Genomic DNA, 61,307 nt, shown 5'->3' on the forward strand with positions numbered 1-61,307 from the left:
GTTGAATTGGTAAAAACAAAACTAAGCAAACAACATTAAAAAAACCCCAAAGTAATTATGCCAGGAAAAACAAAAAGCTTTGCATGGAAAAAATATCATAGTCTACTACATGGCTCAACTATGAGTTGCGTTAATAGAGTCATAACGCTGAATATTGACCTACCAAAATTATTATATAGCTATATTGGAAAAAGGGTGGGATGGCAGAGATATGGATGGTGGGGTGAGGGGATAAAGATAGTTACATCCTCATCTCCCATAGTGGGAAGACAATATATAATTCCCAAAGTTGAAAATTAAAGAATATTGTCATTATGCTATTTAGAGAAATGGAAGTAAGTATTAAAATAATCAACTAAGAGAGATAGAAGTGGTTGCCTTTGGGGACAGGAAAATGGGGGAGGGGGTGGGTGAGACTTTGCTGTTTTTCATAATAAACTTTGTATAACTGTATGATTCTAGACCAGGGGTTGGCAAATCTTTTCTGTAAAGGACTAGACAGTAAACATTCTAGGCTTTGCAGGCCATATGTTCTCTGTTGCAGATTGGAAAAAGCCTTGTATTCCATCCTATGAAGTGTAAACTCCATGCCAAGGACAATGGAATTCATTGATGGACTTAAAGTGGGGCATTCCCTGATCAGATAGGTTTTGAGAAACTGCACTCAGTGGTGTGGACAATGCAAAGAAAAGATCTGTCATGATAGGTTTAGGAAGACTCAGACTCCTGTCCAGGTGAGAGATTATTTTGTAAAGAAATATATGAATTACCATATTAGGTATCTTTTTGACAGATACACATAGGACTCTGACAAATTACTAAGAGAAATGCCTTTAGTGAATTATTACCATAGATTTTCTATTGTAGGAAACATACTTTAAATGTATATTAAGAAACAAGTTCACCAAGACCTTAGCACTGTTTTATACACACACACACACACACACACACACACACTCACTATGTTTTGGTACAGAATAAACTGGTACTTAAGTTGTGGGTATAAGGGTTAACGGCAAGGTGCCAGAGGGCAGGCACATTCTGAAGGCAACTGTTCTAAAGTTCTTTGAAGCTCTCAAAATAGCACAATACTTCCCCTTCTAGTTCCAAGCTTGCCTTTCAGAAAGTACTGTTAAGAATGAAGAAAAGTAGAAAGAAGGATATTTAATTTTTCAAAATGATTATTTGCCTTTGATAGCCTAGGCCTGGGAAATATAGAACATCTGTTGTAATAAATAACTTTCAGAGAGCACATTTCAGTTTATAGTGAATGTGCTTTATTTATTTATTTAGGATGTGGACCGTTTTTAATATTTATTTTTATTATTTATTTATTTAGGCTGCGCTGGGTCTTAGCTGCAGCACATGGGATCTCCGTTGCGGCATGTGGGATCTTTAGTTGCAACATGCGAATTCTTAGTTGAGGCATGCATGTGGGATCTAGTTCCCCAACCAGGGATTGAACCCAGGCCCCCCGCGGAGTCTTACCCACTGGACCACTAGGGAAGTCCCTGAATGTGCTTTAGATTTAGTATCTAACTTGTAATTCTCTCATACATTTGTAAATTCTAGGCATGGAATTTGATTTAAAGATATGTAAGTTCAAGACAGGCAATCCCTGACATGTCCACATTGCTATATTTAATATGAATAACCAACTGAGGACCTACTGTATAGCACAGGGGACTCTGCTCAATAATATGTAATGGCCTAGATGGGAAAAAAATTAGAAAAAGAACAGATACCTGTATATGTGTAACTGAGTCACTTTGCTGTATACCTGCAACTATCACAACATTATTAATCAACTATACTCCAATATAAAATAAAAAGTTAAAAAAAGAGGCAATCCCTGAGATTTCTTTTAAAATTAAGGATATGATGAGTCAGAACAGCAAACATTTCTATAGTATGTGGCTGGCATTGCTCTATGCCTCTTACATGTATGAACTAAATTAGTCCTCATAACAATCCTATGAGGAGTTTACTATTATTATTCCCACTTTACAAATGAGGAAATTGAAGCAGAGGTTAAATTACTTGGCCCAAAACCCCATGGCTAGTAAGTGGCAGAGCTATGATTTGGACCTACACAATTTGACTGTAGAAACTTGTGTTTTTGATTATTACATGACACTGCCTCTTGCACTGATTTAATAGATTAGTGGATATGCAGATTCAAATTGCTCTGACCTGTAATTTCAATGTATCATAATGAGCTATTGGGAGATTAATTACAGTGATTAACACAAATGTGAAGAATACAGCAAAGTCAAACTCATGATCACACATAAGTAAAAGGAAAAATGTCTGCCAACCGTGAGGCACTGATGTTACCTGTCATTTTCAAGTTGCCTTTCTTTTTTCCTTTCTAAAATGCCCACTAAGACTGCAAGCACCATAGGGGTGGGACCCACCTTTCTTGTCTGTTTTTTCATAATAATCTCTGCATCTAGCATGGTACCTGGTACCTAGTGGGCACTCAAATATTTGACCTACTGCAGATTCAAGGGCCTCAGGGAATGCTCTTTCAAGAGGCCGTTTACTATCTTTGATTAAGTTAGTTATTTTTGGTCCTTTTTAAGACTACAGAAGACCTTCATAAATTCTCACTGTTAAAGATTTAAAAACATGTAAGTAGACACAATAAAACTTGAAAATTCACTTTCTAATCACCAACACATACTCTTTTCCAGTTGACAACTGTCCTGTTTGGTGTGATCTGAGTTCTCTTTCTATGCATCTACATGCACATATGCCAGTACACGTTTATATAAATATACAAATGTAACCACAAATACACATTTTTCTCCTGTCAGTTTCTCATGTCTCTATAAACCTACTTCATTTCTTTTAACAGTTATCTAGTATTTCGTAGTATGGCCATATTAAACTTTATGTAATTACTCCCTACTCATGGACGTTTACCTGGATTCTTACTAGTATCTATTAAAAACCATGCAGCAATGAACACTGCTGTGCAAATACTTGTAGACACGTAGCCTTACTGGGTAACACGGATCCTTGTTCACCGAAAAGCCAGTTAGTGGGTAGGTACCTTTTAGAACCCACTTAAACAGCGCTTCTTCTTCCCCCCTGCCTTTTTAAGAAGAGGTGGGTAGAGAGCCGGTGAGCGCAATATTAGCAGAGAAGTAAAATTCCTCGCTTAAGGTGTTCGTAAAGTAAACTCCTCCTCTTGCACACGGCTTTTTTTCTCAAGAACAATCTGCATAAGGCGTGCAGAACAAGAGGTCGGACGGTGACTACCGGGAAGACGTAGGATAAACGGGCTTCTGGGAAGAAGCGCCTGGACGGCGACGTTCTAGAGAACCGCGTCTGCTGAGCCCCGACCCCATCAATTTTGCCCTTTTTAGGCTAGACTGAGGGAGCACTTCTCCTAGTATTAAAAATGGCCCGAAGATAGCAGAGCGAAATTGAAGGTATTGATGTGGCGTGAAAAGTGAACTGAACAGTGGCGAGGCCCAAACAGCAACGGGAGGACACCGCGAGGACCACCGCCGGCGCCGCGGCAGCCTCCTCGAGCCACCACGGAGGACTCACTTTCCCAGCGGCCCCCGCGACCCGCCGGGGCAACGAGCCCGGCCGGCCCTCGCGAGTGGGGGCGGGACTGAAGCCGGAAGTCACGTGCGGTTACAGCCGCCCGGGTGAGGCCGCCGTCGTCGCCAAGGCTGTTTGGGGCTGTGACTGTGGGAGGCACCGGAGTGATGGCCGTGGAGACTCTGTCCCCGGACTGGGAGTTCGACCGCGTTGACGACGGCTCACAGAGTAAGGGAGCGGCAGGCAAGGGTTGCGGGTGGACGCTCCCCGGCCCGCCTCAGCCCCGGCAGCGCTCCTGCGGGAGGGCTCTGCGTCGCTGTGGGCGCGCAGCCGTCCGCTTCGGGACATTTTCTGCGCCTCGGGGTGTGAGAGGGACGCGCTCGCGAACCTAACTTTCCGGGTTGGGATCCCCGGCGATGCTGGGTCAGTCCCGGCCACGGCTCGGCCTTCGGGGCGGTGACTGTCCTGGGGAGCCCGCTGTGGTCCTGGGGAGCCCGCTGTGGCCCGGGGGGGCGCGGCGTCCACTTCGTGCAGCCGGGGGCTCGGGCGGGGCGCGCCCGGGGAGGGCCCGCAGCCCGGGGAGCGGAGGCTGCCTTGTCTCTGGCCGCCCGGGGCTTTCGCCAGATCTTCAAAGCGTGCAGTGGTAGGTGAGGCTGAGGTCCAGGTTCCTGTTTCGGTTTCCTGTCTTTCTTCGTTTTCCTCCCAAACCAACTTTTGGAAGTTTGAGTGTTTTTACCTTCATATTCATATGCTTATCTTCTCTAGAAGATAGCGAAAAAGAACTCATTTCGCGGTAAAAAAATAAACACGTGAATGTCAAGTTTATCTCCTCCCATGCCTTTTATTTACGTTAAGTGGTATTTTTCAAAAGTGATGTCCTGTAGTTTCCAGCGCACCTAAAAAGGTTTCAGAAATTACAGCAAATCTGCTTCCGATTTTACTTAATAAAATTGGATTGTCTCATTTTAACCTAGCAAATTCAGTTCCACGCAGCAAAATTTAGAGGCCAAACTATTTCAGTGAAACTTTACCTAAGATGAATGCAAATTGGTGATCTGTTTCTGACCTTTGGTGATATGAATCTGCATAGGTGATATAAGAGAGATTGGAACATACTGCTTGTGAATTTGTTTTTTTAATGTAGTTTTCTCAAAAGGTGAATGTAATTTTTAAAAATTAGGGGTAGGGCTTCCCTGGTGGTGCAGTGGTTAAGAATCTGCCTGCCAATGCAGGGGACACTGGTTCCATCCCTGGTCCGGGAAGATCCCACATGCCGCAGAGCAACTAAGCCCGTGCGCCACAAGTACTGAGCCTGCGCTCCAGAGCCCGCGAGCCACAACTACTGAAGCCTGCGCGCCACAACTATTGAAGCCCGCGCGCCTAGAGCCCGTGCTCTGTAGCAAGAGAAGCCACTGCAGTGAGAAGCCCACACACCGCAACGAAGAAGAGTAGCCCCCCGCTTGCTGCAACTAGAGAAAGCCTGCGCGCAGCAACGAAGACCCATTGCAGCCCAAAATAATAATAAAATAAATAAATTTATTCTAAAAAATTACGTGTAAATTTTGCATAATTTTACAAAAGACAGGCACATTAGATGTAATTAGGTTTTATTAGCCTCTCAAAGAAGCATGAGCTTAATTCAGGATGGTTAGCAGTTTTTCACAAAACATTCCATAACATTCCATAACATAACATAACATTCCAAAACATTCCATGCTCCTATGCAGCATGAAAAAATGATCCTGGTGGTATCAAATCTTTCAACTTGTTTACAGAGAAGATAACTGTACTTACTGTTAAAGTGAACTGCACCTTGTCATGTATGAAGTTTTATGGACAGAGGTTCCCTACTTTAGTATCTGCAAAATATTGGAATGAAAATATGTTTTGGGTTTGAAAAATGGTTCAATCAGAATGATCTGATTCACTCAAAAGACTTTTTCCACATGCCAGGAACTGTGGTAGGTATTAGGGATACAAAGATAAAACAAGGAATTAAGTCTGTTGGAAGAGATAAGCATGTAAATAGGTTTTTGCATTTTTTACTCTTGAAGAATCATTATGGAGTTCTTATTTCAAATCTTTTTATTTTAACTTTTACCAACTTAAAAATTTATCAGCAAGGAATGTTAATGTTATTACAGGTTTTCTCTTGCCTGCTACTTTATGAATTTCCAAACAGACTAAATGAATAATTCATTGGCATGTTTTTCTAGCATTGCCATTAAGAACTCATTTGCTGTTTAAACGCAGCTTTGGTCATTTCCCACGTAACTGAAAATTAGACATGTACTTGGGATTTCGAGAATCTTAATGCAGTTTTAAAAATTTAAGCTGTAGGGAAGAGAGGACTTCTCTGTGCCTTGTTTTCATTAATTTTTGGAATATGAATCATATCTAGACTAATTTTTTTCCAGAATTGCCTAGATTAATACTATAATGAGATGGGAACCATAATGAACTAATTGATCCACCTGATTTGGAGCATTAGTTGCAAAATAGGGGAGAATGTGAAGCTAGGTCTTTATCCTTAATGAGTTAGAACATACCTTATCTTAGAGTTGCTTGGCATTGCTAATTTGAGGAGAGAAAATTTTTACTTTTTTTTAGAAGACAGCGATGGAATAAAGTAATTCACATCAATAAAAGAAACTGAGTTGGAGTTGAATTTGCTGCCTTTGGAATGAGTAATGAATTCTTATGTTTAATTCTTTATGTTTAATTCTTACGTTTAAAACCTTATGTTTAAGGTGGAATATTTACTGTCATTAACTTCGCTGAGTAGGCAAACTTTTATTGTCCAGTTTATTCCAGTAAGTTCTTAGAGTCATCTATTAATGTGTAAATTCTGTAAATATCAGCACAGTATTCTGTACTCACTGTCCTTTAGTGGCTTTTCCAATTCTGTTATGATAGTTAAATAATTAAAACAAAATATCTTGGTAAATTTGAGGCATTACAGGAATAATATGATGAAGCAGGTCTAAAACCATTTAAAAAACAATATTTAGGTGTATTTTTAGATGTAGTTTACTGTGTAATTAAGCATTACATTTTAAAATTTTGCTTCTATGACAACACAGATTTTTGCACCTAAATCAGGTCATGATTTTTTTTTTTTTTTGCACAAAAAAGTTGTTTATGACTGAAACATAGAATCAGGACATTGAATTGTCTAAGGCATTATTCACATATTTTAGATTTTGGAGTAAACGGTATAGTAACTTTTTCATAGTATTTTAAAGTTGCAGTTTTAAGATGATATCTCTAAGTGGTAACATCTACTGTTTTTTACAATTATCGTATCTGTTTGGAAAAGATTGAAAGTTCAGTTATTGTTTAACTTTAAAACTTTATTTTCAAGAAGTCCAGACATTCCGAAGTGATACATTAACAATGCTTAGTATCTACTTTGCTGTGACTTTTGAGATTATTTGAAGTAAATGTCTTGTAATTCATTACTTATACTTCTTACAAACTTTTAAAATTTAAATTTAGAAATTCATGCTGAAGTCCAGCTTAAGAATTATGGGAAATTTCTTGAGGAGTATACCTCTCAGTTGAGAAGAATTGAGGACGCACTGGATGATTCAATTGGAGATGTTTGGGATTTCAATCTTGATCCTATAGCATTAAAGGTTTGATTTTGTTTTATTTTTTAATTTATGTATACTTTTTAAGGACATACTGTATCTTGAAAACAGTTTTCGTAATTGGGATATGTATTTTTATTATTTGGAATCTAAAAGAACTAAAATAAACTTGGAGAAAAATGGTTAATTTCCGTTTCTCTAAGCCATGCATGTGTTTTTGTTTTCCTTTTTAAAGAATGACACAAACTCAAAGTCTTCAGTGTCAAAGAATGACACGAACTCCAACTCTTTGAGCTAACTTGTTTTTCATTATCAAGAAAATGAAGAGGATTGGAATAGCATATTGAAGCTTTACTTGTTTTTTTTATTGAGGTTATTTTACATACAGTGAGAAGCATAGATTTAAAATACTGTTCAGTGAATTTTACCAAGCACCTATTCCCATGTATCTCATATCCCAATCAAGATACTGAATATTTCCATGATTTCCCAAAAGCTCCCTTATGCTATTTAGGGGACCTTAATATGGGAGTGATTTTTTTAAAATATAAAATAAGTCACTCCTGCTCTGTTCCATTTTGAGGTAGTTCTGTTTTATCTTTGAAACTGTTGGCGCTTAAGTCATAGCTAACATTTATTGAGTACTTATTATGTGCTAGACAACTGTCCTAAGTCGCATGTTGACTTACTTTAATAACAGCTTTCCTGAGATGTAATTCATATATCGTACAATTCTTTGGTTTTTACTGTATTCATAGAATTGTGTCACCATCACCAGAGTCAACTTTAGAACATTTTCACCAGCCCAAAAAGAAATCCCATAGCCATTAGCAGTCACTGCCCATCTGGTGTGGTGCTAGTGCTGAGTACAGGGTCGAACACAAATTTCCGTAGAAGAGAGATAGTCTCTCAGTTTGTGTATTTAGAATTTTCATGATTTTTTTCAAATTAAAAAGAAATTTTATTTTCCTTTGTTTCTATAGCTTTTGCCTTATGAACAGTCTTCCCTTTTGGAACTCATAAAGACTGAAAACAAGGTACAGATTCCTAAACCTAAAAATTTATTTTTAAAATGCTTTAGTTATCTGCTATAATTTACTTTTTTCCTTTTGTGTTTTTACTCATGAAACTAGGTCTTAAACAAAGTCATCACTGTTTATGCTGCACTTTGTTGTGAAATCAAGAAATTAAAATATGAGGTAATTATTTGTACTCTTAAGACCTTAAAAACATGATTTAAAAGCAAATATGTGCTTATATGTGTACAGTGTGCATAAATATTTAGTGAATGTTGAATGAACTGTATATTTATAATAGTAGTAATAATGAGTACCATTCACTGGGTGTTTACTGTGTACCAAACATCATGCTAACCCCGTTAATGCTAATAACCACCCAGGAGGTACGTGAGGAATAGATGAGGAAACCGAAGCTGAAAGAGTGTCACTCAACCTAACATTTTACTGGTAATAATGGTTTGAGTCTGGGTCTGCATTCCTTCTGTGTTACTTGTCATATATAATGGCTTTCTGGATATAACTGATTTTTTTTTAAAGCTTTGCATTTTTAATATGTTCTGTGTTTCCTCACCCATGAGCCATTAAAACTCTGGTAGAAGATGGTAAACTTCATCTTTTTTTCTCTACCTTTTTGATACTATGTGGTTGCTTTTTCTCTCATGAACTAGTGGGAGGATGTGGGAAATTACAGAGTGGTCAGATAAGACAAAGTAAAGGCTAAAGAAATCAAGAAATAAGGTTGAGTATCAGTAAGATCTTTGGTACTCTAAAGATAAATTACATTTACCTATATTGCAAGCAGTTTTTGAATTTAAGTGAATTTATGTATGTGATGTAGTCATCTGCTTACTATTAAATAGGGATAACTAAGAGAGCTTAGGAATTTAAAAACAAAATAGCAACCTTATAAAATTATTTTAATTTTTTTTAAACAGGCTGAAACTAAATTTTACAATGGTCTCTTGTTTTATGGAGAAGGAGGTAAGTTTTAAAATTTCACATTGTAATGTTGTGATGCTTTTTTTTGCGATTGAAATGAACAAAAAGTTAACTGGCAATTCTAGGACTGTCATGATCATGTGAAGTATTAGTGTGAGAAAATTAACATTCAGATTTTTTGTCGGTTTATATTTTTGTTTGGTAAACAGGTAAAAAAAACCTCAGTGATGAAGCAGCAGCAAATTCTGTATGAAGTTTATTTTGATATTTTTATAAATTACAAAGCACTGTAGCTAGATGAGGATTTTCCTTGAATTCATTAAATAGTGAAACAGATGGTTACTTTTAATTGTGTGATTAATGATTGTTTCATTTTTCTCTTCAGTGTAAAAATTCTGTTTTCAATACTATGCAGATTAGAAGATGTCCTAATGAATAAAAATCACATTTTTTCTTTTGGTGTTGATTAAAATAAAAAATTGAAATATTCTTCATGTTGCCTTTTAAAGCTACAGATTCCAGCATGGTGGAAGGCGATTGCCAAATTCAGATGGGGAGATTTATTTCATTCTTACAGGTAAATGGTTTTTACTTTTTATTGAGCCTTTTCTTTGAAAAGTTTGAGTAAATCACACATAATCAGAAAAGAGTTATGAAACCTTCAAATGCTAAGGATGTGTACTGTGAGGGTAAGATACTTAGTTGGAGATGGATTAAATTGATAGTTAAGGAGATGGTAATTCCTGGAAGATTTTCATAGCATTTTTAGTAAGATAAGCTATCAAAATAAGTTTCTTTGTATAATTTCATTTATGGACAGTTTATCACCATGCCTTTTAAAATAATTTAAATTTTGTACCTGGTAGGAAAGGATACTTTATGTTCGAAAAAGTTGTTAATGGAGATCATTAAGCTGTTATGTGAGCTATGATGAGGTTTAAAAGCAGCAGCACATGATGCTTCTAACCAGATGTTTCAGTTTAGATATGCTTTTCATCACTGCAAAGTTTTAGTTATTCTAGGTCTTTTGGTTTATCAAAAGAATGAAATAACTTCTGTTTCTCTGTTATAAAAGCAATGCTTATATAATATGAAAAAGGCAAAAATCGGAGATAAGGGAACAGTACTCATAATCTCACTTACCTTTTGATGGTTGGATATAAGATTTGATATATTTCATTGAATCACACATGCTACTATATTCAAATCTTTTATATCTTTACTACTTTTTTTGGTCTTCTTACCTAACAGAGCATTTTGTTGAAAGTATCCTCTATGATGGTTTGTGTCAGTCAGGGTTCAGTCCAGAAAACAAATCACATGAGGTAGGGGAGATTTAATAGAGCTACCATATGATCCAGCAATGCCACTCCTGGGCATATATTCTGAAAGACAAAAACTCTAATTCAAAAAGATACATGCACCCCAGTGATACAGCATTATTTATAATTGCCAAGTTATGAAAGCAACCTAAGTGTCCATCAACAGATGAATGGATAAAGAAGATGTGGTACATATATACAAAAATGGAATAATACTCATCCATAGAAAAGAGTGAAATAATGCCATTTGCAGCAACAGAGCTGGACCTAGAGATTTTCATACTAAGTGAAGTAAGTCAGACAGAGAGAGACAAATATTATGTGACATCACTTATATGTGGAACCTAAAAAATAATACAAATGAATTTGTTTACAAAACTGAAACAAACTCACAAACAGAAAACAAACTTATGGTTGCCAAAGGGGAAAGGTGGTGGGGAGCGATAAATTAGGAGCTTGGGATTAACAGATACACAATACTATACATAAAATAGGTAAACAACAAGGATTTACTGTATAGCACAGGGAACTATACTCAATCTTTTGTAATAACCTATAATGGAAGAGAATCTGAAAAAAATATATATAATTGAATCACTTTGCTGTACATCTGAAACTAACAGTATTATAAATCAACTATACTTCAATTAAAGAAAGAGAAAAAAAAAAGGAGGAGATTTAATATAGAGAATTGGTTCCATAAGAATTGGAGGGCTGAAAGAAAAAACAGTGAGGTAAGCCAGAGGAAGCAGATATCACCTCTACATCTAGGGTAAAAAAGGGAAAAGGTTCCGGTTGCCAGAGTCTGGGAGCTATAGGAGGAGGAGCCCTAGGGAATTAGTATCATACCTCTGAGGAAGCAGTGCTGCCTGGTTGCTGCTGGTAGAGTTTAAAATTGAAGATTGGTTCTGTAGTGCTGAAAGAAGGAGGAGCCTGGGGCAAGCTGCCATTGCTGGGGTGAACTGCTTCTGCCTGGATTATGTTGATAAAAACAGCAAGAAATAGGAAGGATGTCCATTTCCTGCCTTCTAGTCTGCTTTTAATGCCACCTGTTGGCAGAACCTAACAGGAAGTCTGCTGGGCAGGAGTCTAAGAAATGTTAATTTACAAGGTTGAAGTGAATGTGTCAGTTTCTCTAGTTTTGTCAAATTTTGCATTTCTTATTTTGAGGATGTTTTATTTGGTGCATACAAGTTTATAATTGTTCATAATTTCCAGTAAATGGAATCTTTTATTGTGTGGTGATCTTCTTAAGCTGTGATAATAATTATGTAGGTAATATATAGTTACATATATGGTCATTAGCTATAGTAATGCTAATAAAATCTGTTTGATATTAATATCATTGCCCCAGCTCTGTTTTAGTTAGCATTTTTTTTTAAATTCTTTTTATTCTTTCAGCCTTTCAGTGTCATTATGTTTTAGTTGTGTTTCTTTAAAACTGCATCTATCTGGATTTTGCTTTTTTATATAATCTGAAAATTTCTGTGTTTTAATTGGTTAATTCTATTTCTATTTCTGTCTTATATAAATAGTGTATTATGTATCTGGACTTATTTCTGCCTTTTTGTTTTGTGCTATTTGTCCTGCATTTTCTGTTCTTTCCTCTGCTTTTATTAGACTTTTAGAAGTTTAATAAGAAATGTAAAACTAGAGCTGTTTAAATAAAATTGAAATGTATTATTTTCACTTTCAAAAAATTTAAACTGTGGATCTAACAGCTGCATATGATTCCATTTTTAAACATTCAACAAATGTTTTATGAGCCTAGCATATGTTAGAAACTGTTCTTGGTGCTCTGGATACTGCAGTGCACAAAACCAACAGAAATTTCTGCCCTCATAGAGCTTACAGTTTAGAGCAGCCATAAGTTTAATTAGGTTCTAAATATTTTAGGATAGATGTGAGTTAACTAATGACAAACATATTCCTGGGATAATTAATATTTCACTTGATGTGTGCCAAGCCTGTTCATAGATAAGGTTCAAGGTAATAAACATTTGAAGTTATTTCAGAGTGACTTCTGAAGACCCCATCCCCTCATTGTCATACTTTCTAAACTGGCAGCTTCTGAGCTTCTTCATTCATTCAGATGTTCACTCATTTATTCATTTAATAGGCAGACATTTATTGAGAAGCAGTTGAGGGTTAGCCACCATACTGGGCAGTGGCCATTCAAAGAAGGAATAAGACAGTCTCTGTCAGTTAGGAGTTATATGAGTAATGAAAACAAGACTTAAAATAGAAGGATGAATGAAATGCTGTAGGGGCAAAGAGGTAGAAATAACGTTGGGAGGTGAATTAAGAACTGATTGCTTGAAGGATGCTTGAAGTTGTCTTTCTGCAGGTTAACTGGAGATTTTTAGTAGAAAACTATTTTGTTTAGCATTGTTACCATAAAAATTCAGTCAGAAATAGTGACATTTACTCAACTTGTAACATATACTCAACTTGTCATTTCAGGAACTGTCTTGTTTTGTTACGAGGTGCTATGAAGTGGTGATGAATGTAGTCCATCAGTTGGCTGCCCTCTATATCAGTAACAAGTAATGGATTTTAGAAATGTTTTTACATTTTTAATAGAGATGCAGGAAATGTTTTTCTTAAACTAGCTAAATATCTAAAAGTTTTTCATTTGTTCACTCACTTATTCACTCATTCCTTCATTCACTTATTCAGCGTTCTTTGAACACTCATGATGTTTTAAACACTACTTGATGTGTGTAATCCATAGGTTAGTAAGACAGTTTCTGCCATGGTGAATGAACCCATTATGTGTCTGAACGAGAATGTTGACAGAATAATCTTAAAGAAATCTGATTGTATAGAAAAGGCTAATATAGAATTAGTATATGTACCAAGTTGTCTCTACTTATTTCCTCTTTCCTTTACATTGAAGGGTCCTTGGATTAGAATCATGTGACACTTTTCTTAAACTACAGAATCTTGGGGAGTGGGGCTAGGTAATGTACCCTGAAAAATTTTTGTGAGTAATTCTAATGCTCTTCCAAGTTTGGAGACCACTGCCCTAAATCAAGAAAAAGACCACATTTTCATAGAGCCCTTAGTATTCTTAACCACCACAAAGTAATATCTTGCATTTGATTAAAACTGTATATTTAGAAATTTTCCCATTTATTACTTAATTATAATGTTACAAAACTTTGTTGAGGTATATGACTAGGGAGTCTTAATTATGAGAAGAGAGATAACTGAAGCCCAAAGGAATTATTTGCCAAGATTCCATAGCAAGTTAGGTACTGCTTTTTTGGTCACCAGTCCATTCATTGTTGTTCTTACTATACCATGCTGCATCTCAACTCTCTTTATAAAGTGAAAGACTGTGTTAACTGTTTCTCATTCTCACGTTTTTCCAGTCAGTCAGTTATTTATTTTATGTTCGTGCTCTCACTGAAGTTCTCCTCATGGCAGAAGCGAATGAGAGCACAGCTCCCCCCAACCCCTGCTGTACTTGGTGTGTAATTCAAAGAGACTCCCCACTACCACACTGCTGCCCTTGAAAGAGGAAATTTGTCTGAATTTTGTGTTTAATTTTTTAAATATTCTATCTTGTGGGATATTTATATATGCTTTGATAAGTATTAATTTATTTACTGTTGAGTAGATTGACTCTCTAGGAAGTAAAATTGAATTATCCTGGGGCTTTTGACTTTGGTATAATCCCATTTGTATGCATTGTTTTTTCAGTAGGAATGAGAATGCTAGCAATAAATCCAACTGAACAGAGGTCTAGTTCCCAAATGCCAGTTTGGGTGGAATAAAGATTCTAGTTGAAAATTGCGAAATTCTGATAGTTTAGAAAGAAATAAATACCAGTTTTGTTATTTCTTTAGCTCCATCCCAAGTTAGATCCTTTAGGTTTGAATGGCTAAGGGTTATTCATGGGCTGCCTATTGACATATACCTACCCACTGAGGAGTTGGGTGTAGGCAAGGAGAGCCCAGACTCTGTATGTACAAGTTATCTGCTTGGGAAAGTGGAATACGATAATAATTCTTTGGGTCGTGTAAATTTTAGTGACTAAAGCCTAAATAAAAATAAATACATATTAAAATTCCAAGAGCTTCTGCTGTTATGTGTTTTCCTTAAACATGAACTGTGACAAAAAAGGAGATTTTTTTTTTTTTTAACTTGGGTGTTATTTTATTACAGGATTGCACCCAAAATTATAGAGACAACTGGAGTTCATTTTCAGGTAAAAGTAATTTAACTTGACCTGTAAAATTGTAATTTTTAGTATATTTTACTTTGGAGTTTGTATGATTGGGGAGTACAACAATTATTGCAAGGCTCTTAAAGGAGTTCTTTTTTTTGCTTTTGTTCTCTTTTATCTGTGAAGTTGATGAAGCATTACTGACCCACTATCAGTGTAACTCTTCCTAGTATTGGCCCAATGCAGACTCTCCAGGTGGTCTCTTCAGAGAATCTACAGTATCACGATCAAGGATGAAATATTGGGTGAAGGGTTTCCCAATTTAAGGTTGATGGTTCCATCTGAGGATTAACAGTTTCATCTGTAGTTTAATTTACCCACTGCTTTAATTTAGTAATTAGCCCAAGTGTGTTTAACTTAAAAAATCCACATGAAGCTTAACTTCTAACTAGTGATTAAATGATAATCATTTAAGGTTTTTTGACAGACTATGTATGAGCACTTGGGAGAGCTGCTAACAGTTCTGCTTACCCTGGATGAAATTATTGACAATCATATCACACTGAAAGACCACTGGACTATGTACAAAAGGTGAACCAATTACAATGTTTAAAATACTCTTACTTTGTATAGGTAATGTATTAGTAAAAAATAAATAAATATAAATAGTGCAGATCCGTTAGGAGACCTGAAGATCTGTACTTAGAAGGATCTCATGTCAGATTTTCTTTGAAGACAGTAACCATTCTTTTAATTTCAGGTAGGCTTTTTGAGCGTATGATATACTTGTACAAAGCATCCTAATTCTTAAAGTGTAGTTGTTAATTTGACTATCTTAGGACTCAGATTCATTTTTTCCTTGTTCTATACGAATGATAGTTGTTTATTCTCCACTTGGTTTTATTTTATACTCCAGAACTTTTAAAAGTCAAGGCATTTTGTTTTATTCAATCTATAAGCAATCACTAAATGTCTTATCTAGAGAGCACCAGATATCTGAATTTAAGATGATATAAAAAGGTATGATTAGAAAACTAAATATGTTAGGATTGTTTTTGTTCAAATTTTCAAATGTGTAGAGCCAAACAAGTGATACAAATATAAAACTTTGATTTCTGGGAATATTTTTAATACAATAATTTATTAGGCAAATCAAAGGTCTTTCTCCTACTTTTCTACAAGGTTACTGAAATCTGTCCATCACAACCCTTCAAAATTTGGAATTCAGGAAGAAAAACTAAAGCCATTTGAAAAGTTCTTGCTGAAGCTAGAAGGACAGTTACTTGATGGAATGATATTTCAGGTATGAGTGCTGTATCAGGCTATAGTAAATGGGCTTATATTAGTAGACCCATCTCAGAATTGTTGTGGGTCACTTTTATAGCATATTGTTGTGACTATATTTTTCTTTAAAAGTGCTTAGGCTTAAAACATGGTTAATGTACTAAAATATAGTTATATCAGTATCTAGTAGGAAATGAAATTAATAGTATACTGGTTGTATTTGTGATAAGGGTTTTTTAAATTACGTAAAAGGATAAAACTGTTCAAGGGTTAGTATCTGAGTAGTTGTGTCAAGCATTTTGTTTATTGTTAACCTCTAGATTCAGGTTTGTAAGACAGCCTTTTATAAGTCTGTTTTAATTTCCTACTCGGAATATAATTTGCATCTGCACAATCCAGGTAGCTTCTAACCACGTGTGGCTGTTTAAATGTAAATTAATTAAAAAAATAAAAATTCATTTCTTCTGCTACACTAGCAACATGTCAAATTCTTAATAGCTGCATGTAATCTCATTATCACACTGTGCACCTTAAACTTATATATGTTATATGCCAGTGATATCTCAGTAAAGCTGGGAGAAAAGCCAGCTGTGGCTAACAATCATATCAGACAGCACAGATATAAAACATTTTCATCATCACAGAAAGTTCTGTTGGATGGCACAGCTTTGGGTAGTATCCACCAGAAATTGCATTACAGTACCCTTGAACAATATGGGTTTGAACTGCACAGGTCCACTTAAATATGTGTATTTTTCAATAGTAAACGCTATAGTATTACACAGTCCACGGTTGGCTGAATGCAAGTGTGCGGAGAAACCATGGATGCAGAGGGCTAGCTCTAAATTATACGGGGATTAACCCCCACTTGTTCAAGGATCAACTGTGTGTTCCATTTAAAATCTGATTCAAGGTTACCTTTAATTTATATTTTAGATGATCACAGTTTTTACAGAATGATCACAACTCTTGTTTATACCAACTTAACTGTTAATCTGTTAATTTCAGAAGAATTTTTTTGTTGATTCTTTTTCCAGGAGCCATTTCTACACATAATGTAATAAAGTGTTAGGAAAGTAATTGTAAACAGAAAAAGTCTCCTCTTAAAATTGCAAATTAAAATAATAAAGCATGCTTTCCCATGCTTCATCAGATACACCTTCTGTAATCACTTGTGTGTATCTCTTCATGTAGAATTATAGATTTTGGTTCAGTTTTATTACTTTCACATAAGGGGTACTCAAATATGTAAGTACATATACATTTCCCATTCAGAAGGATTTAGATATTAGGTTAAGGTTAAAAACCTGAGCCTCAGTGTTAGTAAAATCAAAATGATGAATGTAGGAGTTTATCACTCTATATTTAAATCTGTTTAAAGCATATTAAGTCATAATAGCTTATGAGAGTGTAAATTTCTCTAAATGTTTCCTGTCTAGGCCTGTATAGAACAGCAGTTTGATTCTCTCAATGGAGGAGTATCTGTGTCAAAAAATAGCACTTTTGCTGAAGAATTTGCACATAGTATTCGCTCAATTTTTGCAAATGTAGAAGCCAAACTTGGTAATGTAACATGCATTTTTTGGTTTTCATTTAAAAGTTTTAATTTCCTTTAAAGCAGAATTTTAAGTATATTCTGTTTTTCTCTCATGTTATTGTTTTATAAGGCGAACCTTCTGAAATTGACCAGAGAGACAAGTATGTAGGAATTTGTGGACTCTTTGTATTGCACTTTCAAATTTTTCGAACGGTTGATAAAAAGTTTTACAAGTCTTTATTGGACATTTGTAAGAAGGTAAGAACTTGGAACTTCTATTTTTTTCAATTTGAATAGATGGAAAAGATTTGGGATAAAATTGGGTATTTTAAAATGTATTTTATTCCTGCTTACAAAAATAATAATTTTTATAATATTTTGTAATAATAATTACAAAAATAATATCATAATATTCATTTTAAAAAATATTTAAGCATTCCAGAAATAAGTAACATAGTAAATGAAAATACCCCATAATTCCACATTGTATAAATACATATTAGTGGATGCTTTTCCACATTTTTTCCTGTACATTAACTTGCTATTACTACTTTTTCCTCTTTCTTTTCCTTCGCTTTCTCTTCTTGCCACCCATTCTCATTATTGAAGTAGGAAGAAATTTAAAACAATTTTTTTCTCTGTCTTTGCTGTTTCCATGATGTGGCACCTGTTTTCAAAATTGAAAATTTAGATGGTTTATATAATCAAGTGATATATGACCATGAGAACCCAGCCATCTTGGATATTTATTTTGTATTTTTTCACTAAAATAGAGTGAAAGTAAAGGTCATGAAGACTCAAGTTTCTGTTTAATTTTTGCATATTTTTGTTCATCTGAAAATCTGTGAGAGTGTGTGTGTGTTGTTTAATATTTAGACAGAATAAAATTAGTGTCATGCTCCACACCAGATATAGGAATGCCTTTACTCTGTGCCACATTAACATAATTTATCTCGTATTTTAATGAGTATCTTTTTATCATTATTTTTCTTGAAATAGGTTGTTTTCCATTGCATGTTGTAGGATTATTAAACAGTTTGTTGCTTAACCTGCATTTAATGATTTTCCTCCTCTTTCACTTCCTGTTTCAGGTACCAGCCATCACTCTGACTGCTAATATTATTTGGTTTCCTGACAATTTTTTGATCCAGAAAATACCAGCAGCTGCCAAACTTCTGGATAGAAAAAGTCTTCAAGCCATTAAAATCTACAGAGATACTTTCCTACAGCAGAAAGCTCAGTCCCTTACCAAGTAGGTTTTATAAGTACCCATAATGTAAATATTTAGATAGTTTATATTTTCAAATTTTATACTGATTCTAAATATGCAGAAAGCATTTGAATTATAAGATCAGACATAGTTACTCATTACCAGAGAAAACGTTGGGCAGTCTCAAGGAGATTTATTTTCTAGGAGTGTTTTTTGTTTTAAATGTTGTAGGCTTAAACTCAATTTAAGATGTAGGCAAATTATACTTTATGGAAACATAGATATGTGTGCATACATTCATGTACTTTTTGTCAGGTGCATTAAATATTTTTGTGTGTAAAGTGAAGTCTCTGCAGTAGATGCCAGTTGATGACATTTAGAACATTGTGTGTACATGACTCAATGTTGATTTTTGCAGGAGTTGACTTTAGTTTAATGCACTCCTTTTTTTTATTTTTATGAAAGTAATGTATGCACATATTTAAGAAGTTAAGAAGTACTAAAGGTTCAGAGGAAAAAAATGATTGTCCTCTGCCCCATTCCCCCCTGTGCCTTCGTCCTGCTTCCTAAAAGAACACTTTTAACTCTTAGTTTCTTCTGATACTTACATCTTTTAGCTTATCTTACTGTGTAAAATTTCAGATATACACAAAATAGAGAAAATAGTATAATGAGCCCCCATGTTCTCATCACATAGCCTTAACAATTAAATTTACTGTACATTGTCACTTGAGTATACTGCTAAAATTTCACGTTGACTGGGATGAAGATTTTAAGTGAAGCGACACAGGACTCTGCCAGTGGCCCTATACTGGACAGTTTTTAACTGTAACATGGTTAAAGGGTAATAGGGATATTTACCTACTTTCTGTTAATCTTGACTATTGAGGGGAAATTGGGTCACTCCTGTACAGTGGGGCAAAGAGGAGTATATCTGGAATATACGAGATCCCCTAAAGCACCTCTTAGTACTCCCAAGTCCTATAATTAAAGTAGGTGGAGAGTGACAAGTCAATTCAGGCAGGACTACTCATGGCAGAGATTTCAGGGCTCTCCAATACACTCTGAAACAGAGTTGAGGAGGGATAAAGACATAAGTTTGGATTTAGATTAAAGAGATGAGCTCAGTAGGATGGAGAGACAGGACCAGGCTTGGTAGCAGTAATTTTAAAAAAGATGTGTATGTTTTAGTTATCAGAGACTTCATATTCTTTAACAGTATGATGCAGTTGCTAAAGCTGTCAGTTTGTACTTAGATTACATTAATAACTATACCCAAGTTATGGAAGCTAGTAGTTATAATATCTAGGCTAGGGGAATTGGTAGTTCCATTAAATTCTTATTGGTCAGATTATAATGAGTGTTTGGTGGTGCCACATTTTAAGAGTGTCACAAACGGTAGCATCTTCAGATGAACCTGATCAGGATGTTAGATCTGAGAACCATGACCTTTGAAGACTCACTGAAAAGTCTCTATATAGTTTGGCCTTTAAAAGAGAAATCTGAGGAATGATGTATTAGATTTCTTTAAATATTTGAAGGGCATTCAGGTTGAAGAGGGAACAGATTTGATCTCTGTGGCTCCAGGAAGTTGAATTAGAACCAAAAGATGAATGTGACAGATATTAATAATAATTGCCAACATTATCAAGCTTGTAACTATGTAGTAGGCATTATGCTAAAGCTTTAAACACATTGTCTTTTGTAAACCCTGTAACAGTCTTCTCATATGGGAAATAACAAAGTCACAACTAGTATTTACCCTATGCTTTCTATAAGCCAATAACTATTCCAGGAACTTCATGTGTATCATCTTTTTTAATCATCAGAAAATCCTATGAGGTAGGTACTGTTGTCATGTCCATTTTATAGGTGAGAAAATTGAGACACAGAGGGATTGAACTTACCCAAATTGAAACAACTAATATGTGGCAGAGCTGGGAAGTCTAACTCTAGAGCACAAGCTCTTAACACTACCCTATAGTGTTTCTCTATATTTTTATCCCATTTTCAGGTAAGGAAAATGAGGCTTAGAGAAATGAACTTTGCCAGGTCACACAGCTGGGTACATATCAGAGCAGGCATGCAAACCCACGCCCGTCCTGCTCTAGAGCCTTTGCGACAGAGTTGTGTAGGCTGCCCCGAGAGGTAATGTACCCTTTCACTAGAGCTACGCAGGCAGAATAGAGATGACCATCAGTCCAGGGTGCTGGAGGAACTGAGTCTTATTATGTAAAAGATTGAATAAGTTGACTTTCAAAGACACCCCTCCCTCCCCCGTGTGATAACATTTCAATATTTCTAAATTCTTTAATTTCAAAAACATACCTCTCTGCAGTCACTATAGAGCTCCTTTGAGCTGAAGAGGGCAATGTCTTTTTCATTCTCCTCATTAACTTCCAAAGAAACCTAAAATTCACAACACTAAAATGCAACCCAGGAGAGAGGAGATGGTGTGATCAGCATGAGCTTTGTCTGACATTTTAGAAGAAGTTGAGGAAGTGACTAAGGGCTGTCCCAGTCAGGCTCCAGAGTTCATTATGGAGGAAGAGGAAACAGTGGGGGACAGTTTTCCTGCCTCCGCACCATACATTAGACCCCACGTGGCCAAGTGCCCCCAGCCACCTCTTTGACTAGGGTCCAAGGTTTGTAGGTTGCTGCATTTTGCTTTTTGTTCACAACCATTTTGATGCTGGGGATACTGCCCTTGGAGGGTAGAGGTATGAACCTTTGTTTCAAACCCCCAGTTGACGTACAAGTGTTGACACTGTTGAGTGCTTTATATTAGGACAGGAGATTTGTTCTTTCTCCCTAGTGTTAGTCCTGTTTGTACTTTGAAATGAAGCTGACAATCTGACAGGACCCTTTTTGGACTCACTTTGTCAATTAACTTGGCTTTTTAAAACTTGAAGCAGTTTCATTTTTATATATTTACAGGAGATAAAGATTATCTGGTGTCTGGATGTAGGAATGATGGGTGGAGTGACAGACCTCTGCTTTATCCCGTGTAGTGTGACCTAAAACTCAGTGATTCTTGACTGCCCTTGACTGTGTATTAGCCTTCTTCTTAATGTTACTGACTGGATTGTCATCAACTTGATTGCTGTTGTATAGGCCTCTTCCTTCTGTCCCTGCTTGTGACTTTACTGTTCCCTTCTGTACATGGTATCCCTGCTTGGGTCCTGATCACAGCCTCTTCCTTAAAGTGCAGGCATTGCCCTAAGACTCTGCTCTTACTCTGCATTCCAGACTTCTAAATCAAATCATCCACAAGTCAAATAATACATTTTAGTGCCATTTGAGGCAAAGCCAGAAGTGCAGCTATTGGTTTCTTTTGTATAATGGAATCCTGGCTCAGAAGAAATAATTTTTATCAGATTTGATTGAATTAATTAAAATTAAACTTAATTTTTTTTTTTTTTTGCGGTATGCGGGCTTCTCACTGCTGTGGCCCCTCCCGTCATGGAGCACAGTCTCCGGACACGCAGGCTCAGCGGCCATGGCCCATGGGCCCAGCCGCTCCGCGGCATGTGGGATCCTCCCGGACCGGGGCACGAACCCGTGTCCCCTGCATCGGCAGGCGGACTCCCAACCACTGCGCCGCCAGGGAAGCCCAAACTTAATTGTTTTTAAAATAAAAGAAGTATAGCTTAAACAGCTTGTGGGCTAAAAGTTCTCATCTTGAGTAATTTGAAATGCATTGATACAGTGATTTAGTGTTAGTAAGCAGCCTGCATAGTAGAATTATATTATTGATTTAGTTTTTCCACGATGGGAAAGCTTCCTAGGTTTGGGCTGAAGTCCTGGCTCGGCTGTGACATAGTTATATGATGTTGGGCACATTACTTCTCTGTGTGTCAGTTTCCTCTTCTGTAAAATGGAGATCGTAATACTTAACCTCATAAGGTTAATGTGAGGATTTAATGAGTTAATTTGTGTAAAGTGCTTATAACAGTGGCTGGGCATATAGTAAGCATTCAGTAAATGTTAGCTTTTATATTCAGATTCTGACAGCTTCCATTCATCTCTGGTTCAAGCTGTCATCCCCTTTTTCCTGCATTATCACAGGAGCTTCCTAAGTGGTTTTCCTGCTTTTACCATTGTCCCCTTTATAGTTTATTTTCAACATACCAGTCAAAGTGATATTGATCCTCTTCAGAGTTAGAGTAGGTCACTCTGCCCAAATCCTCTAGAGGCTTTCCACTGAAGTCCTTACTGCCCTACCAGGCATTACACAAACCCCCTTTCCACTCTCCACTTTCCTATTCCTCCACCCTCGCCAACCCCTGTATCTCTTTGATCTTTTCTGTTCTCATCTCTGCCCTCTGTGCTCCTGTGATACTGACTTCTTTGTTATTACTTGAACATGCCAGACAGACTGCTGTTTTGGGATGATTGCATTTGTTATTTACTTTCCTAAAATTCTCCTATATATTTGCATGGATTACTTATTCAACTTCAAATCTTGACTCAAAATCAGCTTTACAATAGGCCTACTTTGATCACTGTGTTTAAAATTGTACTTACCACCCCAGTGGCTCTTTTCCCTGCTATATTTTTTCCATAGCACATATCTGACATCTTACAGATTTCAGTTTCTGATTTCTTTATTATACAAGTCTCCTTTCTAGAATGTAAGCTTCGTGGGGGCAGAGATTTTTGTTTATTGTGTTTACTGCCCTTTTTTGTTTTTAGTACTGAGAAACAGTGCCTGGCATGTATAGGCATTCAGTAAATATTTGCTGCTTAAGTAAATTATATTTGTATATATGATATATGTATATATTGAAAACCAGAAAGATGAAGTGGCTGCTGCAGAGAAATACTCCATCCAGTATGAAGAAATGGAAGTAAATTTTCTTTCCTATGCTGAATAACCTCAATATTTTCCTTTGTTAGAGATGTACAGTCTTACTACGTCTTTGTGAGCTCATGGATGATGAAAATGGAATCTATTTTATCTAAAGAGCAGAGAATGGATAAATTTGCTGAAGACCTTACCAATAGATGTAATGTTTTTATACAGGTAGTTGCATCTTCTTACTTAGAATATTTGGCGGGGGGGTCATTTCTTTGTTAATCCAGTGTATAGAAGGTGCACTTAGAAAAAACTGTAAAGGGTAGGATGTGTTTTTGTTTTTAAAACTGAAAATTGATTTGGTTATGTATGTTTGGATCTGTTTGACTTTAATTAATGAATTTAGATTTTCTAATATATGCATTTAAATCTCTACACTCCCTCCAAGGCATGACTTTTTTGCTGTATCCCATAAGTTTTTTTTTTTTTTTTTTAATCCCATAAGTTTTGATGTGTTGTATTTTTATTATTCTTTAGTTCAGAATATTAAAAAACATTTATTGTGATTTTTACTTTGCTCTCTTGGTAATTTTGAAATAGAATTCTTAGTTTCTAAATGCATGAGGGTTTCCTAGTTATCTTTTTATTATTGATTTCTAGCAGTACTAAGATACTTGCAGTATTTTGAAGTTTGTTGAGGCCCATTGTGGCCCAGCCTATGGACAGCTTTGGCAAACATTTCATGTATACTTAAAAGAATGTAATTTGCTTTTTGTTGGTTGTGGTGTTATATATATATCAAGTAGGGTCATGTTTGTTAATGATTTTGTCTGAATATTCTATCAGTTACTGAGACAGCTGGGTTAGAATCTCCCACTATTATTGTGGATTTTTCTATTTATCCTTCGTAGCTTTGTCAGCTTTTGTTTTATATATTTTGAGACGAAGTAAGTGCATAACATTTAGAATTGTTATAGTTTACTGGTGAGTCAAACCTTTTATCATTGTGACATGTCCCTTTTTATCTCTAGTAATGCTTTTTGTCATAGGTCTTTTGTGTGTGATAGTAACATAGCTGTACCAGTTTTCTTTTAATTAAGGTCTATATGGTCCATCTGTTGTCATCCTTTTACTTGCAGCCTGTTTGACTTCTTTATTTAATGTGTGTCTCCTATAAGCAGCCTGTATTTCTCCCCAATAAAACCGTTTTCTGTATATGTCAATACTGATATTTAGATTTAAAATTAGCACCTGATTAGTTGTTTTCTATTTGTCTCACTTGTTCTGTGTCCCTATCCTTTTCCTTTCTTGCTCTCTTTTGAATTATTTTTATTACTTCATTCTTCCTTCTATTGGTTTGTTAATTCAGTATTTTACTCTTTTTTTAGTGGTTAATGTAGAGATATTAAGATGCATTATTGAACATTCAACTCCAATATAAATTAGTAGTTTCACCACTTTCCAGACAGTATAAGGATCTTAAGCCACTTGAATTCTATTTATCCCTCTCTCACCTGTGCTGCTGCTGTGTATTTTGATTCTGTATATATTTTAAATCTTATAAGGCATTGTTGCTGTTGTTTTTAATAGTATTCATTTAGATTTACCCATGTATTTACCCATTCTGTTGTTTTTTATCCTTCCTGCATCTCCTCATCTTTCTACTTGCAGTATACCTGTTAGTATTTCATTTAATTTTGTTTTTGTTGAGAAGTCAGCTGTCAGTTTTGTTGCTTTTTCAATATGTGTCTTTGTGTAATTGCTTATAAGATTTACTTTTTGGTTTTTAGCGATATTATTACTTTGATGAACCTATGTGTGGTTTTCTTTGTGTTTGTGCTGCTTGGGATTTGTAGAGCTTCTGGAAAATTCTCAGTCATTAACTCTTTAAGTACTATTTCTGTTCTCTTTCTGTTCTAATTATTTTTTCAGTTACATCTAACCTGCTATTAAACTCATCTGCTGACTTATTTTTTTCTGAGTTCTTAATTTTAATTATTTTACTTTTCAGTTTGTTTCTTTTTTATAGCTTCCAGTTGTTTTCTGAAATAATTTTGTGTTTTATTTCTTCAGCATATTCAACATAACTATTTTGAAGCCCATGTCTAATAATTTCATTATCTAGGTCTTTCTGTTATCTATTTTTTGTTGTTGTTTGTTTTTGGATATGTCTTATATCTTTGTATGCCTTGTTATTTTTAATAACGCATGTTGTACATGGAAAAACTGTAGATATAATTGAGGATCTGGGTATTGTTTTTCTTCCTCCAGAGAGGATTTAATTTTTGCTTCTGATACACAGCTAGTCTAGGACAAGCAGCACCCAGATCACCTCAGCCCAGTCATAGATTGAGATGACTTAAAGTGGGACCTAAATTCTATGATGGCTGTCTTTTCTAGTTCATGCTTACTTTCTAGGGGGAGTTTTTAAGAACCCAACTCAGAGCCTAGGTGATTTGCCAGGACCCCGTCCCCTCGATGGGCCATGGACTCATATTTTTACCCTCCTTCCCTTGTGGGTTTGGCTTCTGTCTTTACTACTCTCTTTGGGAATGGGCAGATGCCTCTGTGGGAAAGCAGCCACAAATGGCAGGCTCATGTCTTTGGGTTTCTGTCTTCTCCCAGGTCTTGGCCTTGTATTTTCTTATTTTCTTGATAGCTCTTTGATGCTTTTCAAGAGATTTTAAAAATGTTTTGCCCAGATTTCCTAGTTGTTTTCTGTGGAAAGGTCCAAATTATTCTGCAGTTAACGGAAACAGACCCCAGACCTTCCCGCTCCCCATTTAGATGTTTAAAATACATCTTTTGTCAATGTCCTTCACAAATTAATGACCATCAAGGAATGGTGTGGTATTGGCCCGTGAGTTCTCTGCCCCCTTTCCCCCACAAAAAAGAAACTCTTTTTTTTTTACCTGCCTTAGAGTTATACTTTTGCTGTTCCTTGTCTCTGCTTTTTAACTTTTCCCAGTGCTGCGCTAGGGCAGAGTCTGGTGTAATAGTCCTGTAGCTGACAAGGTAAGACTTGTGGCTCTTTCCTGCATGTATGCCCCAAGCTTTGGTCTTATTGTCACCTCTTAGGATGCTACCTTCTCTCTCATTTCTTAGTTCTCTTAATTTTATCACATCTCTTCACCACAGAGCTATTACTGGTTCACAAAAATCCCCTCTCCCCCCATTGGGTATCACTCCTTTAGTGAGCCATTGTTACTGATGGTAGAGCAGGAGAAAAAGGTTGAGAATCACTGGCATATAGCTTCTGCCCTGGCTCATTGGATATATTCACAATAACGTAGTTCATCTCTAAACTGTACATGTATCTTTTTTTGGTCCTTCTTTATAAACCTAAAGAATCTCCATCGTTATGTTTCTCTGTGTCCTTTTTGGATCTAAATGAAAATATATGTGAGAGGTAATACCCTTTTTCCTGTTTTGTATTCTATACTGTTTCCCTGGGTTTACTAGCACTAACTTTTTTTTTTTAAACCTTAGAAGACCTGTGGCTTCCTTCATAAATAGAAGGATAGGAGAGAATCTGTTCTTATTGGGCTGGAAAGAGAGAAAGACTGAATAGCACCAGCATAGCAGGGACATGGTAGCAGATGGCTAGTAGAGATTGTCCTGGGTGAAAAAGAAACGGGGATTCGCTTGGAACTGAGAAATACTGTTGGATGTCTGTACTGGCCAGAGAGCAGCTCTCTTTCTCCTTCTCATTTTTCAATTCCTACTTCCTTAGAGTCCTCAGCTCTTGTCTTAAGCTGCAGCAGATAGGAGTCTTTATCCTCTTGCCTGGCAGGTAAGATAAGGATGAATAGATATCTTCCTGACATCCAAATCGTTCCTCTGAAAGTCTTGTTTTAATGGAAAGATTCTTTAACTGTGGTTATATGCTGTAATGTCAACCTTACTAAACTTCTGGTAAGTGATAGGTTACATAACTTTTAAGGGCTGCTTTGAAACTTAACAACCATGTATAACATTGTGTAAGAAAGAATATTTCAAAATCTTAAGAGCTGACTTTAAAATGAACTTTAAAAACACTAGTTATTGGCAAGTTGAAGAATTATTATTACATAGAGAATGAACTCTTGAAGAAATGAAACCTTTTCTTGTGATTATAATCAATGTTTTATATTATTTTTTATAGGGCTTTTTATATGCATACAGTATTAGTACCATTATTAAAACCACAATGAATCTCTACATGTCCATGCAAAAGCCAATGACCAAAACATCAGTTAAGGCATTATGCAGGCTTGTTGAACTTCTCAAGGTAGGTTTTAGATTATTTTACCTTGCCATTATAATTGAGAAATGACCCGAGCTTAAAGCAGGATTTTTTCTTTTGGTTAAGATTTGACTTCTTGATTATGAGAATAAAAAAATTATGGAAAAGTGTACTCATCTCTCAGTTGGATAACGGAACTAGCCACTGAAAGAAATTTCTGAGTAGTTTTCTATGAATGGCCAATAAACTTTATTAAAAGTTAACATGTAGTGAAAGAGAAAAGAAGGAAAATGAAAAGGTATTAGCCTAAGTATTGGTAAAGTTTTACTCACGGAAGTTTTAAGCATGTTGCATGAGTTTTAAAAATACATGAGACAGGCTTCCCTGGTGGCGCAGTGGTTGAGAGTCCGCCTGCCGATGCAGGGGACGTGGGTTCGTGCCCCGGTCCGGGAAGATCCCACATGCCGCGGAGCGGCTGGGCCCGTGAGCCATGGCTGCTGAGCCTGCGCGTCCGGAGCCTGTGCTCCGCAACGGGAGAGGCCACAACAGTGAGAGGCCTGCATACCGCAAAGAAAAGAAAAAAAAAACATGAGACGTTAATATTATTCTATAGTATTCTAATGCATATGAGGCTAGTCAGCAGAGGCTGTTTATTTTGTAATTTAGAGAAAGTGTTATAATTTTGGGATTTGAATACTTTTGAAAATGTGGTAAAATGCTTCTTAGCATACTCTGTATAAATAAAAAAAAGAAACTCCTTACAGGCAGGAGAGCCCACTTTTAACCTTTTGTAAAAACTGAAATAAAGATTTGCTAGTAAATTTCTGCTAATAGTGGCTTTAGATTTGCTTAGGAAATAAAGATAGTTTGGAGATTGTGTCTTTAGATTTTTAGCATTTTTTTCTTCAAGGTATTACCAGTTATATTTATTTTTTATGAAATACAAATACAGAAGTATATATATGTATAGATGCATATATATCTTATATCTAATATATAAGCATAATTTTAAAAATAATAAACACTTAAAAACCTATCATCCCACTTAGGAAATAGAATGTTACCAATATTTTCAAAGCCCCTGTGTTGTCCCTCCCTGATCGCATCCTATCCTACCTCCTCAGAGGAACCACAGTCCTGAATTTTATCATTCCCTTGTTTCTTTTTAGTTTGCCACATATGAATGAATCTGTCAACCATTCATTGTTTAGTTATGTTTTTGAAATTTGTATTAATGTATTCTTTGGCTTGGTTCATTTTACTCAAAATTTTTTATTTGAACTTAACCATGTTGGGATGAATAGCTGTAGTTCATTAATTTTCTTTACTGTGTAGCTTTCCTGGGGATGGACTTTTGGGTTTTTTTCCAGTTTTTGCTATTATAAAAATGTTGCCATGTTTGTATATGTCTCTTGGTGTAATTGTGCAGAAGTTTTTCTGAAGTATTGTATATCTGTGAGTGGATTGCTGGGTTCTGTGATATGTACATAATCAGCTTTTCAAGATGATGCCAGATTGTTTTCCCAAGTAGTTCTATCAGTTTACACACCTTCCACAATATATTAGACTTCCCATTTTTCCCTAACTGACCAACATTGGTATCGTCGGCCTTTTGTGTGTGTGTGCACGTGCACATTGGTGTTTATAAATGATTTTATACTTAACATTCATTTCTCTGATTGTTAATGATGGTGTCTTGTCTAATACTGTTAACTGTGTTTCTTTTGTGAAAAATATATTCATGTCTTTTGTTCAGTTATCTATTGAAATTTTTGCCTTTTTTAAAAAAAAGTGTTTAATTTGTTTGGTGTCTTTACATATTCTGTGTACTAATCCCTTGTGTGTGGCAGATATTTTCTCATACGTTGGCTTGTCTTTTAATTTTCTTTATAGTGACTTTTGATAAATAGAAATCATTAATTTAATATAGTTGAATTTACCAGTCTTATCCTTTATGGTAGTGCTTTTTGCATCTCATTTACAAATGTCTTACCTAGCTCAAGGTTATAAAGATATGCTATAATTTTACCTAAACGTTTTGAGTTGATTTTCATAAAATCACTTGTGATTCTTTTTAGGCGATAGAACATATGTTCTACAGGAGAAGCCTGGTTGTGGCTGATTCAGTCTCACATATAACACAGCACCTTCAGCATCAGGCTCTTAATTCTATTTCCGTGGCCAAGGTATGAAAGTTCGTATGTATTCAGCATAATTATATCATCTTTCTATTTTGCCCTTCCTGTTGTTTTATTTGTGTTTTCTAGTTAAACCTGTGTACTCCATTTCTTCAAACACAGTATTCTTGGTTATTATCTCCATGGTATTTTATGATTTTGCTTAGAGTGATCAGGGTTATCTTTACTCTGAACTTGTAGCATTAATACAGTTCTATTAAAAAATGACATATTATGCATTTTTAAAATATGATGCATCTTCTTTTAAGAAATGATTTTCTTATTACATCAATACGGTAATTTTGAAGTATGCCTAGTAATTTGCTGTCCCTGACAGTGCTCAGCGATAATGTTATGGCAGTAAAGCATCTAACATTATCACAAGAAGCTGAACGGGCAAAGTATTTGTCTAAGTGCTCTTAAATTGAATCATGGAAAAGGTAACTGAGAAATTTTTCTTCTGCATCTTTTGTTATTGCCTCGGATTTAAAGCTGATATTTCCTGTTTTCTTTTATCTTTAAGAAAAGAGTAATTTCTGACAAAAAATATAGTGAACAGCGTCTTGATGTGCTCTCTGCTCTAGTTTTGGCTGAAAACACTCTAAATGGACCAAGCACAAAGCAACGACGACTTATTGTTTCTTTGGCACTAAGTGTTGGCACACAAATGGTAAGTGTATTGCTATTATTTATGGAATAAAAGTGAGATCTGAGGTTTCACACTTCCCTTATTACTGACCTAAGAAACCTGTCTTACAAGTGCAATTTCTCTGCCTTTTTCCCCTCCCTGATAGAAAACATTTAAAGATGAAGAACTCTTTCCACTTCAAGTAGTCATGAAAAAGCTGGATCTTATCAGTGAACTTAGAGAAAGGTAAGTAGGTATATGTAATGATACTCAAAAGATAGGGGTAATGGAAACATCAGGGCTTTTTTTTTTTTTAAGGATAGCAAGACAAGGAATATAACTTAGGTAGACCATTAGTTCCTTTTCATAACTTCTTTAGCGTGACTAAAAGTAGACTGTGACAAGCGATCATATTTCTTTAACTTTGCTTCTACAGTAAGGATGTAGCTTTTGGAAGAACTCACATGAGAAAATATGATATAGCCCTTAGAGCATCCGGCAGACCCTGGAACATTATTGTGATTGTTGTGATGTGTATCTGTGATAGACTTAAAATTGCTGCTTTATAACAAGACTTCATCTATTTGTGAGAGACTTAGAGCCATCTGACATAGTCTTCTGTAATTTTATTTGGGGCATGAATTTGAATTACATTGTTGGGTAGCCAATCACTAAGATGAATTAGGTTTTGGAAGCGTTATTTATATAGCTCCTGTGGCTTTATTGTTTTCTTTTTATTAAGCAAGCAGTAAGTTTCTTAATGGGAAAGTGGGTCTTCTGAATTTTGATTCCCAGCCGAATTAAGGTTTCAGCACAATTTGTATTTAATGCTCATATTTGTAACATGATGTTTTTGTTGTTCTGAGAAGCTCAGATTTTTGTAGTTAGTGGCATTTAACTTTCCACCCTTGGTAGAAATACTGAGCCTTCTTTACTCTAAGATACTTAATGATCATTTTGTTGCCTGATAATGTGTGAGATAGTCACTTAGCACAGATTATAGACAGGTTGAGTGCGACTGGTTTTTGTTGTTGTTGTCATTGTTTTGGTCACAGTTTTTTGAAAAGTCTCCGTTTCAGCTTTGAGACAGGTGCATGTGATGCAGGTCTTGTAAGTCTAGTCATATCAAATAATATTGAAAATAAATTTATTTTAAACTCAAAGTTATCTGTATATATTTTTTAATACCTTTATTGGAGTATAATTGCTTTACAATGTTGTGTTAGTTTCTGCTGCACAACAAAGTGAAAGAGCTGTAAGTATACATATATCTCCATATCCCCTCCCTCTTTAGCCTCCCTCCCACTCTCCCTATCCCACCCTATATTGTTTCTTAAGTATGCTTTAAAACTGAAGTGTATTTGCAGAATTCTGACAGTGTCGGGTATTGGAGTGTTTTGTTACTGTTGTTCAATTTGAAAAATACTTATTTTGTGGCTTTTCTATACTAATTTTGGGTTAAATGATGTAAGGAAAACAAAAGAGTAAGACAGAGCTTTTACCCTTATGATACATAATGTCATTCCTCTTATTATTTTTTGGGGTTACTTCAATTTTGGTACCACTAATTATTACTTTACATTGTAGAGTACAAACACAATGTGACTGTTGTTTTTTATACTGGCATCGAGCTGTCTTCCCAATTTATTTAGACGATGTATATGAAAATGCTGTTGATGCAGCCAGATTACATGTAAGTAAAGAATAATGTAAAGAATAAACCCATCATTTTTTTTGTCACTGTGTAAACCACTTTAATTAATTTTAAAATAGATCATTTAATAAACTTTTAAAACTGCTGATGCTGTTTTTTAATAGTGCTATGCATATTCAATAAAATTTATATAGTCTTAGATAAATTTTATATTACTACTAATGAATTAATATATATTTCACTCTTCTCATATTCCTAATCATTCTCATTGCACTGGGTTTTAGTTTGTGTCAAAATAATATGACTTATTTGTCAGTAAGTTATATGTTGTTCAGATCTTTCCATTTCTTTATGGAAATGAGTGTATTTGAATGATCAAGGTAGGAAAAGGATAAGTTAATGTGCATTTTTTGTATACTTAAAGTATATGCTTCTGAGAATAAAATTCAGCTCTTACTTAGGAAAGTAAGATAGTCATGTGTAAAAAAGCCTTCAGATTGAGGTTTTGTCTTTTAAGGCAGGTGATTAACCTTTGTAATATAATTTAGAAATGTAATTTTTCTAAATTCATGTACATTCTACTTTTCATCTTAGTACATGTTCAGTGCTTTACGTGACTGTGTACCTGCTATGATGCATGCAAGGCATTTAGAGTCCTATGAAGTACTTCTGGATTGCTATGACAAGGAAATCATGGAAATTTTAAATGAGGTAACATATTTTGAGATTGAAAAGCTTAAAACATGTCTAGAATGCAATGTTTAGAAAAACTTTTTGGATTGAAGCAGGCTTTCACAAATTTAAGATTATTATTGTAAATCACAAAGGAACTATCACTATTGTGCTAAATTGGTCTTTAATTCCTAATTTTTAATATAGAAATCCAGGAATTTGGAAAACTTTTTTTTACTTTAGTAAGTAGTATATTTGAATTTAAAGTTCTGTTTGTTAGAAGAATACAAATGGAAAAGTTGGTTTGACTATTGTCTGCAGCTAATGGTCATATAGTTAAGGTAACTTAACTATTAATGTTTTATTGAATTTCATTTGGAAAGCTAATGACTGAAATATTTTATCTTTAAAAGTATAAAGCCTATTACTTGTGTAACAGATAATTTGCAATATAGTACATCCGTCCCTGTTTTAATGAAGTGTGTATTATAAACACTGATATCTTTAAAATTAAATTTCCAACTAGCAGTATTTTTATATGGAGGGAGGAATTAAAAATGAGTAAACTTCACAATATAAACCTTATATAGGTTTGATAAAATTGTGCAATTTTTAAATATAATTTCTCATATTAAATACTTGTATTTAGAAAATAAGATACATGTCTGGCCAGTACTTAGAATCCCGTGGTACACCAGAAAAAATGATTAATTTCATTGCCTTTAGCTCAATGAGTTTTGTGATTTTTTTTTAATGATTATTACAAGGAAGCTTTAAAAAATTTTTCTCTCTTGCATATTCTCAGGACCTTTCCTCCTTTGTTGCCAGTTTCTATAAATTTTTTGCTTCAAATTGTATATTCATGTTCCTTGTAATGAAGCCATCCGACGTTAGCTTTTGATTTCTTTTTCAAGGGTGTTATACTTAAAATACTAATGAATTCATTAGAACTCATCTAACTGCTCCCTGGTCAAAAATAATCATTGATTTCAATAGATAGCAAAATAATTTCACTCTCCCAATAAAATAATATTTTACCATAGAGTATTTAGACTCTTAAACCAGTTTGACACATTTTTTCATCATTGCACAGATATTAAAACTCTAACAGTGAGAACATAGACACCTAGAAGAATAATACAATTAGAATATTACTTTCAAAAATTAAGATAGCAATTCTTTTGTGAATAGCATTTGCTGGACAAGTTGTGCAAAGAAATAGAGAAGGACCTGCGACTTTCTGTGCATACTCATTTAAAGCTGGATGACAGAAACCCTTTCAAAGTTGGCATGAAAGACCTGGCCCTTTTTTTCTCTCTGAATCCAATTCGGTTTTTCAATCGTTTCATTGACATTCGAGGTGAGTGTTCTGGTTTCCTTCTTAGGGTCATATTCTATATCTGTTTGCCCTGTTAAAGAGCAAATAACAAAAACGAAACCTTGAGAAAATCTTTCTTTGTATTAGTGCATTTATTCTTGAATTCCTTTTTGTTTCTTCATTTTTATTTTCCTAGCACCTTATTTTAAAGGAAGAAATTTAATGTTCAAAGACAGGTTGTTTCCTTTTTAGTTTCATTTCTCTTCCTTTCCTGCTGTTCATGAATCAGAAAAGTTTTGATTGGTTTTTTTTTTTTAAGCTTATGTAACTCACTACCTAGACAAGACTTTCTACAATCTAACGACAGTAGCTCTTCACGACTGGGCCACTTACAGTGAAATGAGAAATTTAGCTACTCAGCGTTATGGATTGGTTATGACCGAGGCACATCTTCCTAGTCAGACTTTGGAACAGGTATAGTATAAACTGTTCTTGGTATAGTCTGATTGTAGCATGATAACAGTATTTCTCTAAGAAAAATTCTTTATTTTTATTTTATTTAGTACATGTTTATATTCCAAGAAAAAACCTCACACTTGAGAAGAATAAAAAATTAGATGGTGCTAAATTGCTTTATGAAAGAATTTACCACAGCCTTCCAAATGTTTATACTTTTCCTTTTGTTGAAAATTTGAAATATACATAGATTTATATACAGCTTTTCGGAAGCGTGTCGGGATAGTGAAGTGACTTCTGCCGAATTTTAAAAAGTTTAATCAAGGTGACAGTTAAGGATTTTAAACCTAAATACAATATATAAGCTTTAATGTCTTAGAAAATTGGTTAAATTTATGTAATTGTATTTGTCTTAAAATGAGGAGTGCAAACAAGTATTTAGGTTTACTAATTCAATAAGCTGATTTACAGTATGGCAGTATGTCATGAGTGCAAAGGTTTGTTTTCAGTTAATGTGCATGTAATTCTTTCTAAGATAATCCAGATAATATTTACCAAGAAATCGTAATTCAGTTCCAAAAGTTGAAGATCATAATTTTTCATTCATCTTACTGCATAGATAGGGACCAATTGCAGGATCAGTTTGTATATCCTTTCATTCATTTATTTATAAATTTAATATTTACTGAAAACATGCTAGACAACTACATTTAGGGATACAAAAATAAATAAAAACAGTCTCAGCTCATGTGGGAGAAAAAAAATGAGTAAATGAATTTTTAGATTAAAACATGAGAAAATTTATAATAAAAGCTTAATCAAAGGGGTATTGTGATATTACTTTGACCCCCAATTAGAAAAGCTGTGGAACAGTTTGTATGATACCATTAGGTATTAGAGTAATAACTGAAGAAAGAAGGATTCTTGTTAGGTAACTTGTATATTAAAAGTGGTCTAGTATGATTAAAAGAAGCATAAGGATTTGGAATTAGATTTTTTTAAATCCCTGGGTTCTGCCTCTTCCTAGTTTCCTTGCGGAACTCCCTTAGCTTCATTTTCTTCAGCTGTGGAATTAAGAATAATACCTTATATTGGCGAATTCCATATAAAGAACCTTGCACAATGCCTGAAAAATAGTATATATTTTATAAATGTATACTGTTTATATATAATACACATATTCTGGCTATTATATATAGAATAATAGCCAGAATCTGGCTGTTATTTTAGAATCTTTTAGAATCTAAAATAGAATTCTAAAATAATTAGAATTCTAAAATAGAATTTTAAAATAATTAGAATTCTAAAATAGAATTCTAAAATTCTAAAATCTAAAATAGATTCTAAAATCTATTTTTATAATCTGGTCGTTAGTTTACTTTGCAAAAAATATAGAAAAGATCCTTGGGAAGACAAATATTCTCAAGAGTGGTGGCAAAATGATTGTGAGTCATGGATCTTTGAAATTTTAAATTTAACTGTTCCTGTCTACACAAAAGGAATAAGATAACAAGCAGTCAGATTTCCCCAAGCAGATAGTCCTAACTGTACATGTCTGAAGGCTCTTTTTAACCTTTGGTTGTACTTTTTGTATAGTTGTTCTTTAAAATAATTTTAAAATATTGGGAGACTTGGTATAAGCAGTAAGTCACTATGTTGATATGTCTGATTACTTTAAACTAATAATAATAGAACTTCTTTGTGGATTGTTTTATAGGGCCTGGATGTCTTGGAAATTATGAGAAACATTCATATATTTGTGTCTCGATACCTCTATAATCTCAACAATCAAGTGAGTGAGTTTCAGAAAAAAAGTTTTTTATATCTTTATTGGAGTATAATTGCTTTACAATGTTGTGTTAGTTTCTGCTATACCGCAAAGTCAATCAGCTATGTGTATACATATATCCCCATATCCCCTCCCTCTTTAGCCTCCCTCCCACCCTCCCTATCCCACCCCTCTAGGTTGTCACAAAGCATTGAGGTGATCTCCCTGTGCTATGCACCAGCTTCCCACTAGCCATCCATTTTACATTTGGTAGTGTATATATGTCAGTGCTACTCTCTCACTTTGTCCCAGCTTCCCCTTCCCCCCACACCCATGTCCTCAAGTCCATTCTCTACGTCTGTGTCTTTATTCCTGCCCTGCCACTAGGTTCATCAGTACCATTTTTTTAGATTCCATATATGTGCATTGGCATATGCTATTTGTTTTTCTCTTTCTGACTGACTTCACTCTGTATGACAGAGTCTAGGTCCACCCACCTCATTACAAATAACCCAGTTTTGTTCCTTTTTACAACTGAATAATAGTCCATTGTATAAATGTGCCACATCTTCTTTATCTATTCATCTGTTGATGGAGATTTAGGTTGCTTCCATGACCTGGCTATTGTAAATAGTGCTGCAGTGAGCATTGTGGTACATGACTCTTTTTGAATTACGGTTTTCTCAGGGTATATGCCCAGTACTGGGATTGCTGGGTCATATGGTAGTTCTACTTTTAATTTTTTAAGGAACCTCCATACTGTTCTCCATAGTGGCTGTATCAATTTACATTCCCACCAACAGTGCAGGAGAGTTCCCTCCCTTTTCTCCACACCTTCTCCAGCATTTTTTGTTTGTAGATTTTTTGATGATGGCCATTCTGACTGGTGTGAGGTGATACCTCACTGTGGTTTTGATTAGCATTTCTCTGATGATTAGTGATGTTGAGCATCCTTCCATGTGTTTGTTGGCAATCTGTATATCTTCTTTGGAGAAATGTCTATTTAGGTCTTCTACCCATTTTTGGATTTGGTTGTTTGTTTTTTTGATATTGAGCTGCATGAGCTGCTTGTATATTTTGGAGATTAATCCTTTGTCAGTTGCTTTGTTTGCAAATATTTTCTCCCATTCTGCGGGTTGTCTTTTTGTCTTGTTTATGGTTTCATTTGCGGTGCAAAAGCTTTTAAGTTTCATTAGGTCCCATTTGTTTATTTTTGGTTTTGTTTCCATTACTCTAGGAGGTGGGTCAAAAAGGATCTTGCTGTGATTTATGTCACAGAGTGTTTTCCTCTACGAGTTTTATAGTGTCTGGCCTTACATTTAGGTCTTTAATCCATTTTAAGTTTATTTTTGTGTATGGTGTTAGGAAGTGTTCTAATTTCATTCTTTTACATGTAGCTGCACCACTTATTGAAGAGGCTGTCTTTTCTCCATTGTGTATTCTTGCCTCCTTTGTCAAGGATAAGGTGACCATAATGTGCGTGCAAGAAAAATTTTTTTAATGTAGAAAGGCTGAGGGGCAAAGAATTGATTCTCAATAGTGCAAGTTAGTAAAATAAAGAAGACAAAAAATAATTGTTTAGAGATCATCTTGTTTATTCTTTTGCTTTGACTGTATTATCATTTTGAATGACTTTTCAATTATCTTTAATAAAATAAAATTGTAAAATTCTTGGGTTAACTGGCCAGTGTTTGCTACTGATTGTGTTTGTTTCATTACAGATTTTTATTGAACGAACAAGCAATAACAAACATTTGAACACTATTAACATTCGGCATATTGCTAATTCAATTCGAACACATGGCACAGGAATCATGAATACAACAGTAAGAACCTTCTGGGAGGGAGGTTGTGTGGGTAATAGACCCCTGTTGAATTTGGTAGTTTGAAAAGTAGTTTTTTTCATCAAATATTCTGGTAAATATACATTATTGCTTGTTTATATTATACCTTAATCTCCATTTTTCTGTTTGGTATAATTAAAATGTCTGTCACTGAAATTGTGTTAGATGTCATGGAAGCTTTGTAATTCAAAAGGCACCTTAGGGACTTCCTTGGCGGGCCAGTGGCTAAGACTTCTCCTTCCAATGCAGGTGGTGTGAGTTTGATCCCTGGTCGGGGAGCTAAGATGCCACATGCCTCGCAGCCAAAAAATCCAAAACATAAAACAGAAGCAGTATTGTAACAAATTCAATAAAGACTTTAAAAATGGTCCACATCAAAAAAATCTTAAAAACAAAAAAAGGCACTTTAGAATGTTTTACTGTCTTAAGATCATCATTATAAATAACATTGGAGATTTGAGGACATCAGCATTAAGTATATATCTGGGTGGATTGTTTGATATTTTCTGTAAGTTGCTTCTGAAAGCAAATCTTTGATAGTTTATTTAACATCAGTCATGTTCTTTTTTTGGGAGGGCGTTTACTAGTTATTTGATATCTATAAAAATAGCAATTTTCTGAAAAAATATCTTGAATCTTCTTAGAAATGGGCATTCAGTCACTTGCAAGAATCATTTGAGCTTATATGCTATGTTTCCTTCAATGGAAAAAGAGAAGTCTTTAAATTTACCTGGTTTTCAGGCCACAGTTTCTCCTTGAGAAAAGAAGAATGCAAATGTTTAAACAGTAAAGTGTTCTTAAGCATATTTGAGTAAGGGAATAGGAAGAAGTTACATGACTGGAAAGTTACATAGGGACCATTTTAGTGTAGTGGGGAAGCCATTGAAGTCTTTGAGCTGATAAGTAATGTGATTGGAGCTCTGTTAGTGGTTATCAATAGAGGAAGGGGCCATAGGTAGTCAGAGTTTCAAATTTAAAACAAGGAGTTATCCATGTAGAGATGTCTGAGCCTTTCAGGATGAATAAACTCTGAACCTTTAAGGATCAAACTCTTCTTTGACCTCATCTGTCAAACACTCATTCATGTAACAGATATAATTATGCTCATATTTTATGTGTCTCAGGCACTGTGCTGGGCACTGGGATAAGAAAAACAGACATTTCCTGCTGTCATAGTAATTGTACTCTAGCAGGAAAAACAGTTGTTAATCAGTTAACCACACTAATGAATGTAAATTCCTGATGTCTGGTGATGATGAGGTGAGCATAGAAGAAATAAGAGTTACCTGGCAGAGTTACCCACTCTTAAGAATGGAAAGGGTATGGGCTTCCCTGGTGGCGCAGTGCTTAAGAATCTGCCTGCCAGTGCAGGAGACACAGGTTCGAGCCCTGGTCTGGGAAGATCCCACATGCCGCGGAGCAACTAAGCCCATGCACCACAACTACTGAAGCCCATGCACCACAACTAGTGAAGCCCACGCACCATAGAGCCCGTGCTCGGCAACAAGAGAAGCCACCACAATGAGAAGCCTGCGCACCACAACGAAGCGTAGCCCCCGTTCGCCGCAACTAGAGAGAGCCCGTGCAGCAACAAAGACCCAACGCAGCCATGAATGAATAAATAAATAAGTGTATGGAAAAGAATGGAAAGGGTAAAGAAGAGACTACTAAGACTACTACTGCTGAGGAGATCAAGAAAAAGCAATGTTTAAGCCACAAGAAAAGTTCTGAGAAAGCACACATTTATATAACTGGGTGATGAAGACTGTTACAAAGGGCATACTTGTGCAAAAATAATTAGTAATATTTGAGGGTGGTGGGGATGGAAATTAGTACAAGGCTTTCATCTATAGGTCAGAATTAATCTTGTTATTTTGACTTTAATCTCAGCTCCAATCCTACTTTTTCCAGTGTTTTCTGAGTCTAGGTCAGGGCCTTTTAACCCATTCTCAGAACACCTATACTTCTCATTTTAGAAATTATTGCAGTTGAGATATAATAGTTTATTTAACATATACTTGTCTTAAAATGCCTGTCCTGCTAGAATATACACTTCATGATGATGACCATGTCTAGCATGAGAGCAGGTACATTGCCTTGTACATAAGAGGTGCTCAAAATATTTATGGATAAATAATTGAATGTTTACCCTCTTCCTTCAGGAAAGGTCTCTTGCACCATGTTTCTTACTTTAGTATCGTTTTAGACATGTAGATTAGTAATAAGTAATCTTATGAATGGTGGAACATAGAAGCTTCTGAGTGTGGTTTATGACTTGAAAACTAGAGCGTCAAATCTGGTTTATGATTCTCACTATAGCTCTTAGTCTTATTATGAAAGTATTTTCCATTTTTTTAATTTCTTTTTTCCTTTTTGTCATAAAAATAAGGGGAGCTTTTAGAAAGCTCTGTAAACTTGGGCAAAAAAAACTTCATTTATTTAAATAATTCAGGTCCAACATGAATTAGACTTTATAAATAGATTATTTTATTCAGTAATATTGATTTGAAATTAATTTTCATAACATTCTCCAATTTTTGAAATTTTAATTTTATAGGTTAATTTCACCTACCAGTTTTTGAAAAAGAAGTTCTATATATTTAGCCAATTTATGTATGATGAACATATCAAATCCAGATTGATTAAAGATATTCGGTTTTTCAGGGAAATCAAGGACCAAAATGATCATAAGGTATTTTTACGTCTTCTTTTTAAGGTAGTTTGATTTAACTGTTGAGTATATAAGCATACCTTACATTACTGTGCTCTGCATTATTGTGCTTCTCAGATACTGCCTTTCTTACAAATTTGTTTGTGGCAAACCTGTGTTTTCAGATGATGGTTAGCATTTTTTAGTAATAAAGTATTTTTAAATTAAGGCATGTACATTTTTTTACACATAATGGTATTGCACACTTAATAGACTGCAGTGCAATGTAAACATAACTTTTATATGCACTGGGAAACCAAAAAATTCATGTTACTTTATTGCGATATTTGCTTCATTGTGGTGGTCTTGAACCAAACCTGCAGTATCTCCAAGGTTTGCCTGTATGGCAAATGTTTATGCTAAAATTCATTTTGGGTTTTTCTTCTCTTGGGTTGTTTTTTTCTTTATTATTTTTCACATAACGTCTCCTTGATTTGGCTTCCTATTTTCTATATTTTCCCTTGCAATTTCTTACTCTTTGCATTCACTGTAAACAAAAGTGTAAGGAAAAATTAAAAGATCAATGTAGTCAGGTGTTACCTTTCTTTCTTTTAAAATAATACACAAGCAGAACATACTCATTTTGAAACATTTAGGCAATATAGAGTGCATAAACTAAATCTCCTCCTTCATTTCTCTTTCCTTCCAGTTCCATTTTCTGGAGGCAGTTGCTATTAACAGTGTCATGTGATGCCCTCCAGATGTCTGTGTGATAAACATGTATTTGTGCATTACAAATACTGCTTTTTTTTCTTAACAAAAATGGACTAAAACTAAACATACTGTTTTGCGGTGTGCTTATCACATGTCAGTACCTATAGGTGTACCTCATTCTTTTAAAGAGTTGATAGTAAAGATGTATACTGTAACTCCTTTAACCTTCTCCTACTGAGTGGATATTTAGTTTTTTCTGTGTTACAAATGGTGCTACACATAACATCTTCGAACATTTATCTGTGTGTTCAAATATTTTTGAAAGATTCCTTGAAGAGGAAAAGGGCAAAGAATATGAGTATTTAAAATTCTGATACATATTGCCAAGTACTCTAAAAATACTGTACCAACTGACAGTCCCATCTATAATTTATAAGAATGTCATTTTCCCTTCACCCTCAGGGCTAAGTTTTCCCATAGTGAAATGAAGAATTGCAAGTGGTAACAGTACAGAGGCATATAGCCATGTGGATGGAGAACCAACAGGCTTAGATGGATCTTAACGTTTGATGTGCCGCATCCAGAACTGTCTTAAGCATCACCTAGTTCCAGGCCTTTTATACACTAGTTTAGTTCTTTTCAGTGTCAGAGCGGCAAAATATTACTTTCTGGTGAAATAATTATTAAAATTACAGATTACAGTTATCAGTACAAAATTATATTCACTCATCTTTATTGGAACAGAAGTTACTAGTGTTTAGAGAAATACATAATAATACTGTTGTTGGATAAGTATTGTTTCCATTTTTTATTAATATAAAATGATTAATTTTCTAAATCTTTTAATGGGCTAAGACTTGAAAAATTATAAACCCCTGATACTTCTCAGGCCATGGAAACTTGGTCACACATTTCTGAACAAATGTTTCTAGGAGGAATTGATTTCTTTTATCTATCTGACAGAGTTGTTGGGTCTAGGGAGACAAATAATGTTGGTGGAAAACCTAAAGTTGGTGGCATTAATAATTATTCTCCTTATTTAATTTGTATTTACCTTGAATATTGGTAGTTTTGTGCTATAAATTTTTTGTCATTAGACTTCAGTGACTTTTTTTAAGCACAATGGAAATACAAAATTAGAAAGGACAGTGGTATTGTCATGGTAGGCATTTTATGTTTTAGGGGTCTTTGTTAATAATGGTAGTCTTCAAATTATCTCTCTAGTATCCTTTTGAAAGAGCAGAAAAATTCAATCGAGGCATCAGAAAACTTGGAATAACCCCAGAGGGACAAAGCTACCTTGATCAGTTCAGGCAGCTCATCAGCCAGATTGGTAAGTTATTGTAAAAGTGTTGTTGGGAAATAAAGTACAAACCCCAAGAATCTATCGCATATTTTAAGTATCTCATACGAATAAACTTCAGTATGTGAGTGCCTGAGTTCAGCTTTATCCCACTAATAATTTCCTTTTCTTACTAAAAGTTTTTCAAGTATGATTAGACTGTTGGTGCCTAATAATTAAGAGATTGTGGATTAATTTAAATAAATGAAATATTTATAAATAAAATAATATAAATATTTTTGTGGATAAGCTCTTCAGTTAAATTAAAAATATAATAACTAACTCATCTCAAAGGCCATACTCATGGTAAATAGTCAACTGGTAACTATTTATTGGGTACCTACTCTGTTCAAGGCACTGTTTTAGACTTTTTAAAGTTAAGCCTAAATGCAAAGGTGTAAAATGTTTATGTGAAAAGTTAACTAATAATTTTTCTATGCTACATCATTTCATATTTATATATAATTTCTTGAGTTGTCCTTCTGCTTACAAGTAGAACTTGTCTTCTGAAATGTGTAATACTATATTTAAAAACAAGAACTGCATTTAAAAATAATCCTAGATTAAAAAAACTTTATGCTTACTAGAGCTTTTCACATGTATTATCTCTATTAATATCCACACAGTAACCCTTGAGATTGGCACGTAGTCATGTTTTTAAAGATGAAAAAAGAGAAACACAAGAGAGATAAGTGGCTTTGCTGGGACTTTTTTGGCTCCAAGTCCAAAGGTGTTTTGTATTCTTCACAGTTGCAGACACCAAGCAGTTAGTAAATTCTTACTGACTATAATTTGGTAAAATTGTGCCTCCTGAGATTCATTCATTCATTTATCAAACATTTATAAAGGCTCTGTTATACCAGATATTTTTCTAGATGCTGAGAATACAAATAGCCTTTGTTCTAAGGGGCTTTAAGTTTACTAGTGGGAAGGGTGTTATAAGCATTTAGTTAGGTAGTAAAGTCAGTGAGCACTAGCTTAAGTTTTATAAATTAATTGGTTTACATATTAGGCCTTTCTATTTTGTATTAGTACAAGAACTTAGAGAATTTTACCTTAGTAAATTTTTAATTTTAAACAATTTAATAATGAAGTCAAATAAGTACTTTTTTATTCATAGTAATATTTGATGACATATTAGATTGTAAACGCTTGGAGCAATAGTTTTTAACCCTTTCTGAGAATCTGATGAAAACTCTGGATTGATTTTTGTTTTTCCCAGAACAATGCCCATATGCACGTTCACGTACATTTTTGAGTATAGTATACTGGAGTTCAGATGCTCAAAGTCAGAGTCCATGGGCCTCAAATTAAGAGCTGTTTTTCTGGAGCAGTGTTACTTAAAACTTCACTTAATTCATACACCAGTATGAGTTTTTTCCCCCATGTGAATACTGCCTGGTTGGATTCTGGCTACATTTTGAAGGTAGAGCCAACATAATTTGCCCATTGATTAGATATAAAGTGTGAGAGAAGGGAAAGAGTCAGGGATGACTTCAGCGCATTTGGCCTGAGCTACTGGAAGGATAGAATTGTCAGTTTCTAAGGTAGAAAATATAATTGGGGGTGAAGATCTTGAGTTTGAGTTGAACTTACTAAATTAAAATTTCTCTTAGACATGTAGGTGTAGGCATTGGATAAAAAAGCCTAGAGGAGTAGCCCAGGTTGGAGATATTAGTTTGGGAGGCATCAAATAAGGATTTCTGAATATCACTTCCATCTGTGTGTGTGTATGAGAGTGAGAGAGAGACACAAACACATACTTAATGTGAGTGAAGAAATTATTGATATAGTAATATATTAAAGTGATTTTTTAAAATGTAGTCAGCATTTAATGACTTTACAAGTGAAAGTTACATTTATTTTAAAAATATTTAATATAGATGTATATATATACCTTTATATTTTAAGTGCACAAATATGTAAGTTTTATTTTTATGGAGCAAAAACTGAAGTGTAAAATACAGCAAAATCTCTTGCTACTTAGGAGTGGAAACCTTGTAATTGCTATAAATAACTGTATTCCTGATTATTAGAACTTAGAGTTATTTGTATAAACATCTGATGTTTTTTGTGTGTGGTTTTTAAGGTAATGCTATGGGCTATGTACGGATGATAAGATCTGGTGGGCTTCATTGTAGCAGCAATGCCATTAGGTATGGATGCAAACATATTTTTGCCTTGTTTATGCCATTTAGAAATTTTATGTCATTTAAATATGTCTTTTTTATAAGTAATATTGTAGAGAGGGTTTTTTTCTTTTTTGTTGATACATTTTGAGGTCAAATATGGAAGAAAATCATTAGTTGTACTAGTTAAATTTTTTCTCAAATTTTAAGACTACAGCAGACTGTTGAAAAGCTTTATTTAGTTAACTTATAAATAAAGCTTATAGTTAACTTAAAGTTATAATTTCTTTTATTGGTACAGTTTATGAATGGTTCTATAGATTACATGATTTTTAAGGATAATTTGATTATTCATATATCTAAAATTCAATTGTGGAACTAAAGTGGTTATATTAATAATATAACTGAAATGCAAAATTCTTTCCAAAGATACAGTTGAAAAATTTAGAGTCTTACAGTACTGCTTTCATATCTGTGTCAGTTGCACATATTTAACTTAATAAATTCCTTCCCAAATTCTTATGTAGATTTGTACCTGATCTTGAAGATATTGTAAATTTTGAAGAACTAGTAAAAGAAGAAGGTCTTGCAGAAGAAACATTAAAAGCAGCTAGGTAATCTAATTTTGGAATAATTTAAATTTGGAGATTTGAAAAGTATATGTTCATTTAAGTGTTAAAGACAAGACTAGAGGGTAATATATAAACTTATATGTCAGTGTTTTTACTCTGCAAGTAATGGTCTCAGTTTATGAAATATAATTTTTTCAAGACTACAGTATTCTGATGCCTTTCCAACTTCCCTAAAAGGAATCTTCTAGACCATGGGTTTCTAATACATGTGACTGTTGAACACTTGACACGTGGCTAGTCCGAATTGAAATGTGCTAAAGTGTAAAGTTCATAACTGATTTTGACGATTTAGTGTTTAAAAAAGAATGCCAAATATCTCATTAATAAAATTCATTTCACTTATTTCTTTTTACTCTTTTTAAATATTTCTATTTGCCAACTAGTATTTCTAGAATACTAGTCCTTCCTTTCATGTAATCTGTAGCAGCAGTGTCCAGTACAGTAGTCACTACCACATGTAGCTGTTGAATACTGGAAATAGGGCTAATGGGACTAGGGAACTGAATTAAAATTTTTATTTCATTTAAATTTAAATAGCTAATGACTATCTTATTGGACAGTGCAGATCTACAGACTATGAGTAAATGGTGATTTTGGTAAACAATTTAAAACTTGAGAGAGGCATGCAGAATTGTTAAGAAAGTCTTTAGAAAACTAAGTTGTAGTATTAATAATTGTAACACTTATTGAGTCAGGCATGAAAGAGCACCACTGGGCAAAGTGGAGACAATTTGAATATCAAAAAGAATAATGGTAGAAATTGCTTATAATACATTGAATTTAAAAAAGAAACCGTGAGTATAGTGATAATAAGAAAAGTTGGAGAAGCAGAGGGAAAGTTCCTTTTTACAGTGCTAGCCAGCTAGTAAATACAAAAGGGATGAGAAAATTTAGGAAAAAAAACAGTTTTGCAACCATCACTGTAATACTTGAAATGAGACAAATCGTCAGTGGGTTCTCAAACATTTTTGGAGAACAGAGTATTCATTCACTATGAAAAAATTATCTCAGAAATTGATTATTAATCACAAAGGGAAAAAACATCTTCACAATGCAGAGACTGATGTATTCCACCTTAACCAAGTGATCAAACTTAGCATCACCAGTAACAGGACATGCTGACATTACAGGGCCCCCTGATGTAATGTAATGGCAAGTACCTATTTTGTATTCTCGCCCAAAATATTTACTCATCAAGTGAAGGAAAGTTCATGGCAGGTGAAGTCATGGAGTTATGAGGTTATGATAATGAATTGATTATCTAAGTGGACATTAAGTCTTCCAGAATGATGAGGAGAACTGGAGTAGGTCTCATAGTCCAAGATAAACACATGTAGAGCAGTGGTTAAAACTGTTATAGATGCCTGCTTTCAGGAGGGGGTAGTTGGGTATAGTTGGATCATGAGTCTCAAAGGAGAGATTTCTAAGACCGTCTAGTGGTGGGGGAATAATAATTTGAAAGTGGTAATAGCTATACATAAGGGATGTAGGAGAAAAAGCAGTTAATGTTTCTGAAGGTTAAGTGGGAAGCTAAGTTCTTCAAAAGGAGATGGGTTTCAGTTGAGGTAAGGAGGTATAGAAGAAGTGTTAGTGAAGAGATTTAAGATGAAAACGAACTTATTCACAATGAAATGGAATTCTACAGGGCTCATTGTGAGAAGAAGAAATAGAAAATTCTATAAAGTTCCAAGAGGCCCTACATATTCTGTTTTAGGGACTAAGTTAATTAAATCATTGATTAGCCTCTGTCCATAAAAAAATGAGTTCATTCTGAACCCCAAGGAAGTTTACTTAGAGATGTCTTATATTTCACATTTTTGAGTGCTCTCATCTAAACTAATGAGAAGTGGATTTTAAGAGCCACATCTTCTTTTGAGAAAGGAACCAAGTAAATAATTTTTTTGCATTTTAGGCATTTGGATTCCGTCCTCAGTGATCACACACGAAATTCTGCCGAAGGCACAGAGTATTTCAAAATGCTTGTGGATGTTTTTGCTCCAGAATTTCGAAGGCCGAAGAATATACATCTCCGAAATTTCTATATCATTGTTCCACCTCTGGTGAGTATTTTAGTACCCAAAATGAATTTTTTGAAAAAGTATTAATAAATAGATCCAGTTTTTATTACAGCAGGAAATGCAAACAGACTATATTGTTGACTTTCTGGTTGTAGATAAAACTAAATGTGGTCTCAGTGAATGCGGCCTAGAATTTTTACTTATTAGCTATGTAGAATGAGACTTATTCATAGTTCAGATAGATTCTTATTTGTTCATAACAGCCAGAGAAATCCTAGTGTGATTTAAATTACTTGAGCATACACTATTTTATACACACACACACACACACACACACACACACACACACACATATAATCTTTGGGCTGAATTATACCATATAGTCATTTTAAGTGATTAGTGTAGACTGTTACAATATGAAGTATTTCTTAAAAGCATACTATTTGAGGACAACTTCTTTCTTTTTGGTAGTAAATACGAACATCTAAGCTAAAATTTTAGTGCTTTCTTGTTGTAGTATATGGTATGTTTTGCTCTAATTCTGTAGTTGGCATCTTAAAAATAGCTCAAGTTAACCAAAATCGCAATATAAAAACAATTGTCACAGTGGGGAAAATGGAGTTAAGAGATGAGAGAGGTAATATATAGCAATAAGAGTTATTTTTCTATAAAGGTTTCTATAACAAAGCTCTTTCTTAAAAAATTTGTAAATGGATAGCTCTAAAATCTAAATATCACTGAGCAGACGTAGCTTTTGATTACATCTAACTTTGATCTAGTTATAACTTTTCACGTTGCTGCCTGAATTAACACATATGTTCTAACATATTTGAACCATTATTATCCATTGAAAGCAGCTGATGGTCTATGGACAGCTTTTTTCTTCACGCATTTTCCTTTCTACTGTTTTTTTTTATACGTTAATTGTTAATGCTCTCTTATAATAATTGTTACGTAGCAAAAATGTCCACAGTTATCTGATAGGCATTATCTTTTCACCTTCAGATATGAATAGAAGTGTCAGATTGGAGGCGAGTCTATCTTAGTTATACTTTGATAATAGTGTAGTTGACTCATGGTGAGTTCTCACCATCTTTCTTTAATTTGAAGTCATGGTAAACAGCAATGGCAAACCGTTGTGGGATTGAGGAAGAGTCTAGTTTTGCAGAGCTGCTGTCAGATTTCAGTTAGTGATGGAGAAAACAAGAGGGATTACGAACACTACAAAGAAGAGAAGTATAGGACACTATTCTTGTGTCCTTGAGTTTATAATCTAATTCCAGAAAGAAGACAAACATAAATGAGATATCTAAAGATTTGAGTAACAGTTGACAAAGATTTTATAAAATGTCATTAATTGCCAAGTAAGTTTTACAGGCAAAATAAGTGGAACTTGATAATCTTGTTTACAGTGTAGGCTATTATAGTACTTACCACACTGTACCATAATTATTTTTAAACAGGTCTCTCTATATCCCAGTGCTGTGCTATCCTTTTGTAGCCCCTAATGGCTACTTAAATGTAAATTAGTTAAAATTTTATGAAGAAATTCAGTTCAGTTCCTAAGTTTTACTATACACATTTCAAGTGCACAGTGGCCACATGTGGCTGGTGGCTTACTGTATCGGACAGTGTAGATACACAGCATTTCTGTCATTGCCAGGAGTGCTGCTCTGTAGAGTGTGAACTCTTTGATGGTATTCATTTTTTTATTGTAATTATTTAATAATGCCTGGTATTATTATTAAGTTTCAGTAAATATTTGTTGAATAAATGCTATGATTAGATAAGGTATTTCAGAGGAGCTAAACTTTTAGGGAAGTGCTATTTTTGGGGGGAATTTGTTTATCCAAATGACTACTAAGCCTTTTAAACTGAGAATATGGTAAGAACTACTATTGTAAAATGAATTGGGTGGGCAGAAGTAAGGACTGCCATGCTTAAGAGTGCTTAAGCTTTTAAGTAAAGCAGGCCTACTTTTCTGACTACAACCTTGATTTAGAGTATGACTTTAGGCAAGTTACTAAACCACTCAAGTCTCAGTGCCTTCATTTGTTAAATGTGCATAATATTTTAGAATGAACCATACACAAAAGCGCTGTGCTTGGGTTAAGTGGTGATTGAGGGAGTGCTCATATTTAAAGGACTTGGAAAGAAGAGCCATTAAGAGATACTTACACAGATTATGACCTCACCAAGAGGCTATTTATATGAGGGAAATGTTTCAAACCAAAAGGACAGGAGCTTAGAAGAGATCCTGTTTATAATTTTTGAAATGTCTGTTTTAGGAACTGAAGATTTTTTAGCACAATTCTTTCTCTAATATGTTGTTATATCTTTTTAGACCCTCAACTTCGTAGAGCATTCCATTAGTTGCAAGGAGAAATTGAATAAAAAAAATAAAATTGGAGCTGCCTTTACTGATGATGGCTTTGCCATGGGTAAGCTTAGTGGAATTGTTTTCTCATGAATTTTATGTTTACCTTACAATGGATTTTTCAGAATGTTTGCTTGAGAATAGAGCTGTGTGCTCTTTGTAGATTTGTTTTTCATGAGCAGTGTTTACTGTATTTTTTGGCTGGGTCATCTGATTGACCATTATTTATACTGTTGTTCATGCTCCTTTGGTATTGCTAATCACTTAGAGTGGTTGGACCTAATTATTTAGGCTTTGTTTTTGTTGTGGTTTTATTTACAGTTTGAGCATCTTGTATTTAGTTTCCTGTAGCTTCCTAGTTGTTGTCTATTCAGCAGTGGAAGTTTTTCCCCACCTTTACAGCCATATGTTATCTCCAGGTGATTTTCATAGCCATGTTATTTCTTCTTGATTGGCCTTTTTTTTAGTTCTTTATATGTTTTTAAGGAGGAATTAAGCTATGTTGCTAAACTTATTCATTTGTGCTGTAAAATGTAATTTGAAAGAGGATTAATTCAAAATGGTTAGCTTAATTTTAGGAATTATTGGTGGAGTAGAATATAACTTGTCTACACATTGTAATTTCGTTTTGGTTTTGCTGGTGACTCTAGGTGTGGCTTATATTCTGAAGCTTTTGGATCAGTACCAGGAATTTGACTCACTTCACTGGTTCCAGTCTGTTAGAGAGAAGTACCTGAAGGAGATAAGAGCAGTTGCTAAGCAACAGAATGTGCAGTCAACTAGTCAGGATGAAAAACTACTACAAACCATGAATCTCACTCAGAAGCGACTGGATGTTTATCTACAGGTAGACGAGAGTAACAGTCAGATCTGCTTTGACTTCTTTTTTTTTTTTTTGCTTTGACTTTTTAATATCCATTACTTGATCATTGAAGAAACATAAATCATATTGAAACTCCCATTTTAACAAGTGAGATGAATAGTGGTCATAAGAGTATATTTTTAAATGAATGGTATTTGGAAGCCATTTGACTCATATCTTAAAAAATGGGTGGATTACACAGTTCAGTTTCTGTATTTGCGATTTGCACTCACTAGAGCTTTTTAGAAATAATGAGATATTAAATATAAATTTGATGTTTTACTAAAGTATTTTCAGCTTTTATTTCTAATTTTTTTAATTTACTTAGGAATTTGAATTGCTCTGTTTCTCACTGAGCAGTGCAAGAATTTTCTTCAGAGCTGACAAGACTGCAGCTGAAGAAAACCAAGAAAAGAAAGAGAAAGAAGGTCAGTGAGTGGCTTAAATTTGGAAAGACCAATAAATCTGTCTTTAGTAGTAGACACGAATACCCCATTTTATCTAGTCAGACTTTTATTTTTGAAAAATAATATAGACCTAGAAATGTCTTTTTAAAGAAGTAAAGCCTAAGGGGATCATTTGTGAAACTGAAAAGAAATGTAACATAGATTATGCATTTCATTCTGAGATAACTCTTTATTCAGTTCATCTCTTAATTAAAAAAAATTTACCAAGTTTAGGGTTTTTTCTTTCACCCTTCAACTGTATCAGATAAGAAGGAACAAATTAGAGGAGGAGACTAAATGTTGGCTTAAGTCAGAGCTGCTGATGACTAGACACTGACTGAATGTATGGGACAGGTGATTAAGGAGACATAAAATAGTCAGGGCCATTTTAGTGTCACAGTAATAACCTCCTGTGCTCCTCCATAGCCATGCCTTGGAGAATTAGAGAGCAGTAGAGCCATAATAGCTGATAGTCATTAAGGAGAGGATTCTGTCCGTTATATTCTTTGTGGGTGTAAATCGTTCAGCATTTCATACTCAAGGGTCCCTCATGGTACATTTCTCTCAAATTTGAAATTTAGCAACAATTGTCTTCCCTGAAGAATGGATATTTCCTTTTTTCTGTTATGGAAATTATGTAACTTAGGTTTCCTCTTTGGAAGCTTAAAACTAGGTACAGCAACATGACAGGTTTCATGTTTGCTCTTTTTCCTTTTTCTTACTTGTATTTCACAAATCAAGAATAAAAGATACTTCATAAAACATGATGTTTTTATTAATCTTATTTTGCCAGTTAGATTTTAAAATAAATATGTTTTTCACACTGAATAGAGGTGATTCATTTGGGTAGACCACTTATATCAGTTACCCTATTCCCTGTTGATAATGTTCCATCAGTATTACTTATTAGCATGTGCAGGCATTTTTGGAATCTAGACTGAATAATAATCGTGTTCTTGAAGAATGACTGCCGGCTGTTACCTGGAAGATACTAAATATTTATTAAATAAAAAAATATATGTGTTATGTTGGGTTCATTTAAAAATAATATTTAGCAAAGCCATCTGGAAGAATCTGAGTCAGTATAATCTAAATTGTGAAGAAACTGAGTTATTGCTTACGTTCTGCTCAGGCCTTTCATGATGCCAGAACCTTGTCTCCAGCCTAGGTAACTGGGAATATTCTGCAGGTGGATTGGCCATTTACTTTAAGGCCTAAAGCATTAAGACAAAACAGACATTTCAGTCTCAGTGGAGCTCCTTGCTTTGGACTGCTGTTCTTAAGGAGCTTTCTAGGGTTTTGGGTAATGTATGTCACCCACGTGCCTGATGCTGGGTGGTGGTTCTGTTTTAGGACTCTGTTTTAGCTAAAGTTTGCTCAGAGATGTTGTCAAAGTTGCTGAAAACATTAGTTTTTCTCTGTTAATGAAATATATATATATATATATGACATTTTTCACAAAAGGCAGAAATTCATTTTATTACAGTCATAATAAAAACTGCATTTAAAAATAAATTATAAATACAGTTGGAAAGTTATTCATTCTGGACAATTTTATATGTGAATTTGTAACCATGTTTCTATCAATAATAGCACTACAATTTCGTGGCCCAGCTGGGGGAAGGTGCAGTGTGAAACCCACCTCAGATGCAGTTTTGCTCTCTCACAATTCTCTACCACTATTACAAACCAGTCAAAACAATTACATTTGCAATATTTAGCCTAGATTTCTAAAAAATTAAGGTAAATAAACTACATATAATTTGTGATATTAGAGAAACATTTGGTGGATGTAGCATTTTCTTAATTTGAAATTTAGCAGTATAGTCCTTCTTAATTTTTTTTTTTAGTCCTTCTTATTTACTTAATTCACTTTTTAAAATGAACATAAATATGTCCATTATTTTCACTCATGCTTCCAGAAGAGACTAAAACAAGCAACGGAGACCTGTCCGACAGCACTGTGTCTGCAGATCCTGTTGTCAAATGATACTGATGGTATGCGTTGCCCCTATGAAATCATCAGAATTGTATATGAAATGGATGTTAATAAGCTAATAACCAAGTGTTTCCTGGGTCACATCTCTGGGAAATATTTAGATGCTGCAACTCTCTAAGGCAGTGCTCTAAAGTTAAGTCCATTCTTCTTCTGAAGGCTCTACTTTTCAAAGGTTGAGAATGAGATTTTAAAATCAGATTTTTGTCTGGACTTTGGCTAGATGTGCCTGGGAACAGTTATTTGAAATGAAGTTTTAGAAGGGTTAACTTAAATTCCTAAACTGCCACCTCAGACCTCTTGTAATCTACATGAATGTTTATAATTTGTATTTGTATAGGTCTTTGATCCATATTTGTCTCAGTCATTGGAAATTCAGTGCATATACTATGTACAGCCAGTAATGTTTAAACAAAAGGAATTGAGCCTGAAATTCATGAAGCATACATATCAATATTCTTATAAAAGGGATATATGAAGATGGTTTTGATACTAGAGGTGAGGCATAAGTGTTATGTACCCTTTTTGTACAGTGTGAACTGATTCATTGTTAATTTCATGTGGCTCACTAGAGCTGCTGCTGTCTGTGGTGAGATATTTTATAACTAGTTTACATTGCTTTGAGAACATTTAACCTCCAAAAACTGCTTTAAATTTAAGATTTACTTAATACTCAAGGGGGAAGAAAATACAGATAAAGCCATAGAGTCCTGCTTGAAGCTTTACTTTTGGCTGAAGGCATTATGTATGATAGCAGAGAAAATTGAATGAATTCTTATTTCTACATCCAAACTCAGGTTTCTTCTACATTAGGTTGAACTGAAGTCTTGATGATGGTTTGGGCAGACTTTTTCTTTAAACCAAGTATAATCTAAGAAATCAGATTAAGCACTGTGCAGGCTTTTAAAAAATTACCACTGTGAGAATAAAGTTCTAATAAACTAAACCACTTACTGATTTAAAAGGTACAGAAAGATTTTGAGTAAATTTAGTTCCTGGCAAGCTATTAGCTTTATTTTTGTAAAGATTATATCAGTTAAATGGTTAATCATGGCCTATAATCTTTTAATATAATACAGTGATACCTTTACAGTGAAAACAAAAAGGTTTAAAACTTTATGTGTAATACTAACATCATTTTAGGAAATACTTGATTTTTCCATTGCACTTGCCTATTAAGCATTTCTTTGGGTAAATCCTGCAAGTAATTCTAACATTGTTGTTTGATTTCCAGCTTTTGGAACGGGTGTACAATGCCCTGTCTGTATTCATTGATCACGGTCAGGGTAACTTTCCCAGCTCAAGATAACACTTTCACTGTTAAAATTCAGAAGAAACAGAATAGGTAGGAAGTGTTTTTTGTTTATTATGTAAACATGATTTACAGAGTTATGTACAATGGATGGATTAAAGGCATTTAATATTTGTAATATGTACTAACTGTAGAAATGGCCCTAAAGCATGCTGCATAATTAATAATTTATATTTTCATTATTGTAAATGTTTATATTAATGATCTTGCATTTGATTGTATCAAATTGGTCACCATTTCATAGCAACAGTATTGTTTTTTCTGTTTTTCTTCTCTAACTTCCCTAAAATCATCTCCTTTAATAGAGATAGAAATTCTAAATAGAAGAGAATCAGATGTCTCTGTCATTATCCCCACACTTGTCAGTTATTTTATCAATACTAGATAGAGTTCACATGCTGACTGCTTGGATACCTACAATTGAGAAAAATGTGACAGATTATTATTTTGCCTTTAGTTCAAAATAATGTCACTGCAGTCTGGATGAGGTATAATAAGTTTACTTATTTGAAATAAAATCTCTGAAAAGATTAAGCATATTTAAATGCTGTTAAAAGTGCAGAGCAACAGGGCTTGAGTGTTTTACACCTAAGTTGATGTACACATTTAGATGACAGTTTTCCTTGCTGATGTATTGTTAATATTCTCATTTTTTTCAGACATACTGCAGTTTAAAAATCAGTGTGAGCATTTGTTGTAAACTCACAGAAAACTTAATGTTCAAATTCTCAGGAATTAAGGACTAACCATAACATTGTCAGTTCTAATTAAATTTTATAAAAGATGGCAAGTTTGTTATCTCCGTTAAGTGGGGCTTTCCTGTTCCCCAGTTCTAAGAGAATACCATATGCATTGATATAATAGAACATTAATAAATATAATTTCAAAAATTTACTTCCTCTGGATGTTTATGTTCAAAATTGAATGTCTTAACCCCAGTAGTTCTTATATTGATCTTTTTGGAGTTCCTTTTATCTAATAGTGTGTGGAATCTCTTTAAAAAAATACTTGCGTGCACATAGGCAAAATTTCAAGTATAAAACTGGTACTGGCTCCTCTTTGTGTATCCCAGGTGGACTTTCGTTTTCTTTCCTTTTTATATTCTTAATCTTTCTGTTGCTTGCTATTTTCAAATAAAAGAACCCACATGAATGTTTAATTTTAAATCTTAATCCTGGGAAGGGATCTTTAGTTTGCAATGCTGTAGTGCCATTTGCAGTCATGACTTGAACTGAAACAGTCGTAATAAAGGAAAGCCTTTTAAATACTGTGCTGGAGAAAAATGTTCTTGCTCAGAAAGTCTGATTGCTGCTCCTTCTGAGGAGAAAAGTTTGTAAGGTTGTGGGAAAGATGAGACAATACCATCACATACATTGTCACGTTACTCTTTTCTGTTGGATTGGCCAAACGTAAAAGGTAGACTTTAACCAATTTTAATAATTTTAGTTCTTCTTCCAGCTTAAGGTGCAGAAGTTTCAGACTGATGGTATACCTTTTCTTAACAGAGACTTAATGCTACAGTTTTTTGTTTTTAGATATTAGGAACAATTTAACAGGTTGTCAAAGACTTCAGTTTTAAAAAAGGAATCCAGAATAAGTGGGTCTATAGAGATTACATGAAGTCATAGGACTGTGCAGTGAACTCAGAGATGGTGACAGTAAAAGGAGAGTTTGGTTTATACGAGAAGTTCCTATATACTGTATGAAAGGTCGATTTGGACAAGTATATGGATATTTCCCTCTATTGTAATAGTTTGGTTCTTCTTTACCACCTAGTTTACCGGATAGCGCCGGTTGTTCCTATGAGTGGAGACATACTCAGGAAAGTAGATGAAATTTATCTCCCAATCAGTGCAGATCTGATGTCGTAATTCTGGGACCACCTTTAAGGACTGTACATTCTGTAGTGCAGGTAAGATCTGTGTGTATTGACACATTCTTTGGTAGTGCCCTCATTGTTATTAACGTGAGGGAAAAAAAGTTAGCACTTCTGTACCCAGAAGCACCAACTATATAAAATTAGTATTACAGTAATCATTTCAGAATGTGTACAAAAGGTAATAAGGCATTAAAGATGCACTTTTAAGTTGATGTGATTACTGAATATCAGAATAATCTTCAAAGATTAATGTATTGAGAGAAGCATTTGGAGATCGCTTTGTCTCTGGTTTTCTCTGTGTGCTAGTAGTATAGCACATAGTGGTTAGAAGTGTAGATTTTGGAGCCAGACTGATTTGAATCCTGATTTGCTGCTTACAAGGTTACTTAACCTTTCTGTGCTTCATTTCCTCAGGCATAAAATGGTGTAATAATATAGCTCACAGATTGTTTGAGGATTTAATTTGTATAAAGTACTTTATTAGGAAACTACTATAAATATTAGCTATTATTATGATTGCTCTTACAAGCAGAAATACACTTGGCATATAATTATTAGCTGTTGAAAAGTTTGAAGATAAACTGTCTGTATTTGAGTTGGTCTCATAAAAACTATTTCTTTTTAAATGGCTCAGCTAAGTGTTGACAATGTAAGGCAGGTCCTGCTCTTCCCTAATGGTAATTCTGACAGGTGGCTAAACAACCAAAGGCAATGCTGGGAAATGAAAATTGGTGAGGCTAGCTTATTTATCCCAGGGATGCAAGGATTCTTCAATATATGCAAATCAGTCAGTGTGATACACCATATTAACAAACTGAAGGAATAAAAACCATATGATCATCTCAATAGACGCAGAAAAAGCTTTTGACAAAATTCAACACCCATTTATGATAAAAACTCTCCAGAAAATGGGCAAAGAGGGAACCTAAACATAATAAAGGCCGTATATGACAAACCCACAGCAAGCATAATATTCAGTGGTGAAAAACTGGAAGCATGTCCACTAAGATCAGGAACAAGACAAGGATGTCCACTTTCACCATTCTTATTCAACATAGGTTTGGAAGTCCCCTAGCCACAGCAATCAGAAGAAAAAAATAAAAGGAATACAAATTGGAAAAGAAGAACTGTCACTGTTTGCAGATGACATGATACCATACATAGACAATCCTAAAGATGCCACCAGAAAACTACTAGAACTAATCAATGAATTTGGTAAAGTTGCAGGATACAAAATTAATGCACAGAAATCTGGCATTCCTATACACCAACAACGAAAAATCAGAAAGAGAAATTAAGGAAACACTACCATTTACCATTGCAACAAAAAGAATAAAATACCTAGGAATAAACCTGCCTAAGGAGGCAAAAGACTTGTGCTCAGAAAACTATAAAACACTGATGAAAGAAATCAAAGATGACATAAACAGATGGAGAAATATACCATGTTCTTGGATTGGAAGAATCAATATTGTGAAAATGACTATACTACCCAAAGCAATCTACAGATTCAATGCAACCCCTATCAAACTACCAATGGCATTCTTCACAGAATTAGAACAAAAAAATTTCCAATTCGTATGGAAACACGAAAGACACCCCAAATAGCCAGAGCAATCTTGTGAAAGAAAAATGGAGTTGGAGGAATCAGGCTCCCTGACTTCAAACTATACTACAAAGCTACAGTAATCAAGACAGCATGGTACTGGCACAAAAACAGAAATATAGATCAATGGTACAGGATAGAAAGCCCAGAGATAAACCCACACACGTATGGGCACCTAATTTACAACAAAGGAGGCAAGAACATACAATGGAGAAAAAACTGCGTCTTCAATAAGTGGTGCTGGGAAAACTGGACCAGCTACATGTAAAAGAATGAAATTAGAACACTCCCTAACACCATACACAAAAATAAATTCCAAATGGATTAAAGACTTAAATATAAGACCAGACACTATAAAACTCTTAATTAGAGGAAAGCATAGGAAGAACACTCTTTGACATAAATCACAGCAGCGAGATCTTTTTTGATCCACCTCCTAGAGTAATGGAAATAAAAACAAAAATAAACAAATGGGACTTAGTTAAACTTAAAATCTTTTGCACAGCAAAAGAAACCATAAACAAGACAAAAACACAACCCTCAGAATGGGAGGAAATGTTTGCAAATGAAACAATAGACAAAGGATTAATCTCCAAAATATACAAACAGCTCATGGAGTTCAATATCAAAAAAACAAAAAATCCAGTTAAAAAACGGGCAGAGGACCTAAATAGACATTTCACCAAGGAAGACACACAGATGGCCAAGAGGCACATGAAAAGATGCTCAACATCACTTATTACTAGTGAAATGCAAATCAAAACTACCATGAGGTATTACCTCATGTCGGTCGGAATGGCCATTATCAAAAAATCTAGAAACAATAAATGCTGGAAAGGGTGTGGTGAAAAGGGAACCCTCCTGCACTGTTGGTGGGAATGTAAATTGATACAGCCACTTTGGAAAACAGTATGGAGGTTCCTTATAAAAACTAGAAATAGAACTACCATATGACCCAGCAATCCAACTACTGGGCATACACCCTGAGAAAACCATAACTGAAAAAGAGTCACGTACCACAATGTCTGTGCAGCACTATTTACAATAGCCAGGACATGGAAACAACCTAAATGTCCACCAACAGATGAATGGATAAAGAAGATGTGGCACATGTATACAATGGAATATTACTCAGCCATAAAAAGAAACGAAATTGAGTTATTTGTAGTGAGGTGGATGGACCTAGAGTCTATACAGAGTGAAGTCAGTCAGAAAGAGAAAAACAAATACCGTATGCTAACACATATATATGGAATCTAAAAAAAAAAGGCTCTGATGAACCTAGGGGCAGGACAGGAATAAAGGGGTAGATGTAGAGAATGGACTTGAGGACATGGGGAGTGGGAAGGGGAAGCTGGGGCGAAGTGAGAGGGTAGCACTGACATACATACACTACCAAATGTAAAATGAATGGCTAGCGGGAAGCTGGTGCATAGCAGAGGGAGATCAGCTCCGTGCTTTGTGATGACCTGGAGGGTGGGAGGGAGGGAGGCTCGAGGGAGGAGATATGGGGACGTGTGTGCATATGGCTGATTCGCTTTGTTGTGCAACAGAAACTAACAGTATTGTGAAGCAATTATACTCCAATAAAGAAAGATCTATTAAAAATAAAATGCATGCTTAAGTCTTCAAAAAACTCATTTTCCACCCTCCCACCTTTCATTTACATGGCACTTATCTTCAGAGGGCCTTAATGTGCATTAACACACATTTCAGTTAAGTTGAAAGTCACGCACTCTTTCTAAACTTAAAAATTTTATTTAAAAACATGATGCATGTACAAGAGTATATAATGTGTACTGTTTAGTGAATGAAAATAGAATGCTTGTGTAGACACCAGGTAGGTTAAGAGCTTATTGCTACCACCTTAGGTGCTCCCATCATTCCTCCTCAGGTCTCGGCTCCCCTTTCTACTGCAGAGGAAACCACAGTGCACTGGGCTTTTCTTGGGGGTTACAACCATCTATATTTTTAAAAACAATATGATGGTGTTTTGCATGTTTTTGTAAAGTTAATATAAATGTATTCTGACTTAATTCATTGTCATTTTTTAAATTCATCAGTGTTGATGCATATAGCTATATAGTTTATTTAGCTGTATTTCCCTCATATTGTGTTACATGAATACACAGATATTTAGTCTGTAGGTAAGATTTGGGTTATTTCCAAATTTGGGATACTATGAATAGTGCTGCTGTAATCGTCATTGTACATGTCTCTGGGTACGTGTGTTGAGTTTCTGCAGTGTGTGTCACAAGTGAATCTCCTAGGTGGTAGGGCCAGGTGTACCTGCAAGGTCGTTGGAGAGAATGCAAAACCGTGCTCCCATCCCAGCAGTAGGTGAGGTTATTCCTCATTGTTCCATCCCTACCAGCAGCTTAATTTCTGCAGTCTGTAGTCAGTATCTGTGTGGTTTTAATTTGCATTTCCTTGATTTTTATATGATTGAACATATTTCTGTTTAAGAGCCTTTTTTATTCTATAAAATGCCTTCATGACTTCTATTTTTCTTTCAATTTATCTTTTTCTTACTAATTGTAGGAATATTTTGTATATTCTGGATACTAATTTTTGTTGGTCATATGTGCTTGCTGAATATGCTGTTAATTTTGTGTTTTCATTCTGTGTTTTCTTGTGAAGTTAGTTTTAATGTATTGGATTTCAGTCTTTTGATTTTTCATGATTTGCAGGCTTTGTGGCTTAGTTAAGCCACAGTTTTTTTTTTTTGGTAATACAGTCGATTTACAATATTGTGCTAGTTTCAGGTGTACAGCAAAGTGATTCATTTATATATATCAATTTTTTTTCAAATTATTTTCCATTATAGGTTATTACAAGGTATTGAATATAGTTCCCTGTGCTATACAGTAAATCCTTGCTGCTTATCTATTTTACATATAGTAGTTATATATATATACTAGTATTTGTTATTCCCATATTCCTAATTTGTCTACCCCACCCCGCCTTCTCCTTTGGTAAAGTTTGTTTTCTTGTCTTAGTCTTTTTCTGTTTATAGATTTATTTTTTAGATTCCACATATAAGTGATACCACATGATATTTGTCTTTCTCTGACTGACTTCACTAAGTATAATAAATATCATCTGGGTCCATCCATGTTGCTGCAAATGCCAATATTTCATTCTTTTTTATGACCGAGTAATATTCCA

At 34.6% G+C, this 61,307-nt stretch overlaps 1 protein-coding gene across 5 annotated transcripts; it reads left to right on the top strand.

Moving 5' to 3' along the window:
• Window positions 1-3,621: 3,621 nt before the first annotated feature.
• On the top strand, window positions 3,622-55,548 carry WASHC4 (WASH complex subunit 4). 5 transcript variants are annotated; one of them, XR_010932558.1, is made up of 34 exons: window positions 3,622-3,786; window positions 7,057-7,196; window positions 8,135-8,188; window positions 8,285-8,350; window positions 9,106-9,151; window positions 9,619-9,686; window positions 12,895-12,977; window positions 14,605-14,647; window positions 15,093-15,196; window positions 15,788-15,908; window positions 17,329-17,452; window positions 17,557-17,684; window positions 18,518-18,678; window positions 23,536-23,662; window positions 27,579-27,704; window positions 29,738-29,845; window positions 30,360-30,506; window positions 30,631-30,710; window positions 32,052-32,157; window positions 32,713-32,829; window positions 33,982-34,150; window positions 34,428-34,582; window positions 36,282-36,356; window positions 38,054-38,158; window positions 40,734-40,868; window positions 42,765-42,873; window positions 44,972-45,038; window positions 45,539-45,625; window positions 47,556-47,703; window positions 50,006-50,102; window positions 50,689-50,885; window positions 51,229-51,328; window positions 53,269-53,840; window positions 54,577-55,548. XR_010932558.1 is itself a non-coding variant. In XM_067697813.1 (34 exons), the coding sequence occupies exons 1-33, from the start codon at window positions 3,726-3,728 to the stop codon at window positions 53,334-53,336; spliced, it is 3,522 nt and encodes a 1,173-aa protein (XP_067553914.1). In that variant the 5' UTR covers window positions 3,622-3,725; the 3' UTR covers window positions 53,337-53,344; window positions 53,683-55,548. The 5 variants fall into 5 exon arrangements, 4 of the variants coding, with proteins under 4 accessions (XP_067553914.1, XP_067553915.1, XP_067553913.1 ...); XM_067697813.1 differs by having other exon boundaries at window positions 53,269-53,344; window positions 53,683-55,548; XM_067697814.1 differs by having other exon boundaries at window positions 53,269-53,344.
• The last annotated feature ends 5,759 nt before the right edge of the window (window positions 55,549-61,307 follow it).

This window comes from Pseudorca crassidens, chromosome 11 (assembly GCF_039906515.1).
Source record: "Pseudorca crassidens isolate mPseCra1 chromosome 11, mPseCra1.hap1, whole genome shotgun sequence".
NCBI lineage: Eukaryota > Metazoa > Chordata > Mammalia > Artiodactyla > Delphinidae > Pseudorca > Pseudorca crassidens.

What these genes read in the sequence shown, in the direction of transcription:
- WASHC4 (XM_067697812.1), top strand. Translation starts at nt 3,726, where the DNA reads ATGGCCGTGGAGACTCTGTCCCCGGACTGGGAGTTCGACCGCGTTGAC. An exon ending in CAACTGGAGTTCATTTTCAG is followed by an intron (nt 14,648 to 15,092) that starts GTAAAAGTAATT and finishes GTTTTTTGACAG; the next exon opens with ACTATGTATGAGCACTTGGG. An exon ending in AGGACCAAAATGATCATAAG is followed by an intron (nt 40,869 to 42,764) that starts GTATTTTTACGT and finishes TTATCTCTCTAG; the next exon opens with TATCCTTTTGAAAGAGCAGA.